Raw genomic sequence first — 70,892 nt, 5'->3', positions numbered from 1 at the left:
TTAAATTGGTGAAGGATATGCATAACATAATTCTTATTCTTGCTTCATCCTATTGATGGATTCATTCTTCCGAAGTCTGTTCACGATGAAGTAATTCTCGGTTTCAATTGGTTCATCTTTTCTTTTCCCGGAGTTACAAGCTCTCATCAGATCCATCTAATCATCGCAAGGCTTCACCTTGTGTTTTTAACTTCTCTTTCCTTTTGTTTAACCATCCTTTTGTTACCGGAGTTCTTCATGGAGGCTACATGGTGGTTCATCAAGGTTTCTTTTCATTCTTCAATTGTTCTTCCAGATTTCTCTCGAAGTTAAGATCCGCCAAGCTACACTCTCAAATAAACATGGTGTTCAACACATGTCTTGTTTTGAGGAGTTCAAGCATTCTTCATCTTGCATTCTGAAGTGCAATTCTTTCTACCTTATCTTTTGCGGTGGTGTTATGTCATTTTTGACAATTAATGTGTGTTTCATGATTCACAAGTTTTCAAAGAGTGACATATTTAAATCCATCATTTTCTCTTCGCTCAAGACATCTCTTCAATCCATCAATCTCTTCATTGGAGTTATCCTGAGTTATATTTCACCTAAAGCTTTCCTTAAGGATTGTTGCTATTTATGGTGCTCATAAATGACCCAAGTTCTTCATTTATCCTTCCGATGAAATAAGTTTCTTGTCTGCTTGTTCATATCAATCAAATCCATTGTTTTTCGTTAGTGGTAGAAATTTCACCTCATAGTTTTGAGATGTTCTCCATAAGCCCACTACAAGCTTACTCTTTTCGTTGTTGGTTTTCCAACAACTCCGTTCGCCCCTTCTTCTAAAGATGCTTTTTCAAAGCTCATTTCAGGTAAAAGATGTTGTTTTCTCCTCCGTTCTTTTGATTCCATTCTTACATTTGTTCCGGAGGCATTGTGATGTTGCTCTCTTCGACCATCTTCTTGTTTTGTCAAGATCATGTTCAATTCCGTCCAATTACAGTCGGAGTGTTGCTCAAATTATATCATTCTTATTCCTTCTCTATCTTGTTTTAACCGGAGTGTTGCGGCTATCATTCCTCTTCTAAGCGGAGTCTCATCCAAGTGCTTTCTTTTTGCCAATTTCTTTTTCTATGCCTTCCATTTCCAACCGGAGTGTTGTCGTAATTGATCTTTATCGTTCCTTGTACATCTCGTTTCTACCGGAGTGCTTGAATGTACTTCTTGTCCATTGCAACCTTTTTTCTTATGTCTTTCAACCTACAAGGCTCTAGTAATGTTCCTTGTTCCTCTTTTCTAACAGAGTGTTTTCAACTTTGTTCATCTTCGTTATTGTTCTTTCTATCAATTTGTTTATCCTCGCAAGGTTCTTTGTTTTCACTCAATTTTCAAAGAAGCAACTTAGCTTTACCTCTTCTCTTTCTCTTCTGTTTTCTCTCCGGTGCCATCCGAGATCTCGGGACGAGATTCTCTTGTAGTGGTGGAGTGTTGTGACGCCCCAAGAACGGAGCTTCAGATACCTTCCAGGGTTTCCGAGATTCGTTCTATGATTTGCTTGCGTGTTGCATTTCATCATGTCATCATGTGCATTGCATCATCTGTTTTCAAAACTTGCATCCGTCCCGGTCTCCTAGTTCTTTCCGTTGTCTGTTCTAAGCCCAGACACACTCGCACGCGCCTGCGGCATGTCCGAAATATTATTTTATAAGTGGCCGGAAAATGTTCTCGGAATGGGTTGAAAGTTGGCATGTGGTGTTGTTATGTTGTTAGTAGACCGCCTGCCAAGTTTCATTGCCTTCGGAGATCGTCTGATGCCCCAACGGATAACTATAGCGGTAGTATAGCCGGTCTTTTCATCGGACGTTTTCGGTCTCCGGAAACAATTGCCGGGTCTCTCTCTCTTCTCTTCTATCAGCTCGAGACCGTCTACACAGTCCACTACCTACCACCAGGCCCATCCTAACCTCTCTCGTCAGCCCGCGGCCCTCCTCGCGCGTGTGTCCAAGAGTTGCCCCGGACCCGACCTGGGCAGTCGTCACCGTTGGATCCGGATCATCCCCAAATATCTTCAAAACATCTTCGTTTTATTTGTTGGGCTCCCTAACCTAATTATCCGAGACCGTCCGATTAAGATCGGAGGGTTCGACCTAGCCCTCTTTTGGACCCCTACTATAAATAAGCCACCCACCTGCCTAACCCTAAAACCTAGGGAGTTTGTCCTCATCACCGCCGCCGCGATCCACCTCAGGATCCCCTTATCCTCCCATTCCTTCACCCACCAACCAGAGCTCGAGCCCGAGCTATTCAGTTCGAAGCCACCAGAGAGCCCCGCCGCCTTGATCGAGAGCCTCCTTGCTCACTCGATCTGGGATGGAGAGGGAGCTCCTCCCACTCGCTCCTCCCTCCGTGACCCCGTCGCCTGCGCCTGTGCTCCTTTGCATCTACGCCCGAGGCCGCAACCTCCTCATCCCGATCCATGGGTGACTCGCCGGAGTCCAGTCGCCGGTCCAGCAGCTCCGCTTCGCCCCTGCCTTAACAACAACCTGCCGGACCAGAAGCTCGGGCGCCTCCTCCTCCCTCTTTGATCCAGAGGAGTGGAGCTCCTCTGTGCCCTCGCCTCCGCCCAACCCTGTCGTCACCGGCAACCGTGCCTTGCCAGAGCCGTCGCATCGTCCTACCGTCCATCAAGGTCATGAACAAGTCGCTCCTCTACCTTCCCTTCCTCCTCTCCCTTCCACCACTGCTCCCTCTCATTCCTCCCGGTCTCCCCTTTGTGTAGGGAGAAGCACGCATGTGCAATGGACGCCTCCAGCGAGCACCGGCGTCATGCCGTTCTCCTTTGACGCCGGGGCTCCCGCACGCCATCCCCGACGCTGGTCCTCGTCTGCAGTCCTCGCACCCGCTCCTCCCGTCTGCCCGAGTGCTGCCGCCTCGCGACCCTGCATCCCTCGCCGCCGGCCTCTGCTTCCCATGCAACCCTTTGCTTCGAGCAGGAGAACGATACGCGCCCCGACCCCTGTCGTCACCTTCCTCCGCCGCCCTGGCCCGTTCCCGGCCGGTTCCCGCCGGCGACGCCCCGCACCTGGAACCGCTCGTCTCTGCCGCCGCTGTTTTTTCTGTTGTTCAGAGACGAGAGCAGCAGCTCGTTCGCCTGCTACGCGTCGCTTTGACCGCACCTGGGCCTCCTCCCCTTCGGCGGTTGACCAAGGCCCAGCATCGCCGGGTCACCTAAGGCCTAGGGTGAGCAGCCCCTGGCCTATCCTCTGTTGGGCCTCCAGTTCAGATGCGGCCCGCGTAATGTTTTCCCCAGTCCTGCAATTTGTCTATTTATCCCGAGAATTGCCAGTTTTGCAGAAACACCCTTGCACTTCATGCATATCCTAACTAATTAATCGTGCATCGGATTAAAACAAACTTTATATGTAAAATGTCTAGCATTTTGTCTAGTTTAATAATATCCAACTTTCATGCATGTTTGAGATGTGTAACTTGCCGTTTGCATTAATTTGCTCAATTGCCATGTTAAAATGATTTAATTCATAACTAAATAACCGTAGCTCCAAATTTAATAAACTTTATATGTAAATGGGGTAGAAAAATGCATAGTTTCACATGGTGGCATCTCTTTGCATGTTTAACAACTATAAAATATGGTTTAGGGTAGAACAGTACCAAACCTAAAATATGCATATGGGGATTTACCGGAATTGTTGTTCGTTGTTTCCGGCCTCATTTAAACTTGCCTAGATAGGTAGTTTTGTTGTGCTTCACCTCTTGCCATGCTAACCAACATTTAATATTGTTAAGTACATAAACGAGAGAGAACTAAATAATTGTTGTGGTTTCGTCAATATGCAACTCGTTGCATCTTGAGCTCCACTTAACTTGTAGTTTTGCTTGTGCACTTTGCCATGTCATGCTTCATTAAACCGGACATGCATCATACTTGGTTGTGCATCATGCCATGATTATGTGATGGTTGTTTACTATGTTGTTTGCTTCTTTCTGGTGTTGCTTCTTCGGGTTGGTTCCGATAACGTCGCGTTTGTGAGGATTCGTTCGACTACGTCTGTTTGTCTTCTTCACGGACTCGTTCTTCGTCCTTGCGGGATCTCAGGCAAGATGACCATACCCTCGAAATCACTTCTATCTTTGCTTGCTAGTTGCTCGCTCTATTGCTATGCCGATGACGCGATACCTACCACTTGCTATATCATGCCTCCCACATTGCCATGTCAAGCCTCTAACCCACCTTATCCTAGCAAACCGTTGTTTGGCTATGTTACCGCTTTGCTCAGCCCCTCTTATAGCGTTGTTAGTTGCAGGTGAAGATGAAGTTTGTTCCATGTTTGGAACATGGATTTTATTGGGATATCACAATATCTCTTATTTTAATTAATGTATCTATATACTTGGTAAAGGGTGGAAGGCTCGGCCTTATGCCTGGTGTTTTGTTCCACTCTTGCCGCCCTAGTTTCCATCATACCGGTGTTATGTTCCTTGATTTTGCGTTCCTTACACGGTTGGGTGTTATGGGACCCCTTGACAGTTCGCTTTGAGTAAAACTCCTCCAGCCAGGCCCAACTTTGGTTTTACCATTTGCCACCTAGCCTTTTTCCCTTGGGTTCTGCAGACTCAAGGGTCATCTTTATTTTAACCCCCCCCCCCCCCGCCCCCGGGCCAGTGCTTGTCTAAGTGTTGTTCCGAACCTGTCAGCAGCCGGTGGCCACCAGGGGCAACTCTGGGCTGGCCTACCAGAATCTTGGACAATCCGGTGTTGCCCTGAGAACGAGATATGTGCAGCTCCTATCGGGATGTCGGCGCATCGGGCGGTCTTGCTGGTCTTGTCTTACCATTGTTGAAATGCCTTGTAACCGGGATTCCGAGTCTGATCGGGTCTTCCTGGGAGAAGGAATATCCTTCGTTGACCATGAGAGCTTGTGATGAGCTAAGTTGGGACACCCCTGCAGGGTTTTGAACTTTCGAAAGTCGTGCCCGCGGTTATGGGCAGGTGGGAATTTGTTAATGTACGGTTGTAGAGAACTTGAAACTTAACTTAATTAAAATGCATCAACCGCGTGTGTAGCCGTGATGGTCTCTTTCCGGCGTAGTCCGGGAAGTGAACACGGTTCTTGTGTTTTGCTTGAACGTAAGTAGTTTCAGAAATCACTTCTTGATCACTTCTAGTTCACGACCGTGATTTGCTTCTCTTCTCGCTCTTATTTTGCGTAAGTTAGCCACCATATATGCTAGTGCTTGCTGCAGCTCCACCTCATTACCTTTTCCTACCCATAAGCTTAAATAGTCTTGATTGCGAGGGTGTGAGGTTGCTGAGTCCCCGTGACTCACGGATTACTTTCAAAACCAGTTGTAGGTGCCGATGATGACCGTGTAGGTGACGCAACCGAGTTCAAGGAGGAGCTCGTTGAAGATCGTGTTCGTTGTGTTGTTTCGTTTCTAGTTGATCAATAGTGGAGCCTAGTCGGGGCGATCGGGGATCTATTGCATTAGGGGTTGTCTTTCTTTATTTGGTGCTGTAGTCGGACCTTGATTGTATCCGGATGATGTAATGTTATATTTATGTATTGTGTGAAGTGGCGATTGTAAGCCAACTCTTTATCCCTTTCATATTCAGTTCATGGGATGTGTAAAGATTACCCCTCTTGCGACATGCCTACTATGCGGTTATGCCTCTAAGTCGTGCTCCGACACATGGGAGATATAGCCGCATCATGGGTGTTACAGGAAACAAGGACGCTACGCGCACTGGCGCCCGACTGGTGCCGTTCGTCATGGCTCACGTCACGAGGGCCTCGTGAGGTTTGCCCCGCCTTGATATCTCCGCTCCTCGTGAGGTTGCCTAGCTAGGCTACTCCAGAGGAGGTCTTGCGTCGTCCGCCCCGTGAGGCTTGGACCCTCGCGAGGGTCTTGGATGCTTCGTTGGTGAAGATGGGCCGTACAGCCTGCTTGCTTAGCCACGCCACGGGCCGCAGGCAGGCAAGTCTGCAAACCCCCATTCCCAAGACGCCGACAGTAGCCCCGGGCCCAAGGTGCGCTTGGGCTTGGCTTCACGGTGAAGCCAAGGGCCAAGTACGGAGCGCTGCGGGCCCCAAAAGCCTGCGGCTTCGATTGACGTGTGGTGGATGATTGGACGTGGGCGTCTCCGCTTCCCCATGTTGCCTCGGTAACTGCTCGACTTGTCAGGTCCCCGCGACATGCAAGGAAAACCATCATTACCTGCGATCGCGGGAGGTGCCGGTTGGCCTTCCCTTGCTATAAATGGTGAGGGGGGGCGGAGCCCCCGTTGCCCATCTCTTCCTTGCTTGCTTGCTCCTTCCTCCTTACTCCATCACTTGCAGTGACACCCATGGCACTACGAAGGAAGTTCTCCACCGCCGAGAAGGGGAAAGCCCCTCGCGAGGGACCCGGCTCCCCGGCGCCCAAGCGCGGCCATGGCCGCCCGCGCAAAGATGTCGCGACCCCCTCTGCGGCCCATTGTCGAGACAGCGCCACGGCACGCGGAGTGGGTCATCCCAGCCATGGCGGTCCAGTTGATGAGGGGAGGCGTGCCATGGTGGCGCGGCCTCCTCGTCCGCGCTTCCACATGGTGGAGGTGTCGCCGGAGTTCATCGTCTGGTCGGAGAACCCGGCCGACAACTGGCTACAACTCCCGCGCTTCTTTGCCAGCGAACTGCCGGCCTCTGGTCCAGGCAGACTCTGACTGCAGGCAGATGGCTGCTGCAGCAAGGCCTCTTGGGCTGCGGTCGAGACTTCCGCCATGGGCAACATAGCCCTGGCCCGCGGCTGGCAGACATACGCTCGCGCACGCGGCCTAGGCAGGCGGTGCACCCTCCACTTCAGGTACGATGGTGGGTCGACCCTTTATGTGAGGGTGTTTGGGGAAGATGGTTGCCGCGCCGGGTGCTGCCCCGAGGCGAACGACAGTGAGGAGGTACTCGGCCTTGGGGACAGTCGCGACGAGGACGAGGGCGAGCCCGCCCTCGTCGGCGATCGTGTCTTGTCCAGCTACGGCGGCTCTTCCTCCGGCTACAGCTCTAGTAGTGGCGGCTATGCCCAGCCGCCACGCCGCCGCGCCCATTTTGAAGGCGGTAGTGGGTCGTCTCATCGCCGCACCTCCGTGAAGTGTGAGGAAGGATCTGGCTAGGCTCGGGGTAGTGCTAGGTGCCTGTCCTCGCGGATCGCTGCAACGCTACTTTTGTTTTGCTCTTTTCCTGCATCAAGAATGAAACCAGCATGGGCCCAGGGGGCGTGTATCGAACTATGGTTCCTTGGTTATATCAGTATGCGTGTTGTTCTTGTGATGTGTCGTTATTTTGCGCAAAGATAACTTAACTTGGTATACTCAGGACGTCCTCTTCCTACGAAGCGTTTATTTCCTCGCATTCATCTTGCCTCGGTGGCCTGCATTCGCTCAGGAACTGTGAAAAACTCATTAGGAAGTGCGTTAAAAGATTTGTCGTTCATCTTGGCCCTGACCTGGCGCTTTGTGTCGCGACACCCGAGGGGCACGGACTAGGAGAGGTGCGCTAGCTTTTGGGCTCGAACGAGGGTGGCTCGCGAGAAGGCAGAAAGGAGAAAAAATGCTCGCGAGGGTGCCTGCCTAGCCCCCTCGCGAGGCATGCGAGAGAGAGAACACGAGCAAATTCGAGCCGGAAAAAACACAGTGAGAGGCGAGGGAATCAAATCGGCAGGGAACGCCAAAGGCAAACTTTGGTTGAGAAAAAGCGAGTCAATTACGGAAAGCAAATGAAAAGTCGCGTCCGGCACCTAATCTAGTCTTCAAGTCTTCTCACTAGCCCGGAGCTAAGTGTTGTCCACTAGGCATGGGAGGGAGCCCCAGGGCCTGAGGCCGGCGCTCCTGACACTCCGGGGCGTGTACAGCCCCACTCATTATTATGTGAGAGTGTCACGGGCGGCGATTCTTCACAGGCACCGGGCCTTCTTCACAGGCTCTAGGCCTTGCTTCTCAGGCTCTGGGCCTTGCTTCATGGATAGAACTTTCGGAGATGCTGGATGTTCCAGGCGTTCTGGATAGGTATCCCGTCATGCATCTCCAGGCACGCTGCACCCGGCCTGGAGACATGGACGACCCTGAACGGGCCCTCCCACATGGGCGAAAGCTTGTGCAGCCCTTCCCTGGAGAGGACCCGCCTCAGGACGAGGTCGCCCACCTCGAGCGTCCTGGAGCGGATGTTGTGGCAATGGTATCGCCGCAGCGCTTGTTGGTACCTTGCTGCCCTCAACGCGGCTTCGCGACGGCGTTCCTTCCCCAGCACGAGATCCATCCCCCGCATGGCGTCCTGCTGCATTTCGTCGAACGCTAGGACCCGTGCGGAGCGATGCTTGACCTCGTGAGGAAGGACTGCTTCAGCTCCGTAGACGAGGAAGAATGGAGTCTCGCCCGTTGGCTTGGTGGCAGTGGTTCGGATGGACCACAGCACGGACTGGAGCTCGTCGTGCCAACCCCTGCCGCAGGCCTCCAGCTTCTTCTTGAAGGTCCTGGTCTTGAGGCCCCTCAAGACCTCCGCATTAGCGTGCTCGGCCTGACCGTTACTCCTGGGGTGGGCCACCGAAGCGTAGCAGATCTGCGTTCCAAGGTTAGCACAGTAGGTTTTGAAGAGGTTGCTAGTAAACTGTGAACCGTTATCTATGATGATGCGGTTGGGGACCCCGGAGCGGCTCACGAGGCCCTTGATGAACTTGACAACAGAGCTGGCTGGAATGGTACGGACGGCTTTCACTTCCACCCACTTGGTGAACTTGTTGATGGTGACGTAGAGATAGCGGTAGCCCCCTGGAGCCCGGGGAAACGGACCTAGGATGTCCAGCCCCCAGACCGCAAACGGCCATGTGAGCGGGATGGTTTGGAGGCCCTGAGCATGTTGATGGATTTGCTTGGCGTGGAATTGGCAAGCTTCACAGGACTTCACCAGCTCAGCCGCGTCGTTGAGTGCTATAGGCCAATAGAATCCACTGCGAAACACCTTGCCAACGAGGGTCCGTGACGACGAGTGATGTCCGCAGTCACCGCCGTGTATGTCAATCAGCAACTCCCTTCCTTGATCGCTGGAGATGCAGCGCGGCATGACATCACGGTCATTTCCTGTATAACTTGTCGTCTTGGATACAGTATGTCGTGGCCTGCTGGGCCACGTGCTCTGCGTCCTCTTCCTTCTCCGGCAGCGTCCCGCGCATCAGGTACTCCCTGAATTCCTTGATCCAGCACTCCTCCTGGGGCTCGAGCACCAAGAGCAGCCGAGCTCCTGAGGTCGGGCCACAGGCTGGCGCTCCCGTGGTCGGGGGCTGCGGGAGTTCCTCTGAGGCTGAGTCATGCTTGAAAGAGGTGGCGAAGCTGATGGCTTGAAGAGCCGCTCTTCGAAGACACTGGGCTCTTGCGGTTGCCGCTTGGATGCTCTCCTGGCGATGTCATCAGCTTCCTTGTTGGTGCCCCAGGGCACGTGCTGTAGCTCCAGGCCCGAGAACTGCTTTTCCATCTTGCGCACCTCCGCGAGGTAGGCCTCCATGTGCTCGTCCTTCGGCTCGTACACCTTGTTGGAAAAGTTGACGAGGAGCTGCGAGTCGCCTTTGACGGTGAGGCGCTTCACCCCTAGAGCCGCTGCAGTCCTTAGGCTAGCTATGAGGCCTTCGTATTCTGCGATGTTGTTGGAGACCTTCTCGCCGTGCTGAAAACAGAGTTGCACAGCATAGTAGAGCTTGTCCTGAGTGGGCGAGATGAGCACTGCTCCAGCCCCCGCGCCCTGATGCGCGAAGGCGCCATCGAAATACATGACCCAACCGTCTGGTGCCTCGCTTCCTGGGGAGGTGGACCGGTCTTCTCCTTCCTCAAGAGCCGGGGCATCTGTCCATTCTGCCACAAAATCGGCGAGCGCGGCTCCCTTGATGACCCTGGTAGTGCTGAACTCCAACTGGAATGCTTGCAACTCGATGTTCCACTCAGCGACCCTTCCAGCTGAGTTAGGGCTCCTGAGCACCCTCTCCAATGGGTAGGCTGAGACGACCTTGATGGGGTGCCCCTGGAAGTAGTGCCGCAGCTTGCGCGAGGCCACCAAGAGTGCGAGCAGGAGCTTTTGTGGCATGGGGTAGCACACCCTCGCGTCCCGTAGTACGGTGCTGACGAAGTACACCGGGTGCTCGACGACGACCGGCATGCTGTCGAGGCTCAGGTCCTGCGGAGATTGTGGCATATACAGAGGTGGTGGGTTTCCTAAGACCTGACCTTCCTCAGGAGCTTATGCGATGTTGCCCTGTTGAGCTTGGTCTTCCGCCGCTGGTGGCTTTGCCGCGCCTTCCTGACCCCGCGCTACATCAGCTCTGGCTTGGCGTGGCACACCCTTTTCTTGGCGCTCCTCCCGAACTGTCACCAGCGCCGCGCTGGCGGAGCACGGGGTGGCGGCAAGGTAGAGCACCAGAGGCTCGAGAGGCCGCGGTGCCACCATCACTGGGGGGCTGGTGAGGTATTTCTTGAGGTCTTGGAAGGCCTGGTCGGCCTCCGAGGTCCACTCAAACGGGCCCTTCTTCTTCATGAGCTTAAAGAAGGGTAAGGCGTGCTTGCCCAGCTTGGAGATGAAACGCCCTAATGAGGTCACCCGCCCTGCTAGCTTTTGCATTTCCTTGAGGGTTTGCGGTGGCCTCATGTCTTCGATGGCCTTGATCTTCTCCGGGTTTGCCTCGATCCCTCTGTGGGATACGAGGAACCCCAGTAACTTGCCGGAGGGGATGCCAAACATGCACTTCTCCGGGTTAAGCCTCAAGTTCACTTGGCGCAAGCTCTCGAAGGTCTCCCCTAGGTCATGAATCAATGTCCTCGCCTCGCGAGATTTGACCACTATGTCATCGACGTAGGCCTCTGTGTTTCTGCCGAGCTGCCACCCCAAGGCGATTTGCATCAACCGTTGAAAGGTTGCGCCCGCATTGCGCAGCCCGAAGGGCATGCAGGTGTAGCAGTAGACCCCACATGGTGTCAGGAAGGCTGTCTTCTCCACATCCTCCACCACCATCTTGATTTGGTGGTATCCTGAGAATGCATCCAGGAAACATAGAAAGTCGCACTCGGCGGTGGAGTCGACGATTTGGTCGATGCGTGGAAGCGAGAACGGATCCTGGGGGCATGCTTTGTTAAGGTTGGTGAAGTCGATGCACATTCGTTCTTTTTCGCCTTTCTTCGGTACTACGACGGGGTTCGCCAGCCATTCGGGGTATCGAACTTCTCGGATGGTACCTGCCGCCTCCAGCTTGCATGTCTCTTGGACGATGAAGGCCTGCTTCTCAGTGGACTGCCGTCTTGCTCGCTGCTTCACGGGGCGTACGTTGGGGCATACCCTTAGATGATGCTGGATTACCTCTCTCGGGACCCCTACCAGCTGATTGGGCTCCCACGCGAATATCTCCTTGTTCGCGCGCAAAAACATCACCAAAGCTTCTTCTTGTCTCGGGTCAAGGCCGGTTCCTATGGTGAAGGTGGCTCTTGAAGACCCATCCTCGTCGACCGGCACCTGCTTGGTCTCCGCCTTGTCTTGAGTGAATAGCTGTTTCTTCTTGGTGGGCGCGGTTTCCTTGGCCTCAGGTGTACCGACGCCGGCTGGCTGTGCTGCTACCGCGGTCTTGAAGGCGGGCCTGAGCACCGCCACGGCCTCCTTAGTGTCCCCCTTGATGGTGAGGACGCCCTTGCTCCCTGGCATCTTCATGAGGTTGTAGGCCGGGTGAGTCGCCGCCATGAACTGAGCGAGAGCCGGGTACCCGAGGATGGCATTATACGGGAGACCAATGCGGGCGATGTCAAAGTCCACCAGCTCGGTGCGATAGTTGTCTCGCGTGCCAAAGGTGACAGGGAGGCGGATCTGCCCCAGAGGGTGGGCAGCTCCACCACCCACTCCTGTGAAGGGCTTGCTGAGGCCGAGTCGTTTGAGCGGCACATGAAGAAGGCTGAAGGCTTCTACGGAGAGCAAGTTGAGGCCGGCGCCACCGTCGATGAGGGTCTTGGTGACGGCCACGTTGCAGATGGTGGGCGTGCAGAGCATCGAGAGCATCCCGGAGCTGGCGGTGGAGCCGGGGTGGTCTTCCGAGCCGAAGGTGAGGTCGGCCTCCGGCGCAGCCCAACCCGGCGGAGCCCCCGGGCGCTTGCAGGCTGCCCCAATCTGACGGATGAAAGGCTTGACGTGGCGATCTGAAGGAGGTGCTTGGGAGCCACCCAGCAGTGCCCCGACTATGTGGTGCGCCGGCACCGCGTAGCGTGCGGTGAAGAGGTTGCGGAGCTCCCCCCAGGATGCCACCGTAGATCCCGGGAGGTTGAGCAGCCAGGCGCGCGGATCGCCGACGAGGGCCATGGGAAACCAGTTGGCCATGATCTTGTCGTCGCCTCCGGCCTCGAGGACATCCTCCTCGTACGCCAGCAGGAACGACGTCGGGTCTACCGCGCCGTCGTAACGTGGCGGCATCTCTGGCCTGAACTTGGCCGGCCACTGCACTCGCCGCAGAGCGGGGGCCAGGGCTCGGTACCCAGATTCCCTGCTGCTGGTGTTGGCCGCAGAGGTTGGTGGCGGGGCACCCGCCATGGGAGCGTAGTGTGGCGGTATGGGGCGCTGGTTGGTGGAGAGCCCCGGCGCACCCCTACCTGGCGCGCCAAATGTCGGATGTGGGGTTCCGGCAAACCCTTAAGGTTCGAACACTGGGGTGCGCGTGAAGTCTTTTCCTCCCACCGATCTACGCCCTAGCTCACTAAGATCTTGTGGACCAACTCGCAATACAGAAAGACACGAGGTTTATACTGGTTCAGGCCACCGTTGTGGTGTAATACCCTACTCCGGTGTGGTGGTGGTGGATTGCCTCTAAGGGTTGATGATGAACAGTACAAGGGAAGAACAGCCTCCTGAGGTTGAGGTGTTCTTGAGCTCGGTGAGCTTGTATGTGTGTGGATGGTCTGAATGATCCATCCCTTGCTAAGGTGGTGGCTAGTCCTATTTATATAGGCCCTGGTCCTCTTCCCAAATATCGAGCGGGAAGGGAGCCAACAATGGCGGGCTAATTCGAAGGGGGACAGCTAGTACAAGCTATCCTGACAAAAGTGGTCTTCGCCTGCCAAAAGCTCTGGTGGTGACGCCGTCTTGGGCTCCACTCTGACCTCCGTCTTATCGTCCTCCTGGTCTTGGTCTCATTTCACCAATATAGCAACCTTTGCATGATGCCTCGGTACTCTTCACCTGCGCTGGTCTCCTTAGCACCAAAGAGGAAACAAGGACACTGCGCGCGCTGGCACCCGCCTGGCGTCCGCCTGGTGCCGTGCGTCATGGCTCACGTCACGAGGGCCTTGTGAGGTTTACCCCGCCTTGATATCTCCGCTCCTCATGAGGTTTCCTGGCTAGGCTACTCCAGAGGAGATCTTGCATCATCCGCCTCGTGAGGCTTGGACCCTCGCGAGGGTCTTGGATGCATTGTTGGTGAAGATGGGTCATACAGCCTGCTAGCTTAGCCACGCCACGGGCCGCAGGCAGGCAAGTCTAGGGACCCCCATTCCCAGGACGCCGATAGTATTAAGATACCGACGATCGAATCTCGGGCAAGTAACTTACCGATGACAAAAGGAACAACGCATATCGTTATGCGGTTTGACCGATAAAGATCTTCCTAGAATGTGTAGGAACCAATATGAGCATCCAGGTTCCGCTATTGGTTATTGACCAGAGACGTGTCTCGTTCATGTCTACATAGTTCTCGAACCCGTAGGGTCCGCACGCTTAAAGTTCTGTGACGATCGGTATTATGAGCTTATATGTTTTGATGTACCGAAGGTAGTTTGGAGTCCCAGATTTGATCACGGACATGACGAGGAGTCTCGAAATGGTCGAGGCATAAATATTGATATATTGGAACCCTACATTTGGACACCGGAAGAGTTTCGAGTGAAATCGGGATTTTACCGGAGTGCCGGAGGGGTTACCGGAACCCCCCTGGGGTTAATGGGCCTTGTTGGGCCCTAGTGGAGAGAGAGAGGGGCCGGCCAGGGCAGGCCGTGCACCCCTCCCCCTCTGGTACGAATTGGACTAGGAAGGGGGGCGGCGCCCCCCTTTCCTTCTCCTTCCCCCTTCCTTTCCCCCTCCTAGTAGGAGTAGGAAAGAGGGGAGTCCTACTCCTACTAGGAGGAGGACTCCTCCTCCTGGCGCGCCCTACACGGCCAGCCGGCCTCCCCCTTGCTCATTTATATACGGGTGCAGGGGGCACCCTAGGACACATAACTTGATCATTGATCTCTTCCAGTCGTGTGCGGTGCCCCCCTCCACCATAATCCACCTCGGTCATACTGTAGCAGTGCTTAGGTGAAGCCCGGCGATGGTAGCTTCATCAACATCGTCACCACACCGTCGTGCTGACGAAACTCTCCCTCGAGCTCTACTAGATCGTGAGTTCACGGGACCTCACCGAGCTGAGCGTGTGCTGAACGCGGAGGTGCCGTACATTCGGTACTGAGGATCGGTCGATCGTGAAGACGTACGACTACATCAACCGCGTTGTCATAACTCTTCCGCTTAATGGTCTACGAGGGTACGTGGATGACACTCTCCCCTCTCATTGCTATGCATCACCATGATCTTGCGTGTGCGTAGGAATTTTTTTGAAATTACTATGTTCCCCAACATTCTTGTCACCATCGGGCTTGTGCAAATTTCTTGGGCCATCGTCATCCTCATCTTCATACATGTTTGTTAGTGAGCCTCTCTTTGGTGGGGACTCTTTGTCGATCAACTTCCACTTCTTGCACTTTTGGAGCAACTCCCAACAATGCTCTAGTTTGAAGAATTTGCCTTCCGAAGCTTCCATGTCCTTGTATCTATGTTGAGCAATCTTTTCCTACAAAACGTGAACAAAGTGATGCAATCATTTCCCATGATGCAAAATATGATGATGCACAACTTGGACAAAGGCAAAACAAACTCACATAGTCGGACTCCACGGTGCCACTTGGAGGTGCATTGCGTACTTGCTCCAAGCAAGCTGCCCAACGGCTGCACATTGGTTTGATATTCTCCCAATGCCCTTGAAGCGATCGAAATGTGCGTGGAGTCCTATTGGGATGCTTTGCCATAATGCGGAAGTATTGATCTTCAATCCTTTGCCAATATCTCTTGGCGGTTTGAGAAGTACTTGTGCATGCATCAAGAGACATCGCACTCCATGCTTTGATCAAAGCTTGATCTTCCAAGATCGTGTAGTTCTTTGATCTTATGCTTTTCCCAATTTTTGTTTGCGATTGCTCATACGCTTCCGCTTCGATCTCCTCCAATTCGTCCTCACAACCATGATCATCCACGCCGCCCTTTGTTTCATTGTAGTCAAATGCGGCGAAAGGGGCTTGATCAATGTCAACCGCGTTCGTGTCCAACAAGTTCACGAACTCGGTAGTTGCATTGTTTGAACCACCGCTATAGTGAACAATAACAAGTCACGAGCTATCGATGATGATGGCGAAAATGAAAGGAAATCGCCATGACCGAAGACGCACACCTTCCGGCCATTTCGTTGAACTCTTCGCTTGCGGGGGGAGCGGCACCGTCGAACGGCATAGCCGGAGCACCTCCTTGCGGGGGGGTGGAGTGAGAGGATGAATAAGGTGGCTTCTTTGTAGCCGGAATCTTCCTCTGCTTTACGCCCACGACCTTGTCGACCTTCTCCGATGCCGACCAGGATCGCACTGCCGTGTTGGCGCCCGGAGCGCGGGCCATCGCGGCGGGGGCAGCCGGATTCCTGCCCTGCACAGCCACGTTGCCCTGCTGTTTGTGGGCAGGCGCGTCATTTGCTTGGGCGACGGCGACGGGGCCAACATGGCCGGCGATGACATCCACCCAAGGGGAAGGAGCGTGCGCGACCTCGACGGTGACGGGGGACAGCATGGGGTCGTCCATGGCGGCGAGGGACGGCCGGGGAGGAAGCATCGGAGCATGCAGAGGTAGGGCAATGGTGGCGGAGGGTGGGGAAAGCGGGAAAGGGTGCGCGGAAATGTCCCTCCCGCCAAATCTCGATGCAGATAGGGGTTGAGTTCGGGTTGGCCTCCCAGCCCATGAAGATAGAGGCTGGGGGAGAAGATTTGCCGCGCCGCGCAAAAATATTTACGGGCCAAGGCGGGATGCAGGGTCTGATCAGGCAGATTTTCCCGCCCCGACCCGTAGTATGACGGTTATTTTATGGGCCGGGACGGGATGCGGGGTCTACTAGAGTTGCTCTAAGAGGTCTTTTATCATGGCAGCCGCCAGCACCATCTGAAGGTGTTCCTGTGCATGGCCACATGCAGGTATCGTGGTCCAACTACCGCAGATGCCTACTGCTCGCAAGCATTGCTTTCATGGTCTGGGTCCTGGTCACTTGATCTTGGATTTTTTTTGCGGGCAACTTGATCTTGGAATTTTTTTTGCAGGAAAGTTAGAGAGCTTTATTTCATGAAAGCACACTCGGTGCAGTCAGCCAGAAGGCTGGTCACCAAGAAGCTAGGGGTTTCATCGAGCCAGCTTTCGGTCACATTCAGTGTGCAAGCACGCTTCGCACACAGATGCGCCGGAACGTTTGCCGCTCGATTTACATGAAGAATATCAAAAGAAGCAAAAGAGGTACATAGCTCTCCTATTTCTAAAAGTAAAGGAGCCACAATTGAATGAGAATTGTGGTGAGATTGCCAGAACTTCACCAGCTCCAAACAGTCAACTTCCATGATCACATGCTTAAATCCACGAAGACAAGCAAAGCGGACTCCATCTCACAGTGACAAGCACTCCATCATCAGGGGGTCCGAGACTCCCGTGTATGGTTTACACCATGAGCTCAGGAGAGCCGTGGATGATCTGGCTACTCCTCCAGCACCGCCCCGACCTTCAACCAGCTCCAAAGCGCCATCCGTCGTGATCTTTACCGAACCCTCCTCAGGGGGCCGCCAACCATAACCCGGTAGGACCCAGGTTTCCTTACGTGGTAATTGGAGGAGGGAGATAGCCTCCTTATATTTCTGATAGTTGTTAAAAAATCTCTCCCCTCTTCACCATGTTTGATTCGGTTCCTGGAGTGCCAAATTGCCCACATAATAGTGGTGATCTTGGCACGATCATCGGATGTGACCGAGTGGATAGGAGGAAGGAGAAGACCGAGCCATGTCCATGCCTCTTCCCAGAAGCTCTGTGTATGTATACAGTGTAATAGCGCATGCTTCGGGTCCTCCTCCGTAGAGTGGCAAACATTACACTGGCAAACTTCTGCAATGTGTCGATAGTTGAGAGTAGTTTCATCTGGAAGAATGCCACATAACACTCTCCACCAGAATACTCTTACTTTTGGGATAACATTCAACTTCCACAAGGCTTTTCACAACTGTTGATCATCCGATGAGGTTTCGGTAGCCGTCCCTTCCTCTAGAGCCAAACGCTCGTTCTGAGTCACGAGAGCACGGTACGCCGTCTTTACAGTGTAGTTACCTGATATGTCAAATGCCCAAGCAAGAAAATCATCACAACCGCCTTGCCTGATAGGAATATTAAGTATGGCCGCGGCATCTTGAGCCGTGAAATTATCCCTGATCAGCTCGAACTTCCAAGACCAACTCCGTGTGTCTATGAGATCTGACACCCTCTCAATGTTTGTAATTGTGGGTCTCTGAGTTGGAGTCATTGTGACCATACCTGGGATCCACTTGTCCTCCCAAACCGATATAGTAGAACCATCTCCCACTCTGGAGATTAAACCTGTCTTCAGGGCATCCCTTCCCGCCACAATTGCCTTCCAAGTTGCCGAGGCTGACTTGGGAACTGGAGCGTGCATGAAATCGGTATCCGGAAAGTAACGGCCCTTGAGAACTCTCGCACAAAGCGAATTTGGGTTGGTGATGAAACGCCACCCATGCTTGCCCAGCATACCTAGGTTAAAAAGATGCGGGTCTCGAAACCCCATCCCACCCTCGCACTTGGGTTTAGATAAATCCTTCCAGGAAACCCAATGCATTGCTTTTTTATCAAGAGAGATACTCCAAAAATATTTTGCCATGGGATAAGTGAGACTCTTGCAAACTTTTTTGGTAAGAAGGAAAGTGCTCATGGGATAAGTGGGGATAGACTGAATTACAGACTTGAGCAATGTTTCCCGTCCAACACATGCAAGCAATTTTTCCGACCACCCTTGCATCTTCCCACGAGCTCTCTCACTAATATGATCGAAGGTACCACTGGTGATACATCCAACCGCAGTGGGGAGCCCCAAGTATCTCTCACTGAAAGCCTTGACTTGGATATTCAAAGTCGACATCAAATCTTGCCTGATGGTGTCCGGGGTATTGGTGCTGAAATAAATAGAGCTTTTGTCCCGGTTCACACACTGGCCCGAGGCATCCTCAGAATTTTGTTCAGACGCAAAGCACTTGCAGCCCTTGCATTAATGACGATTAGACTGTCGTCTGCAAACAGAAAATGAGAGACCCAGGGTGATCTATAGCTCACTCTTAGTCCCCGATCAATGTATCCATCATTGTAAAACTTCAATAATGAGGAAAAACCTTCTGCACAAAGCAGAAACAGGTATGGAGAAACTGGATCACCTTGTCGAAAACCCCGAGTTGGGGTGAAGAATGGAAGAAGCTCTCCATTAACCCGAACCGAAAAACGAACCGAGGTGACACACTTCATTATCAGGCGAACGAAATTAATGCTGAAGCCCAGACGAGATAGAATCGCCTCGAGGTAGTGCCACTCCACCCGATCGTAAGCCTTCATCATGTCTAGCTTGACTGCACAAGAAAAGTTCTTTCCTTTCTTCCTTCTTCTCATCGTATGTATACTTTCATAAGAAACAAGTACATTATCCGTGATGAGACGACCAGGAACAAAAGCACTCTGCTCTTCACTAATAATATCATCCATAATGTATCGCAAGCGATTAATAATAACTTTGGACGCAATCTTATAAAGGACCGGGCACAAAGCAATAGGACGATATTGTGAAATCGACTGTGGGTGCCGCACCTTGGGGATAAGAGTGATGGTGGTATCGTTCAACCCCGACGGTAGCTCGCCCCCATTCAGAAAGTCTAGTACTGCCAAAGTCACGTCATTGCCGAGAAAGTCCCAATGCCGCTGATAAAACCCTGCAGTAAAGCCGTCAACACCAGGGGCCTTCGATGGAGCCATTTGGAACAACACCACTTTGACCTCATCTGCGGTGTATGGTTTGGTAAGATCATCATTCATGCCCTGTGTCACTTTGACGGGCACATGAGATAATAAGTCGCTAGCCTGAGTAAAACCCTGCGTTTGATACAAGTTCTGGTAGAAAGCTAGCACCTCAGCCTTGTCCTCACTTTCAGTTCCACATACTGTACCATCTACACGGCGTAAGCCATGTATCTTGTTCATTCTCTTGCGATGGGCAGCTTGTGCCTGAAAGTAGGAAGTGTTCCGATCGCCCTCGAGGAGCCATGGAACCCGTGAACGCTGGCGAAGCCACACCTCCTCTTGGTGAAGCGCTTCCTTCAGCTTCTTGACAGTACTTTTCTCCTCATCTGTTGGTCCCAGCCCCATGGTAGAACACCTGATGCGGTCTAATCTCTTTTGAAGTTTCCTGACCGTGCGTGCCAAACAACCAAATTCCTTTGAACCCCATGGCTCAAGAATAGACTGAAGGGACCCCAAGGCCGATGCAATCCCCTGGAGCCCTGGCGTGTGTTGAATTCCCCGCCAAGTATCGCGCACCAGGCGATCGTAATCCGAATGCGTCTGCCATACGTTCTCATAATGAAATTGTTTCTTAGCCCATGGCCCGTAAGATAGCATATCCTTGATTTCAGCTATGACAAAACAGTGATCAGACTCAACAGACGGGAGATGTCTGACCCGTATATGTTGAAAAAGTTGCTGAAAATCTTCATTCCCAAAAGCTCGGTCTAGGCGTGCCTTTACATTAGCTTCACCTGCTTGCTGATTGTCCCACGTATATGGCGTACCCGACCAGCCTAAATCTTGCATGGAAACCTCATCCATAACAGTCCGAAACGCTCGCATGTGTGTTTCCGATCTTGCTATTTTGCTAAAGTGTTCGGATGCATAGAGCGTTTCATTAAAATCCCCCATACACAGCCATGTTGCATGGGGTATAGTAAAGAGAGTGCACGGGAGCTGCCAGCTTCACCATGATCTGAAGCTCTCGGCGCCCCGTAAAAACCAGTAAACCTCCAAACCGATGAACTCTGATTGTTACTATGAACCACCACATCAATGTGACACTTGCTGAAATTTTTCAACTCAACAGTCACATCACGTGACCAAAACAGACCAATGCCACCACTTAGGCCAACACTGTCGACTGCAAAACACCCTCCAAAACCGAGAGTGTACTTCAAAACCTCAACTCTTTTAGCTTGAATTTTCGTTTTCATCACAAAGAGAAGAGTGGGTCCTTCTAGCTTCACTATACTACGAAGCTCGCGAACTGCCTCGGGGTTCCCAAGCCCCCGGCAGTTCCAGCTCAAGCATGTCATTATGTCGGGCAGGAACGCGGCGCGGTCTATGCCGAATTCTCTGGTGTGGGCTTCTTTTTCTTTGGGTCCCGTACAAAGTCATCACCTTCCACTTCATTGCTAGCAGAAGTCTCACCATCCTTGCCAACAGTTTCATCTCCGTTGGCTGTACTCGGTTCCCCATCTGTGAGCAGCAAGGTTTTCACCACCAGTCTGTATACTTGGTTCGGAGCATCTTTCCTCTTTGGTGGTGGCCTATGCTTAATCGGGGAAATCACCTCTTCCCCCGGCTCCTTATTGGTGCTTGAGTTTCTAGTCGTTGGCTTGTTGCTGGCACCCTTCTTTGGATCCTTGGAAGAATTTTTCACTACTCGGTGACTTCCGAGACTCGTCAGGAACTCGTAATTTTGGGCCAAACGGGAGCTCTCCATTCTCGTCCCTAGAACCAGGAGTTGGGCAATACAAGTCTGAGTGCCCTAACCTACCACAGGAGAAACAGAAGTAAGGTATATTTTCATACTGGATATCGTACATATCTACCTTCTTCCTCCTGGCAGAATCTATCAGGATCCAACGCCTGATCGGCTTTGCAACATCGATGGAAATTCTCGCTCGCAGAAACCCACCATTGTGGTCAAATTTAACTGAAAGAGCGTTCTTGTCTATCTATTGAGCTATTGGCTTCCACCATGCCTCATCATCCAAATTGTACGGCGGGTTAACAACCCTTGCCCATACTTGCAACTTATCAAACTTCACCTCATCCGGCCTCATGCAGTCATCAAATTCCGCTAGCACCACCGCATTCTTATTGATATGCCATGGGGATCCCCCCCCCCAAACACGATCCCTATCTCTCTGGTTCTCAAACTCTGCCACAAAGATGTTAATTCCGGCAGATCTGAACTGAAGACCTCGTGGATTTCCCCATGCCGGCCGCAAGGCATTGGTGATAGTCTGGATATGGAGTTGATTACGGTGTAGCACCTTACCAGCCAACAGCCACTTCACCGGTCCGTCCTCGATGCGATCATCAAGTATCAAAGGAGTCGCCTCTTCCTCGGAGATATCAAGTTTCCCTAGAGCTTCCTCCAGTTGTTTCCTGGCCGCGCGACCCGCGAGAGGGTCGTTCTCCAGCTCCGCCCCCGCCGCAGAGTTGGATCCTGCCATGCGCAAGTACTCCTCCCCCCCCCCCCCCCCCCCCCCCCCCCGACGGATCTCTCGCACCGGCGATAGATCACCGGACGAAGGCTGTTTCCACGTCCAAACCCTAATCGCCTCCAGCGTCGCCAGGGGGTTTAGGGTTAGGGGGGGAAACTCAAGCATCCCTATTGATTTCTTTACGGACATGCGTAGTAGTACTACGTCCTAGCTCACTTGATCTTGGAATTGAAGGGAGCAGTTTTACCTTTGGTCTAGGTGTGTAGGTGCGTATGATTATGTAGATGGATCGTAGTGGGGGCGCCTTACTGTATGTAACAATCCTTCACGTCACGTATAGACATCCAAGCCGTCTTGCCCACAATCTCCGCCGTAGCTGTTGGGGTTTGCTGGCCGGGCGTTGGAGAAATAGCAAGTTAACAACGACTGATCATACAACGGGGAAAGGGCTATCGGTAAGTAGAGATTTTTACGGGGTCTTGACGGCCTGCTAAATTACAGACACCTTCATTCTCTCTCCTGGTTCTCCCTCCTCCACCTAATAAAAAATCTTACCGTGGCATGGGTTACAGACGACTGAGTAGATGCCGTTGTACATGCCCTTATATTGTAGAATCAGCTTCTCGGTGTGTGCTATCCGGCGAGAACTGCTCTGATGACTTAAGAGCAATTCCAACAAGGCGATTCATTTTGTCTGCTGGCGTCCGTTTAGGTCGGCGCGGACACAAAAGCGGCCTAACGCGCCGACCCAAAGGGACGAGTGTTCGCTTGGCGTCTGCATGCCGACCCATTTTTGATCCATTTCTTAGCCGGATTTACGTTGCCGCGGACACAAGATGGACGCGCGCGCCTATTCCTTTCCCTGGGCCCGCCAATCGGTGACAGCCACCATCATTTCCCTCCATTTTCCCCAAAACCCTCCGCCCACGTGCGCTCCCGCCCCACACCCGTCATGGACGACGACCTCGACCTCGACGCCGCCGCCGGCCTCGCCTCTCTTGCCTCATCCGGCATGATGACCACCCCCTCCGGCAAAGGTAATAATTATCAATAAGATTTTTGAGACACAACTGCAAACATGTACACAACAAATCATGATGTGCCTTCAGTGACAAACGGGAAAATATCCTATGATACCATGTATCACATGATATCATGATACCATGTCACAAAGATCAAATTTAAACGTTTCAAAAAATCTGAATTTTCTTGTGAATGTTCACAAGACATGTCTAATCCCCAAGAAATTCAGATCCAAATACGAAATACACGAGAAATAAAAATGTATAAATTCTGCATGAATAGTGTCACGCAAATACAAAAATGATACTATTCACATGTGGATTTCTCTTTTTTTGTTTCTCCATGTATATTTCGATTTTGGATTTGAACTTTTTAGGGGTTGTAGACACATGTCTTGTAACATTCATAATTTTTTTTGAAACATAGAAATTTGAATTTGGAAACATAGTATCATGGTACAAAACTGCCTCACATACGATCAATTATCATACAATTTGTATGACAAGAGACAGGCCCGTTTACTGAGGTTTGGGCCCACCACACCAGACGAGTCTTGTCATACAAAGATCATACAGAATTTGATCCGGGAGCAACTAGTTAACGAGCGCTCCTTCGGGAGCCTCGCAACGATCAGCGCCACTTGGCGCGCTCTCAGCCATTCGCCATGTGTCGCGCTCTGGACGCTCCCTTCGGGTTTTGTTTTTTTTATTTTTCCGCACGCGTTTTCGGCTTTTTAAACGGTTTTTTTCGGTTTTTTCGACGTTTTGGTTTTTCTCCTGTCTTTCTTAGCTTTTCGATCAAAAAAAATTCGGGAAATTTTTTTTTCACGAAACAAACGCGTTTTATTTTTATTTTCTTTCGTGAAAGTCACGGTTTTTCTTTCGCGAGAGGTACGGTTGTGCTTTAGCGAGAGTCACGGTCGTGCCTCTCGGAAACAAAAAAAACGCGCTTTCTGTTTTTTTTCTTTCGCGAGAGTCACGGTTTTGCTTTCGCGAGAGGCACGGTTGTGCTTTCGCGAGAGTCACGGCCGTGCCTCTCGAAAAGGGAAAAACAAAACGCGTTTTCTGTTTTTTTAGTTCGTGAGAGTCACGGTTTTGCTTCCGTGAGAGGCACGGTTGTGCTTACGCGAAAGTCACGGCCGTGCCTCTCATAAAGGGAAAAAATACGTGTTTTCTATTTTTTTTTCTTTCTCGAGAGGTACGGTTGTGCTTTCGCGAGAGTCAAGGTCGTGCCTCTCGGAAAACAGAAAAAAAACGCGTTTTCCGTTTTTTTTCCTTACACAAGAGTCACGGTTTTGCTTTCGCGAGAGGCACGGTTGTGATTTTGCGAGAGGCACGGGCGTGTCTCTTTCGGAAAGGGAAAAAAACCGTGCTCCCAGTTTGGTTTTTTCGTGAAAAAAAAGTTTGTCAATATCTATCAACATGGGATCTAGTTTGAAGATCTCGACGCGAGGAATCCAATGATGAAAACGGTTCAAGATTTGGACGCATGGTTTAAGAGATAAATGTTTTGAATAAACAAATCTACGAAAAAAGGGAAAACTCCCGGATTGCGACAAGTGGTGTGCTGCATGTGCGCCACTTGTCATGACCTAAAAAAATGGAGTGTTATTTGCAACGAGTACTTCTTAATTAGTGATTTCAATTACTCCTTAATTAGTGATTTTGATTTGATAATACGTATAGCAGCTCTCATCATGGTATCATGTGATATCTTCCCCAAACGGCCAACTGTGGGATGAGAAAAAATAGCACAACTAATTTCAAAGGAAGCATATGCGAAATCACGGGTGAGCTGGCATCGTGCACCGTCGTACTGCAGGTGGATCCGTTGGATAAATTGATAGTATGTTTTGGGGGAACAACCGAGAAAAGAAGAAAAAGCAGATTTCCGTGTTGACTACACGTCTACACTACACAGAAGTCATCCATCCTTACTGCCCTTGGCTTTCATGCTTGCTGCGCTGGAAAAGCCCAGCCACGGCCTGTCAGCTTCTACTAGTGTGCTCTGGGCCCTTGCAAAATGAAATTCTTCTCTCAAAGCATCTCCAGTCGTTCAGCCCCACAGGACACTGAAAAAGAGCGCCCTGAGATGAATCGACGCTAGATCGGCCTCTAGGGCGACCTAGCTTCCAGCCACGCCCCAGGCGCCCCCCAACCCGCGGCAAATTCAAACATAGTCATTCCCGCTCATAAAATAGACGCCAAAAATCCGGCGATCATGCGGCCACAGTTCGACGATCGAATAAAAAGTTCGGCGTTCAAAAAGAAAGGACGTGCGTGCAGCGCATCAGACGACAAGGTCGGCCTCTGGCGTCGGCGGAGTCGGCGTGCGCGGGCTTGGCGGGGTCAGAGCTTCTTCTGTGCTGGGCGGCGTCGGCGTAGCTTTTGTGCTGGGCGGCGTCGGCGTGGCTTCTGTGCTGCGGGGAGTCGTGGAGGCATCATCGCTCGGGCTTGGCGGCGTGGGCATAGGAGTTGGAGGCGCCGTCGACGGCAGCTGGTTCAGGATGAGACCACGCTCCGCCAAGTACCACGCCTTGACCGCCTCGTCGTTGCTCTGAAGCATGTCCGCCCCGCCCAACAGGAAAGCCAGGTCGGTGTTCCTCTTCTTCGTGGTGACGTTGGTCCGGAGTAGGTCGAGCTTGACGGCGCTGCTCGTCATCAATGCCGACCATCGCGCCTCGATCTTCTCTTCATGCAGGACGGCCCGGGCCTGTGCGTCAGCGAGGCAATGCTCGATGGACTCCTGCACCCGCGTGGTAGCCGCGTCGACGTGTTTCGCCTTCTTGGCCCATTTGTTTCCGTCCGGCCGCCCCTCTGACGCGCCCGCCGTCGGCGCGTCCGGCTTGTAGGTCTCCTTGGCCTTGTCGAGGGCACGCCAGACTTCCGCCCACTTCTCGAACTTGTCAATGCGCTTGTAAACATAGAGGTACTTGAACTCTTGGTCGCGGTTGCCTAGGCGATACAAGGCGAACATGCGCACCAGCTACGCGGAGGAACAAACAGTTGGCGGGCGCGCACGGCGAATAGAAGCGGGAGACCGGCGTGCCGTACCTGATCCTCGACGTTGGCGCCGCTCTCCGGGCGAGCCGCGATCTCCTCGAGATCCCATGCCATTTGTTGCACGCCGCCTGGATGAGCCCCCAATGATTCGCCATTGCCTTCGCCTCGCGCTGCATGTAGACGCCTTTAAAGTAGGGGTCGACGAGTTTGCGCTCGTCGAACTCGGCCTTGATGCGCTCCTGGTACGTCTCGATACTCTGGTTTGTGCCGATGGTCGGGTCGAGGCAGACGACTTTCCACGCTTCAGCGAGGCATTCCTGTTCCTTGGACGTCCACTTAATGCGCGGCTCGCCGGTCCTGGCCGCCCCTTCTTCTTTTTGCGCCTCCTCGCCGGGACAGTCGCCGGCTCCTCCTCCTCGTGCTCCTCCGGCTCCTCCTCGCCGTACTCGAGCTCGCCGTCCATGCCACCGCTGAGGTCCACCGTGTCGTCTTGGGTAGCGAACCCGGGGGACGCGGCGGCCACGGCCGAGCCTGTCGTGATGATGTCGTCCATGTCGGCGTTAGTCTCGTCGGTGTCGCCGAGGTGCAACGTGGAAGCTTATGAGAAGGGCAGCGCGCCACGGCGGAGAGGGGGCGTCGGGGAGCACGCGTAAGCCGGCGGCGAGTAGTTGTATGGAGGGTACTGCACGCCGGCGAAGGCGGGCGAGGTCGTGCGCTGGGTTGGGTGTCCATAGGGAAGGTGACGTTGGGGTTGAATCCACCGTGCGCGTCCCCGTCAACGTAGCCCGGCGACGGCGTGCATCCCCATAGTTGCGGCGATGACGAGAAGCCGGACAGAGAGCCGACGCTTTGTTGGCTCCAGGGTACGTACTGGGCGTGGCCGCCTGGTGGATTCATCATCCCCAAGCGAATCGCCTCGGCCTCGGCTTGGTCCGCCGCAGCGGCACGCGCCGTTGTCACGGGCCTTCTTGGCGATTGCCCTGTTCCGCCGGTCGGCAGTGACAGCCTCCCGTCGCTGAACTTCCGCCCTCCACTCGGCGTTTGTCATGCCCGGTGGCTTGGACGGCGGCACCCTCGGCTTTCTCTGCTTCGGTTGGGCGACGGAAGCGGTCGCGATGGTCGCAGCGCGGGGGATCACGTACTTCTTCGGCGACATGGCGGTGACTGGGAGGCGAGCGGGAGGGAGATTGGCGGGAGGAAAGGAGAGAATCAGAGGAAAGTGAGGGGCGAGGGCGGAAAGAAACGGCGAGAAGAGGCTCTCGACTCACCGACAGAGCGGCCCACACCCCTTTTCGCTTGTGCCGGCGCCCCCAGGCGCGTCCCAGCGCGCCGGGTTCGGCCTAGGTCCGCCGGCACCAGTTTCGGCCCGAGCCGACGAAAAACGGGCTACTGGGGGCGCGACTGGGCCGAATTTTGGACGTCGACACGGCAAAAACGTTTGGGGAGGGCTTGTTGGGGCCACGGCTGGAGATGCTATCAGTACTCTGCTTTACCAATCGTCTTAGAGGTGGGCTGAGACAAATCAATCACCTTTAGTTTGTGCACCTCATGTCATTGGACAGATTAAGCTGTTGATGTCAGAAGATAGGGAGTAGTACATATTTGTTCAGATTACAGAATATCGCTGGCGATGATGCGTTGGCCAAAGTTAGCTACAGCTTCTCACCACCGTGTGGCCAAACTCATGGCCACGCCAACTTATGGTGCTGCCGGCCTGGTGTATGAGGACGTCGTCGTATAAATGCCACTATCAGTCTGTCATCCTGCCCTGTCAAACGAGGGAGACGGGTCAAAAAGACGACGCTCAACAAGTCAAGAACCATGGTGTTTGCAGGAAACCACCCACTGATGGCCCTGCAATGAAACCCTGAGAGCAACGGACAACTGCACTCCAGTACGACACTACTCCACATATTAACCCCCCATACCCCAGCACACGAGATCCAGATGCAAAGCAAAATGCGATCTGCCTCAACACCCCTGCTCTGCCTTTGCCTCCTCGTCTTGCCATCATGTCCCCTTCTCTTGCAACGAGCGCACGCAGCAGCACGTCATGGTGGCATATCACTCATGTCCCAACAGAAGGCCCTCCTCCACTGGAAATCAACGCTCGCAAACCCAGCAGCGGAGATGAGCTCCTGGCGGGACACCAGCAGCAGCAGCGGCGGCCTGTGCAACTGGACGGGGATCATGTGCACGGCCGTTCGCCATGGCCGCAGCATGCCCTGGGCCGTGACCAGCATCTCCCTGCCAGATGCCGGCATCCATGGCAAGCTTGGTGAGCTCAACTTCACAGCTCTCCCATTCCTCACATATATCGATCTAGGCAACAATAGCCTCCGTGGTCCAATACCGCCTAATATCAGCTCGCTATCATCCCTCTCAACCCTTGACCTTAGCTTCAATCAGCTCAGAGGCCACATACCGCACGAGATCGGCGAACTGGCTAGCCTCACCATACTTGACATCTCCTTCAATAACCTAACAGGACATATCCCTGCGTCCCTAGGCAACCTGACAGTGTTGATTTACCTTGTTATCCACCAAACCATGGTCTCAGGTCCCATTCCAAACGAGTTAGAGAGGCTTGTCAGCCTGCAGGGTTTACAGCTAAGCAACAGCGCCTTAAGTGGTAACATACCCGCAACTCTTGCAAACCTGACCCAGCTAAATGTTCTGTTACTGTACGGTAACAAACTGTCGGGGCCGATACCCCATGAGCTAGGCAAGCTAGCCAAGCTGCAATTCCTTCAACTTGATGAAAATAAACTAACCGCTCAAATCCCTTTCTCCATATCCAATCTAACTATGTTAAATGAACTCTCTCTCGTCAAAAATCAAATCACAGGTTCCATCCCCGCTGAAATAGGAAGGCTAGTCATGTTAAACAAACTTGATCTCTACCAAAATCAAATAACAGGAACGATACCTCCAGAAGTAGGCAACCTCACTCAGCTGAACATACTTCGTGTCTATAAAAATCGACTAACGGGTTCTATACCCCCAGAACTAGGCATCCTGGTAAATCTCTCGAATTTGGACCTATCAGCCAACCAAATCGCTGGCTCTATTCCTGCCAGCTTAGGAAACCTTACTAATTTATTAATATTGTCCCTTTTTAGAAATCAGATAACAGGCACCATCACACAGGAAATTGGCAATTTGGTGAACCTCCGAACATTGTTCTTGGACGAGAATAAAATTTCTGGCTCAATACCCAAAACATTTGGAAACCTACAAAACATCCAACGTCTGAACATGAATGATAACAAATTAACGGGATCTCTTCCTCAGGGATTTGGAGATCTCAAGAACATAGTCGGCCTTAATCTGGCTGATAACTCCCTTTCTGGACCTTTGCCTATGAATATATGTACCGGCGGCAGTCTCAGAGCTTTTGTAATGTCTCTGAATATGTTCAATGGCTCAGTTCCATGGAGCTTAAAGACCTGTACAAGTTTGACTGGACTTCACCTTAACGGAAACCAACTGACAGGAGATATATCTCACCATTTTGGAGTTTACCCACAACTTAGGCACATATGGTTGACATCCAATAGACTCTCTGGGAGCATTGCACCAAAGTGGGGAGACTGCCCCCAACTAAAGGAATTCAAGCTAGGACAAAACATGATTACTGGTCAAATACCTCCCACCCTATCAAAATTATCCAATTTGGTAGACCTAACACTCGATTCTAACCACATAACTGGTTGGATTCCACCAGAGTTTGGAGATTTGAAAAATCTTTATATCTTGAATCTGTCACTCAATCAGTTATCAGGCCCTGTACCTTTGCAGTTGGGGAAGTTGAGAAATTTAGGACACCTTGACCTATCTGAAAACAGTTTGAGTGGATCAATACCAGAGGAATTGGGAAGCTGCATAGAACTATTGTTCTTGAAGATCAACACCAGCAACTTCACTGGAAAATTGCCTGGTGCAATTGGAAATTTAGCAAGCCTACAGATGATGTTAGATGCCAGCAATAACAAACTTGAAGGTGTCTTGCCAAAAGAACTTGGAAAGTTGGAGATGCTGGAATTTCTTAATTTATCCCATAACCAGTTCAGTGGAAGCATTCCGTCCTCCTTCGCAAGCATGGTGAGCCTATCGACGCTTGATGTGTCCTACAACGACTTGGAAGGACCACTCCCAATAGGACATGCACTTCAAAATGCTTCAATAAATTGGTTTCTTCACAATAAAGCTCTGTGCGGTAACTTCTCTGGACTGCTACCTTGTTACTCAACTCCAGCATCTGGTCGCCATAAACAAAAGATACAAAGTTTCCTCCTGCCAATTGTTCTTGTTGTGGGGTTTTCCACCATTGCTGCAATTGTTATCATTGCAATTCTTATACGTAGCAAGAAAAAGAAACAACAAAGTGGTGCTACAGATGAGGGGAGGAACATGTTCTCTGTTTGGAATTTTGATGGACGACTAGCATTTGATGATATTATCAGGGCAACAGAAAATTTTGATGACAAGTACATCCTTGGAGCAGGAGGACATGGAAAAGTCTACAAGGCACAACTCGAAGACGGGCAGCTAGTTGCTGTAAAGAAATTCCATCCAACAGAAGAAGAGTTGATTGATGAGAGAGGATTTCACAGTGAAATGGAAATCTTAACACAGATTCGACAAAGAAGCATTGTCAAACTCTATGGATTTTGCTCCCATCCAACGTACAAGTTTCTTGTCTATGATTACATTCAGCGTGGAAGTCTCCACACGATTTTACAAGATGAGGAATTAGCCAAGGGATTGGATTGGCATAAGAGAACTGCCCTTATAAATGATATTGCCCAGGCAATATCATATTTGCAGAATGACTGTAGTCCTCCTATAATTCATCGAGATATCACAAGCAACAACATCCTGCTTGATACAAATTTTAAGGCTTATGTCTCAGATTTTGGTACAGCAAGGATTTTGAAGCCTGATACATCAAACTGGAGTGCACTAGCAGGGACATATGGCTACATTGCTCCTGGTACAGATATGCCTCCCTTTGACATAAAACTATTTCTATCTCTTCCTTTATCCGCTTTTATGGTTCCATAGCTTCTTGTTTACACTTTCTTGTAGCATAATAATTGTATGTATCCATTGACTTCTAATGCTGATCCTTGTCTTTGGTGCAGAGTTGTCATACACTTCTGTTGTGACAGAGAAATGTGATGTGTACAGCTTTGGTGTGCTTGTGCTAGAGGTGTTGATAGGGAAGCATCCAAGAGATCTACTCCAACATCTTGCCTCATCAACAGAGCCATATACTCTAGTCAAAGAAATCTTGAACCAACGGCCTTTAGCACCAACAACAATAGAAGAGAAAAACATAGTTTTCCAAATCAAGGTAGTATTTTCTTGCTTGAAAGCTTCCCCTCAAGCAAGGCCAACAATGCAGGAGATCTACCAGATGCTCATCCATTATGAATCTTCCACTTCAGTGTGAAGACAACATGTTGTAGATACATTCGATGAACTATGGGATGCATAAGCATGGTAGGGATGATTACCTCTCCGTTTGTTGTAATGAATAGCAATACAGCTGATTTCCGGCAAAATCTAGCAATATAGTTGTTGGGGACACTTTCTGAGGCCAGGCATAAAAAATGCAGGTTTATCTCCAATAAATGCAATCGACACTAAGTGCATTTTTAAACCATTGTAGTATTCCAGTAGTGTTTTTGCAAGAGGTAATATGCAAGTTCCTTACTGAACAAGTGGTTGAATATCTTCCACTTGAACTTCTTTCACTGTGATTCCTGACCCTTGTGCATTCACTATGATTTTGTTGTATAACGCAGCCGATGTAGCTTACAATATCTAAGTGAGAAAACAACCATTGCTTAACTGCAAATTTACATACTGTAAAACAGGTGCATTATGTGACACAGTAAAATTATGTAAAATATTTTAGTCCTCGAGAGAAAAGGAACAAAATACATGTATTACATGATTGGCGAGACAACAAAAATAAAGTGAACAGAAACTCACCAATTGCCAATGCTGCTTATTCTCTGCCTCTCTGGTGGTGCAGATGGCATGATTAGCATGGCAACAAAATGGACTGACTTTAGCACACACAAAAATATAGGCTATGAATAGGAATCTTAATTGGCGAGCAAACTTTTTTTTATTAACACAGGCGTACAATGGTCAGTGACATTGCTATCTGTACTGCTACTTAGCCATTCCCCTAGCTAGCTTGTTGCTCCTCTCAGTTATTCCAGTTCTGTGTAATTTTCTCTCTATACAGTTTTGTTATCTCTTTGTGTACTCTGTTTTTCTTTGGAAAAATTGTTTTTCAAAGAAATTATTGTATCCCCAATTTAACACCACCCCTCTCCACCCTTCTGGTCGATATTTGATCCTATAATGAAGAGGAGGAAGTTTGCCTTGATGGGCAGGTGGTACCTCGGAAGGACACCTTTCGATATTTGCAGTCAATGATGCAGAAGGATGATGACATCGATGAAGATGTGAGCCATCGAATCAAATTTGGATGGATGAAGTGGCATCAAGCTTCTGGCGTTCTCTATGATAAGAGAGTGCCACGAAAGTAAAAAAATGTAGGTTTTATAGGACCGCGATTCGACCTGCAATGTTGTATGACATTGAATGTTGGCCAACTAAATGACAACGTGTCCAACAGCTAGGTGTAGCAGAGATGAACATGTTGAGATGGATATGTGCCCACACAAGAAAGGATTGGGTCCATGATGATGATATACTTGATAGAGTTGGGGTGACACCAATTGAAGAGAGGCTTGTCCAACATCGTCTGAGATGATTTGGGCATATACAACACAGGCCTCCAGAAGCGTCATAGCGGATGGGTAGGCGTGTTGATAATGTCAAGAGAGGTCGGGATGGACCAAACTTGACATGAAAGAAGTCCGTAAAGAGAGATCTTAAGGACAAGAATATCACTTAAGATTTAACCATGGAGAGGGGTGCGTGGAAGTTAGTTATCCTAGTGCCAGAACCATGACTTGATTTCGATAACTATGGGTTTCAACTCTAGCCTACCTCAACTTGTTCGGCACAGGCTTTGTTGTTCTTGTTGTAGTATTTTGAGTGGAAAATTCTAAATATGCTTCCATTGTATGTGTCTGATTGCATCACACTTGACCGATCACAATCAGTCAAATGCTTTTGTAGCTAAGCTGACGAACAAATAAAACATGCACAAGGTCCGTCTTTTCGGAATCAATGCAGATATCTGAGGAACACTGCAAGAACAATAAAACTTCATCGAAGCAGAACGATGCAAACGAGGCAGTTGTCGGTAATCAATGTATATATGTTACTACCATATGATTTGCATATGTGTTACTATCATATGAAATACTGTAGACTGTACATCATAAAGTAAAATTGCGACTGGGATTTGTCCGAAGGCATAGATGGTGACATTATTGAAAGAGCAGTTTCCTACTACATGTTGAATTTCACATACAAAACAACATGAGTGTCTTGAGAATGAAATGTTACAATGCTCACTCACTAATGTTGCAGACTGACATGAATTTTTGAACTGCGTTGTGGTACTGAGTTCCCTGCAGAAATTGTAAAAGAGGTGGTTGGATACAGGAGGCAGCGCCGATACTAGCAAGTACTACTTCAGAGGTGGAAACTGGAACATAGGACAAAGTTAGTACCTCCCAGTAGAGTTGGTTGCAGTCAGTGCACTTCCAGAACTCCATATTTCGGTTGAAGAGGCATGAGGGGATGACCTGAAAACCTTTGGAGGCTTCTATGGCTTCCTCGAGCGTTAATGGTTTCTGAATGAAACTTCCGTTGCACTTTGTACATCTCGACATTAATCGGTCCTCAGAGATCTTTAACTGGAAGGTGTCAATCACCTGCAACAAGCAAGTTAAACAGACGAATCAGCGGGCTTCCGAATCTCTTTCCGCCCTTCCCTTATTGCACAATGCACAAATATAAATACTAGAAAAAGATTCTGTCTCAGGCTCCCCTATCACTCTCTCGCCTCCTTGGCAAAGCTAGTGGCCAAGGGTGCGTCCACTCCTCACCCTACGGTCCCTACCATCCCTTCCCCTTTCCGCTGCCTCCATGGGTAAGGGCGGCAGCGCAGAGCCCAATACATTCTTGTCAATCCATCACTGTCGCATCTGACTTCTCAGCATGGACTGCTTGGATACGTAGCTGCGGGATGCTCAGAGAACTTGTGTTCAAGTGGCAGGGTGCAACCAGAGTCCACTAACAGCTGCAGGGGTGTTGTAAGGCCAGACGAGTGCGTCGGCGGTGGGGTCTGGCTGTCAGGGCGGTTTGCAGAGTTGGAGGGCAACATGTTTTTTTAAATTCTTTTTACTGTACTCCTTGTTAATCAATGAAATAGGCAAAGCTTTTCCCTCTCTTTTTTTTGCGAGTTTTTTTGCCTCGGTTTTAAAAGTATGTACTCCCTTCGTTCCTAAATATTTGTATTTCTAGAGATTTCAACAAGTGACTACATACGGAGCAAAATGGGTACACTCTAAAATGTGTATATACATCTGTATGTGGTAGTCCATTTGAAATCTCTAAGAAGACAAATATTTAGGAACGGAGGGAGTAGTAGATAGAGATACAAGTAAATGACTAAATCAAAAGTGACAACTGCTAGAGAAGTGACAACTGCCAGAGTATCACATGTAAACAGTGATCTTTGGTTTTATTACTTCAAGTCATTGCTTCTAGATGTTTCATGAGCATTGATCTATTTCCACATTATTTTTCAAGTCAACACTTACAATATTACATCGGTTCCTTTGTTAACTTGTCTTTTTGGACGTGGCATGGTCTCCAGTATGCTCGTTTGTGGCTTTGACCATTACTTTCTGTATTTGCATTTGCTTTTCATAGGATTTCTGTATTTACATGCTAGTAAATGTTATAAAAAATACAGTGAGACAAAAGCATTTTTATGACAAATCTAGTAGTATCATACGCAAATAACAACTTCAAACACTTTGACTAGTTTTTGAATATTAGTGGTTGAGGTTTTAAAATGTTGTTTGTGCACAAAATCTAAAAAGGAGTGGGCAAATACTAAGGAAAGAAATGTTTTCATCCATAAAGGCCAATTTACACTAATTTCCAGAAGTTCATGCAGACAGATCAAACTGAAGATGGAAAATATCAAAATAAGCACATACCTCAGCCAGTTGATCATGTTTGAGCAGGCTTTTCACTCTGTATACTTGATTAGTCGCCAAATACTGATACTTTATGAGTTTGGCATCTCGTGTTAGTAATATTCTTCCTTCCTTGTAGATTTGATCTAATAATTCCCTAAAGTTGAGTAGAAAAAAATAAAAATAATAAATTAACAAAAAAAATCCCTTAATAAGAAACTACATTAGGAGTATTGAAAGTATAGGGGAAGACCTTGGTTGAGGTTTTTTACAAGATGGAGTGGCAGCATCTAATCCAACACATCTCAAGTGCTTAGCTAGACCCTCAATCTGTTGAGTTTTGTTCACATCAAATCTAGCAGCCTTTACAAATAGAGAACAAAATGGGTACTTGACTAACATATAAGGTGGTAAAATCTGTCATACTTCGTGTTCATCTTATACAATGGTATTTTAAGAAACAAACAAAATCCACACTCTTGTCGAAGATGGTGAGATTAGGAAAACTGTTACCATCACATCACACAGAAACTTTGGGTATCCATCTCCACCAACGGAAGGATCCCATGGAGGGGGACCCATCCATTCAGTATTGTAATCAAACTTCTCTTTGCACTTGGCATCACTCGACAGCTTTTGCTTTTCTTTTCGTCTTGAGGAACGGGCTTTTGTATCTGACTCTGTCAACAAAATCCTGTCGCTGTACTTCGTGATGATGGATGTCGAATACCCATCAAAGCAAATGTCATTTCCTGACGATGAACATTCACTTGCCCTTTGTGAGCAATGTTCATCTGAAGCTTCAGCCGTTGGTGAACATTTTTCTGCAGTAGTAATAAATAATGCAAAAATTGTTAGTGGTTAAATCTTCTTGGCTCTTATTAATGATAAGCACTTAAAACTCTCATGAGAAAATAATATTTGCATACAAGAAATGCAAAGAAAAGAACACTAAATTCCCATGATCAAATCAGTTGCGTTAAGAATGACAAAGGTACCTTCAATGCTGACCTTCTGATGGAACAAATCAAATATATATAGCAAGTAGTAGGCATCTGATGCAGCATATTGTATTTGCCCTTCGCTCAAGGGTCGGCATGACCAATCGCTACATTGGAGTTCCTGGTGCAAAAAATAAGGATAACAACTGGGTAAACCCTTAAAATAATAGGGACAATTCCATTTCTGCCCCTAATTTTGAACCCACTACTCACATTTACCCCTAATTTTCAGACCTACTCAGTTTTGCCCCTATTCCGTTGTGTGGTGTTATAGAAATACCCCTGAGCGATGTTTCCTTCAGGTCTTCTCTACTTTCTAACCTTTGCAACATTCCTCTGTAGTTGCCAGTGCTTTCAGTTCTTTTGTAGCATCCCAAGCATCTCCATGTATGGCAGTTCCTATATTTTGGTGTTTATGTTTTCAGGGAGAATAATTATTTTCAGGAATGCTACAAAAGAATAGAAAGCACTGGCAGCTACAGAAGAACATTGCGAAGCATAGAAAGCAGAGAAGGCCTGACAAAAATGTTGCTCAGGGGTATTTCTATAACACCACACAACGAAATAGGGGCAAAACTGGGTAGGTCTGAAAGTTAGGGGTAAATATGAGTAGTTGGTTCGAGTCGGGGGTAGAAATGTAAATATCCCAAAATAATAATGCTAACAGATAAATGCATTGGTTTCAAGATCTTATGGGTTTCAACTTTAGCCTACCCCAACTTGTTTGGAACTAAAAGGCACTGCTGCTGTAACAGATAAATGCGAGGATTGTATTTTTTGGTAGTGAAGAAAACAAGGAAGAGAAATAAGATTGATTTGTCTGCTTGGGCTGGGCAGGAAGACCAAGAAGCTCAATTTGGTTCCATATTAAACTCGAGTTCAACTGGACCACAAGCTCGAAATCAATTTGCATGCTGATCATGTGAGCCCAGGTAAAGAACTCACATTAAGATGCATCTATGTGAGGAAAATGAAAGCTAGCAACCAAACTTGCATACGACCAGGCTTGAGCTCAACACCCCTATGACACTTTGTTATGAGCCTTTGTGCCAGACTTGCTCAAGGTTTGCTCATGTGATGTGTCTGGTCACAGGTGCTAAGAGAGGATACCACAAGTTGGTTAGCCACGTATGAATACTATAACTGGAAGTTATGAACAAGGCTTCAAGTAAACCAAAGGAGACAGGCATTTATAATCTGATATGTTGATCTGTATAGTAAGGAATACTGCTTTAAATCAAGTAAGTTAGTAATAAGCAAAACTAGTTGGATTTGACAAGGCTATTATACACCTACATTCCCGCTGGTTTATAGTTGCGTCAATCTCTACTGCCCTGCAATTCTGCAAATGTTTGCCAAACAGTTGGTTTCATATGGCAATTGAACTTGGCGATTAACGCAACCATGCCATGGAAAAATGCAAGTCCCCGACATGAAGGCAACGAACTTATGTAGACTAACCTTGGATAAAGAGACATTCAGCAGTTCCTCACATATTGAAGCCAAACTCTTGGTCTCCTTTGGAAGTCTCTTTTGCATGTCATGCCCCTTGAGGTAGTGATAAACGTTGGTGACATCCAAGAAAGGCTCCACCTTGCAAGACGAATGACGGCGGTGTTACTCACAAAATATTAATGCTTACTGCTGCCTCTCAGCTGGTTTTGGAACAACGAATTACTCCCTCCATTCGGGGTTTTAGGGCTGATTCTTGAAATCCCCCGTACCAAGGAGCAACTTTAGAAATTTCAATCTGGCTCATAATGATCCTGGGCAGATTTGTTTTGGGGAGGACTTTGACACATAATTCGTTGTTCCAAAACCAGCTGAGAGACAGCAGTGATCATGTAGCTGATAAATTAAACATCAGACAAAGTCTTCAAAGCTTCAACCCAATTCAACTTACAACAATGTTGCCTAAGAGAAAGGGATCTGGGATATTCTACCGGAACATCGTGAACAATCTTGTCAAGAAAGCAATAAAACAATTTGCACGACAGGCACTCTACCCTGTTGAATCCAGAGTCGCATCCGAGGGCAGCCGTGAAGGTGGCGGAGAGGTACACGAGGTCCTGCTTGAACCGGAACCCCAGCTTCAGCACGTCGGGCCGCTCAAACAGCTCCCTCAGCGGCGCCCACAGGTCGGCGAGCGGCACGGCGAGGAGGTCGACGACGAACACCTCGTTGCCCCCGTCTTCTCCCCGGCAGGCCATCTGGAGAACCGTAACAGTCGGCAACTGCGTCGGATTAGGGGGGGCTGGCGAGGCGTCGTCGCTGGGGGCGGAAGGAACACGCCGGCGTGGCTTCCACTCGGCGTCGAAGGCGACTATGCGGGCGGCCGCGAGGGACTGGAGGAGGTGGGATAGCGCCGGCGAGGACGCGTCGCCGGTGACCAGGTGTACCGCGAGCGGCGGCGGCGGCGCCGCCGCTGCGGGGTCCATCGGAGCGGGTGGGAGTGGGGAAGAAGGATCGAAGAAGGAAAGACTTTTTTTAGGGGGAGAGAAGGAAAGACAAAGCACGCCTTTTTTCTTAGGGAAAAAAACGTTGTCACACCTTAGCCCACGAGGCCTGACAATCCATCTGTGGTGGACTCACATCTTTCAGCCCAGCCCAGACCAGCCCGTTTGAAAGGTTCGCACAGGCAGAATGAGGCCCACGACCGTTCACCCACGGCTGAACCACGACGCTCGTTGTCTAAAAAAAACACGACGCTCTGGTTTAGTTTAGTACCACCTCGCCGAGCGAATGCAGGAGGGGAAGGGGAGCCGCCTATATAAGGAGCTCTAGGTGCATCCTTTCAACATACTTACCTGGACGGGGTCGATGGCCGATCAAGAAGGGCCGTGGCCTAGATCAATTCTTAAAATTAAAATTTCATGAATTTTGTTCCTTGCCGCCCCTTTGTATGTTTACCTTTTCCTCCTTTTTTCTGAGTGTGCATTTTGCTTTCTAGTCTCTGCCAAATCCTATTTTATTCCTGGTTTTTCATCTGCGCTTTAGCATTGGAACATCAGTTATCATTTTTGCCAGTTCTGAGAGTCAAAATCCAAACAGGTCACGTCTAGACTGTGTTTTTCCTTAATGTGCAGAATGTGATGAGACTTATCTGTGAGTAATGAAATTTGTTGGGATATCTAGGCGGGCCCTTTTAGCATCTTTCTGGGCATTGGAACTCAGAAACCCACAAAATTCACAGCAAATTAGACGAACTTCTACATAATTGAGACGAAAATGTGCGAACGAGAAAAACGAGCGAACGAACTGGTCTCAGGAGCCCATAGGGAAGCCGAGGATTCAAACAGGATCACCCCACCGCTATCTCTTGATCCCTCGCAGGTAATGACCCCCTCAACGTAAATTTTGCGACAAGGGCACCCAGAAACTTAGTACCAGGATCACAAAAGGATAATAGGGTTCAAAAAGTTTCACTCGATGCACTTGGAACATCACCATAATGTGGCACTTAACATGATGTGGCGTTACAATTATTTTTGCAATCGAGAGGCATGGCGATGCTGCAGTGTTCTATAGATCCATCATGAATCGCACTGCACATCACTTCGCGCTAAGAACTTCGATCTCGAATATCAGCACGGAGTTTGGTTGAATTCCCCAGGCTGGAAAGCCACCTTCACCATAAGCGTAGTCTGGGGTGCACTGCAACACAAACACTAGAACATCAGATCCATAAGCATAATCTGCAGTGCACTGCAACTGATTCATTTGGCAAACAACTTATTAGGCATGAATATGATATGGCACTGGAAAGGCTCATCAATCCAAATTCAGCTGTTTTAGACACACTTCTGCCATGGCAAGATGCATTTAAAAAATCCAATACAATGGAAATTGACTAGTAATTAAGTGCCAGATGAATCAATGAAGAAATTGCCACACACAAGCAAGCATGCAAACACATCAAACTGATTGGACATGTCCCAAGAAACATACCGTAAGACGGGCGCCTTCACCCAATTGCATGCCCATAACTCCCTCATCCCATCCTGTAAGCAAGGAAGTAGTTACTGTTACGTTAGTTCCAAAAGTTCACTTGCACAATCTAGTGTAGCATAATTTACATGTGTGGCATTATACTGGACAAGTCATCAAAATGTAGGCTCTACTTTATAAGTAAATAGTGGAAACATGACTTGGTGGTCTTATGATGTTAGCAGCATGAATCAAGACTTTATAGGAGAACTTCAACAAGAGAAAATATAACGAGGGTACGAACAGGGGTAAACAACATAGACAGATAAGGCAAACAGTGCATGTTTGCAGCTATATCATGATTTTCAGTAGATACTCCGATGGTCTCAAGTCCGCAACACAAATCAAAGAGCATTGAGCTTGTGTTTTGACGCATCAGCAGCAATCCAAACTAATTTTAAGCGAGAATATGCTATATTTAGTTGTAAAACAATGGAGACATCTCGAAATTATTCCTTTGTGGAGTCTTCTGACCGAGTAAACAGCACCCCCTTGATTATTACTGAACTAATAACGTATGAGCCAATAACATACAGGTGAAATGATTGTGCATAAACTGAATAGCACTTTGATAATGAGATCACCTTTGATCACTGAACCCAGACCAATGTTGAAAGAGAATGGCTGCTGCCCAGGGTCCTTGGTACTGAAAAAACGAACATAACACCATCAGATAAATTTCCAAAATGCAAAACTTTTTCTGCAAAGTTGCATCCGAGAGTTATGGTTTGCAAGGCATAGTAACACGATCCTTCCCGGTGAAAGATCTATACACAAAACACGGAAAGAGAAATGCTGCGTTTGTTCACAACGTTCACAGCGCTGGCGCAAAGCCATGGCCTGCGAATCACGAGAAAACAAGAAAACTAGTCATGATTTACCTCCAAAACTTCTTAGACAGATCACCATCCTTCCCTGCAGGAGCAACATGGCAAGAAACAAAAGTTAGCCAGCCCTTAAACAGCACAGAACATGAAGTACAAAATCTACTAGAAATGGTAGCCGGAACTGGATAAGGTACACTGGCACCACTAACTGAATCTAGGCTGACAACTACAGAGCCAAAATTTCACATCTAGTAAAAACCAACGCCTAATCGACACCGCGGTTACTCTTTTAGGTAGATCTGGAAGCATCGAGCGCTAACCCCAAGTTCGTCTCGACGGATCCAGGGAAAAGAAAGAGGAGGGGTTCGGGGGAGGGAAGGGGCGTACCGTAGCCGGTGCAGTGGACGGTGACCTTCTGGCCCTTGACGGGCTTGGGGCCGGTGCCGGCTTTCAGGATCTCCTTCTCGAATCCCATCTTCCCGTCCTCCGCGTCTCCTCTCCACAGTTCGGCGGCGGCGCAGCGTTGCAGTGGTGGCTTCTGATCTGTGCTGGTGCGGCCTAGTACATTTCAGGGTATATTCTTATCACAAAACTTTGCAACGTGCACACGGCTTTTGCCCCAAGAGTTTCCCCTTTATTCTTTCAGTTTTGCTTTTAGTCTCGGTCGACTGATACTTTGTTCTGTCTCAATCCATGCTTTATTCCGTTGATCTTGCATAGAGATTCATAAAAATTACATTCTTTCAGTTTTTTTTCTGTCTTATATACTATGTCACTTGACCGAGATCGGTTAAATCTCAGTCGAGTAGGACCAAGTCATGCCCTTATCTTTTCTCCTTCAAGTACAATATATGCGTGTGTCCCAAAAAAGGCATTTTGCAAAAAAAAAAAGGTATGTGATCAAGAATTAAAATGTGATTCCCGCAAAAAAAACTAACATGTGATTGTATGGTTAGGAGGGTAGCTGTACCATCAACCCATCAAGGATCAAATCCAAGATTTGACGCTTTGGTGTTTTATAAAGACAGAATATTCATTCAGTGAGAGTCGATGTTTTCGTTGATAGTGAGGCGTCTATGGTGACTTTGTCAATCTCAACATTGTCGGTTTAGTTTTTGATGTGCTTAGAGCAACTCTAACAGACCCCGCATCCCACCGGCCCGCAAAATGCGTTTGCAGTTCACGCAAAACCGCTTTTGCGGGCTGGCACAGATGCAGACCCTGTATAATGGACCCGTAAAAAAGCATATTCGCGGAATATGTTTTTTTACGGGTCGGCTTCTGCGGGTTCTGATCTGGCGCAGCTCCTCCCGGCCCGCAAAACTTAGATTTGCAACTTAAATTGATCTAGCATAATGCTTTTCTTTGCTTTTGCAACAACATTAGATACAAAAGATATCACCAAATCTTGGCTAGAATAGCAAAATCAAAGAAAACAAGAACCACAAGTATGCATTTCAGAAGATTTCCAACTTCCATAACTGCTCCCACTAGTTGAAGCAATATCTTCTCCATGCACTCATTGTTGATCTACGGATTGTTGATCTTGCTTTCTTCATTCTTCATCTCTGGTTTCAAAGAAGTAGACGTTGCTTCCCCTCTAGTTGCACATGCCGCCGCATCATTGTCTTCGATTGTACTAAGGAGTGCACTGACATCTATTAAGTTTCTTTCTATCAACAAATCAATGTATTGGCCTTCCCAAAACCAAAATGAACATTCATCGTCCTACACAAAACATCGAGCAAGCTCGAAGTGAGCTACCGCAATTGAACTAAAGAATGAGCTATGGAACGAGGTACCGCAAGTGCACGTACCCCGTCGTTTTCGCATTTGTAGAACACCCATCCGGGGTGCTTCGGCGTGCCCGAAGTGAGCCGCAGCACTTGGCGCGGGCAGTCGTCGCACTCTATGAGCGGCATCGGCAGGCCACAAAGACGTTGCGCGAACGCCGAGCCCGGTGGACGGCCAGACAAGTCCGTGCCCGCAAACCTTCGGCGGCGGCGGGCGGACGAACCCGTGCCTGCATGCGGTGATGCTCCCTTGCCTGGGTTGCGGGAGAAGCTCCCCGACCACTCCATCGCCTGGGGCAGCAACCGGCGGCCGGAAAAAGGCAAATCCGGTGGCCCGCGATGAAGTGCCGCAGATCTGCAAATCCGGCGGCCCGCCGACGCAGGGGGGAGGAAGGGGAGGCCTCGTGTGTGTGGCGGCCTTCCGGCGTGCTCCTGCCGCCGGCGGCGCGCGGGGGGAGAGGAGAGGTGGTTGGTGGGAGAAAGCGCGGGATGAAATGTCCCCCTCCCCAACCAACCGCTTCCGCTTATATGCAGGGCACCGCAGCCGCGAGGGGGAAACACGTGTTTTCCCGGGTTGGGGTCGGGATTTTGCCGCGCCCCCTAAAATTTTTTGCGGGCCGGGGCGGAATGTAGGGTCTAATCGGGCTGGTTTTTCTGCCCCGACCTGCATTTTGACGGTTATTTTGCAGGTCGGGGCAGGATGCGGGCTCTGCTAGAGTTGCTCCAAAATTTGACGCTTTGGTGTTTTATAAAGACAGAATATTCATTCAGTGAGAGTCGATGTTTTCGTTGATAGCGAGGCGTCTATGGTAACTTTGTTAATCTCAACACTGTCGGTTTAGTCTTTGAGGTGCTTATAGGGATACTATGTGTGTATTCATAAGGATGGGTGTATGTACACATTTGTGTTTCTTAAAAAATATATTTATATGTAATCATCGTGATTTTATATACCATTTTTGTTGGGTATGTGATTACGTACCAACAATGGATTTTAGCTGTAAATTGAATGAATGAGTAATTATTGAATACCAACTAAATTATGGTTTATTTGGTAATTCAATAAGATGTGAGCAGTTGCAACAATAGTTGATAAGAATATCTTTAAGAGATCTATTCTAGACTCTACATAGTCTGTGGATTTTGAACTGTGTTGTACAATTTTAAATAGTTGCACGTTCAAAAAATGATATGCATTGGAGTAGTAGAACAGACAAAATTATACTCCCTTTGTTCCTAAATATTTGTTTTTTTATATATTTCAAATGGACTACCGCATACGGATGTATATAGACATATTTTAGAGTGTAGAATCACTCATTTTGCTTCGTATGTAGTCACTTGTTGAAATCTCTAGAAAGACAAATATTTAGGAATGGAGGGAGTAGTTTAGCGGATACAATTGTGTATAATCTACTATAATGACAAACACAAGTTAAAACTCATTTGTGCATTGAAATTTAAATTAGCAAATGCAAGATGATTGGCGATGACAGTTGGGAATTAGAAGCCATGTCAAACATACACCTCAATTAACAAAAATCCTATAATGTTGTATGGTTTTACATTTAGATCCAATGGGGCGAGATGCAGGTTGTTTGAACTATCAATCTGGTTTCTTGGGACACTTGGTTTTTCTTTTATCTTGGGACACTTGTTTTTTCCCCTTCTTTTCTTGTGATCAAATAAAGGCTCTGGAATTTGCATCCATATTGTCGGCACCAACACTGATCCGATTGCAATTGTTGAACCGTGTTGTGATGAGCTTTGTATACAAACTATTGTTGAAAGTTGGCATGAAATTTGTTATTGTGTTTGGAAAGCCAAAGTACAATATAGCTAACTGAAAAATACACAAACCAAAAACACCAAGGGCCTCTTTGATTCGCAGGATTTTAAAAACGTGTGAATATGAAAAACACATTATTGGAAGGTCATCCTTATCTCAATCTTATAGGATTTTGGCTTGTTTGATTGCATTATAGAAAAAACAAAGATATTTTCGAAGAGGTTTGAGTGGATGCTAGAAATCATGCAAAGTAGTACAAAGAAATCCTTAGAAAAAAAGCCTATTTGGATTCAATCCTATGAATCAAACAACTATTACATAGGAAAAATTCCTAGGAAAATCATTTGTTACGAAAGGAGCCCCGAGAATACCGCCTCAACTAGATACACCTATTCCATTTTATTTCTCTGTCCCAAATTATAAGACATGTTTAGTAGGCTAAGTAGCTACCAAAAACGTCTTATAATTTGAGACGGAGGTAGTATAACTGAATGCATCTTAAACTGGAATTTGCAGCCATTGAAGTGCACCAGCATGGATCAGTTCGCGTGAGTGGATGCAAATCAAGGTAAAGTATCGCGAGATGAAAGTTTCGGTGGGTCACGTACTACTATGCCGCCATTGCAGCGCCGCCGGCTGCACCGGCGCGAGTCGCCGCCCGCCGGCCACGCACCGTCCGGCTCCCGCCGAGGACGCAGCGACGGCGCCAGATCCTGCCGCGCCGCCGGCGGACACCTTCCCGCCGAGCAGCAGCAGCTCTGCCCCCATCTCGAGCGGGAACGTAGGTGGCGCGGATAAGAGGAAGGTACGGGGAGAACGAGTGGAAGCAACGAAGGAGACCGGTGCCCTGGTGGGTGGGGACTGGGGAGGAACAAGATAGCCATGGGGACAAGCATATGCATGTGCAGTGGCCAAACCAAACCAGATCAGATCGGACAAAGCCCCGCGTACAATGTTTTGTACAAAACCATGTGCCCCATGGCACCGTGTTTTAGCTGATATACTTACAACAATGATCAATTTACAAAACAGCGTGCACGCTGTGCATTCTTATTTCCACGGACCCCAGAACCAATTTGGCAATCTCCATGCACGGAATGTACAGAGCAGTTCTTCGGCCTCATCCAACCAAGCACTAACAAACAACATGAATGATAACACAAGCCATACGGCGGTCTTGGAAGTGTGCAGTGAATTTGCACAGGAGTACGTACAACACAGTAGCAACCTCAAGAATCATGGTGTGGAACACAATAAGAAATGTCTGCTGGGTCGAGGATGGGTCAGGTGCCCTTGATCACCACGACGGGGCAGCCGACGCTGTTGATGCAGTAGTTGCTCACACTACCCAGGAACATCCTGTTCAATCAAAGGAATCGGATCAGCTTGTTTCTTTCATACACGGAAGATAATGCACTATCAAACGAGCAGGCAGGCAATTATTCTGGAAACTTCATGGTCTCAATGCATCAGCACTAGATTACTACATGGACTGACCTAGAAGGTTGCTAGATTACTGCTACATGACTGCACTAAAGAATGTGAGGATGCAGTTTTTGCTATCAGACTCACTATCAGTTTTAGCTGTAGAATTAGAGATCTTCACTGTGAGAAGCAATGCAAGTTGTTTGCAGCAACTAATATTTTCCTTTTTTTGAAACGGATTTGCAGCAACTAATGAGACATACTGAACAGTTCTATCCGCGGCATTCAGTTATATGGAAAGAAAATATGCCATGCCAAGGCACAAACAAGTGAAAGAAATGCGTTACCGATCAAGAGAAATTTGTCTATACAGTGAGTCTGCAGGAGTAGATGCAACATATACTTTACACTGTATCAGATTCATACGCAAAATGATGTTCATATAGTAGCACAATTCTCTGTAACCTAGTTTTGCCCAAATATTATAGCGCGTTGCAGTAAACACAAGGGATATCTTCAGTCGAATTTGGATTTTGGAACAATCGAATTTCACCACAGGTGTTGTACTGGCAAGAAAACTGAATTCAGAAACCACAATTCACTTTGCAGTTCGTATTTGGTCATGCAGCAAGCAAGCAAGCTTGAAAACAATCAGACATTCATCAGCTAACCAAAGCGCAGAAGACAGTGCTGGTATTTCAGTTACCTCTTGACAGGGCCAAAAGCACGGCACCCCATGACGAGCAGATCGGCCTTGAGTTCGGCCGCCACCTCGCAGATCTTCTCCTTGGGATCCCCCACCACCACCTGCGTCTTCACCTCCACCTTCAACAGACCAACAATCCGACCCAATTTAGCACCAATTAAGCATGAACAGCCAGGATAATCAGAAGAATTCAGCAATCGGCACGGATACGCCTCGATTAATCACCCCCCTTACATTCTTATCGGAGCAAATCTTGAGCGCGTGCTCCAGGATGGCATCCGTGATCCGCCGCTGGTGCGACTCGATGGCCTGCGTGAACGCCGGCACCTCCGCCACACCTGAGCAGCCAGCGCCGCGACCCACGAAAGAATCAGTCAGCAGGCTAGCGGACAAGAGCCAGCTAGGACGCGCACGCGCAGAAGATGGGAATTGCGGGGTCGCTTACTGGGGCCGCCGAAGGGGATGGGGCCGGGGTTGAGGCCGGCGGCGATGCCGGGCGGCGGCTGGACGTGGAGCACGACGAGCGCGCCGTCGGGGCGGAGGCGCAGGCTGTCGAGCGCCCAGCGCAGCGCCTTCATGCTCTCCTCGCTGCCGTCGACCGCCACCACCACGCTGGACAGGTTGGCGGTGGCCATGGCTTGGCTGCCCCTTCGCTCGGCCTGCTTGGCGACGACTCCTCGATCGGGTCAATTGAGCAGCGTGAGGGCGAGGGGACTGGGCTGGCTAATTGCGTGCCGCCTCCTCTGCTTCTTCACGGGATTAAAGAAAGCTTCGCGGCGCGGCTGTAAGAGGGCGACACTTGCCTCTTGGTAATGGTGACAGTCTGGCGGCACGCCGCATCCAGCTCCGGTTTGCGTTCGAGAGGTTTCGGCCGCGGTTCTGCAAGTTTGGAGAAGAAGTCATGTTCTTTTTAATCTACTATCTACTACCCCTATAAATAAAAGCAAGAGAAGACGGAGAAACAGTTCATCCTATCCATCAAAACCTATAATTTGATGGTCTACATCTCTCCAGCATACTAAACGTGTATTATGTCTTAATTACCCACCATACCAATGCCTTAATTAATTACGCACCATGCCATCGGGGTAACATCTACTACCCCTTATCAAAAAAGAGAGGGGGCTAATCCTACCCGCTGCCTCGAAAAACAAAAACCGCTTCGCACGCCACGCCCGCACCACGACCTCGCCCGCTCCACCTCCCAGCGGACGCCGATCCTCCCCCGTCGTCCGCCCCGTCCGCCGCCCGCCGATCCACTCGGCCTCCGCCGCCGCCCGCCGCCCTAAATCCTCGCCCTCCTCCGCCACCGCCGCTCAGCTTGGCCTCCTCCGCCGCGCACGAGGAGGTGGAGGGTGAGCGCGGTGTCCTGGAAGGTGGCGAGGCGGAGGCGGGGGAGTAACGAGATGGCCTCCAGGTCGTGCTTCCTTGCAGTGCGGAGGGTCGAGGTGGAGGCCGGGTTCTGCTTCCTTACGGTGCGCGCGGTCGAGGTGGAGGCGGAGACGGAAGGCGGCGAGGAGGGTCGAGGTGGCCGCCGGGTTCTGCTTCCTTGCGGCGCGCACGGTGACGCCAGCTACTGCCCACCCCAAATCGCACTCCACAAACGCACGCCTCTCCCAACTCAGGCCATCCCCGAACAGCGACCACGACGCCCCACCGCTGGCCCCTTCGCGACCACACTCCCCATGATGCCTGCCGGTTCTCCGCCGCCTCGCCTAGGCCGTCTTGGAACCGCCGCAGTCGCAGCTACAGTCAGGTTACCACCACTTCCTGTTCTTGGTTCTGATCTCTGTATGTCCTTAGCAGTATATATACAGTTGTGGTATACTTCAATGAACTGGGAGTTGCCCGTCTGTAGCTTCATAGGTGTTGACATCTGTTGCAATTTGTATCACATTGAACCAGTTTTATATTAGTGATCTAAATGCTCTTGTATTAGTTTACAGAGGGAGTACCAGCTACTGATCTGTCGCATCATGCTTGCTCTCTATGTTATCTTCTGTTTTTGAATGAATTACATTTTGCTTGCTGCAATAGCAGTAGACTGATCTGTCCTCAGTTTTGAGGTTAGGCTAATTTGAGCGAAATGCAGTTAAAAGCAAGAAGCAGTTTTAACCAGTGAAACTGAATATTATTCTCCGAAGAGACATGCCTTCTTGATCGACGAACATGTTATCCATGTTCAGGTAAATGTCATTCGTCTTTTCTCAACATTGTGGTCGTGCTCCACAATTCAGATACTATTGTGAGTTATTGGAGTGATATAGTGTTCATCTACTACTACCCTTATAAAAGCATGAAGTTTAGATCTTTCTGTTGTGCTGAAATTCGTGCATATCTCTGTATACTGGATTATTTGATAAGCTGTGCTATTTATGTTGAAATAATATGAAATTATATGCAAAGCTCTGCAACTGCCTTGAGTAGGTGATAGTTAAGAAGAACATAGTATGTGATGGTCCAATGAAGAAGAAATATAAGTCGACAATGCTGCTGATGGGTGGCACTGATAGTCCCAATGCCTTTGCTCTTGGATCATTATTCAAGCTTATTTTTTCCTACAACAAGAAAGAGGATGCTGAAGGAGGTATTGCAACTAGAAAGGTATCTGGTTTACAACTTGATTCTGAACTTTGTTCAAACATGCATGATTGTTTTATCCTCTGAAGACAATATAAAAGTTTTTGCCATGTTATTACTTTTTAAAGTTCCATAAACTGAATAATCTTTAGAATGCACGTAAGTATTTCTTCATTCCCAAATTAATTCTGTCCAGCAAAAGGTTGTAGAAGTACTCTACTTTATTGGTACCCATAGGAGGCAGCAGACTTGGAGGATAGAGCTGAAGACTCGGCTAGCTTGATCTCTACAACATGAAGGTATGTAGATTTTTGCTAAAAGATTCGATGTCCGTTCTATATGTTGTGTTCCAATAAGTACTAAAAAAGGTTGTTTTGACATATTTAGTGCTTCATATTAAATCCTTGCACCAAGCCATATGAGTTGCCTTAAGTTTAGAATGGATAGCGTGTCTGTTTGGGAATCAAGAAAGTTTGCATCTGTATTATATAGTTGGGTATGGATTCTGCAGGTTGGCAACATATATACCTGCTATTTTTCTTCCTGCAGGTCCTCGATGATTGTTGCATGTTGGGTTATTTTTTCCTTAGGAAGTTAGGAGTATGCTACTCATAATAGGTGTGTGATTTAATTCATTTAAACCCTGTTTTTTTCTGCACCATGAAAATAGTTGCTGTTAAAATCCTTCTCTTCATTTCATTATCAAATCAAATGTAATGTTTTACTAAGGATTTTTTTTGGCTTGAAGATGTTATGCAACTATGTATTACCAGATAGTGTATGTCTGAACCATAGTTGTACTCCAAGAGAAGCTGTTGTGTGAAACTGGGAATAGGGCAAAATTGTCCGAACTACCCGTGGACTCTTCCAGCTCGCTAGCAGTGCCCTCTGTTATTCCATGGACAACCTCTCGGTCATTGCTGAGCCTAAACTTCTGAAGATAACAAGCATCCCAAACCCAAGAGGGGACGGATTCAGATCTTCCAACGACCGTTATTTCTCTCTCTTTGTTCCAAGTTTGTATCTCTTACATGTTCACTTGGACAATGCTTATGTTTATCATAAGTCATATCAAGTTCATAAAGACATTCTGAAATATTCATGACATATTTAATTCCATTTTTGTTATGCACTAGGTTAAATATAATTGTCCTGGATGTGTGACACATACTATATGATTGTGATTTGTAAATGGTATGCTCGAACTTCACATGCCATCCCCAAATAGGCAAATCGTGGGACAACAAACCGAACTGATTATTGACTGCCATAAACTTGTACGATTGTGATTTCTTCTTGGACTGCATATCTTCTATTTTCCAAAGTAAAAACGGAATGCAAATTCAAAATTAATACTCATGTGTTTAGTAGAGACGTGCGTTGCACGTGCACGCTTACTAGTGGATGGAAGAAGTACTGGTGGTTTTGTTTGGTCCCTACGGTTTCATTTGAAATTGCTACCGTGCCAACTTTGTTTTTATGGTCATAATTCTGGCACATAGCACATGAGTTTAGCCATTTAAATGATCAAAGACCCACAAAGAAGATCTAGATTCTAGAAATGCAAGTAAGGCGAATCAACCTAGATGGCAGGATCCACCAGCTTAGGTCATTTCTAACAGTTCCCCTAAAAACATAGAGATCCGACCGAGTAAACCTAGTTTGCGTAAATTCAACTTAGTTTCAACTGAAATTTGCATAAATTTAAACATAAGTTCAGCATAGTCTTGACAATCGAACATTAAACATAAACTAATGAAGCAGTTGGTGAATAGTCTTCACGGTTTATTTTCGTTGGGTTTTTTCGTCTCTCCTGCTACCACCCTCTCCCATCCTGGTCTATCGGTTTATTTTTCTCTCCACTCTTTATTACAACCAGAACTTTCTTAACGTATAACAAATCACGGATCTAAATTTCTTAAATTATGCAAATCAATCGATTCCTTTTATTGGTTCAATTTGTCTTAGGAAACAAATAACAGATTTTCAGGAAACAAATAATATATTTTAATCTAACTTTCCTAACTTATCTACTCCCTACTTCCATCTATATAGGGCCTAATGCGTTTTTCAAGACTAATTTTGACCAAATATTAGAACAATAATATATGACATGCAACTTACACAAAGCACATTATCAAATTCGTATGTGAAAGGAGTTTTCAATGATGTAATTTTCACACTATGCATGTCATATACTATTAATCTTGTCAATAGTCAAAGGCGGTCTTAAAAAACGCATTAGGCCCTATATAGATGGAAGGAGGGAGTAAATCAATCGATAGGTAACAGACACGTCACAAACTTTTCTCTCAATAAATAGTTTCTTAACATTTGCAAACTTTCCTAATCAGACACGTCACAAACGGGCAGGTACTGATATCATGTTACCAAACAATAAAACCCCATTTGCATAGAAATCAGTTCAAAATCCTAACTTTCCTAAATTTTTACCTTTCCTTGATAACAACCAATATTTCCTATGTTTTCCACCTATAGAAGGAAATCATCCCTCCATCGATATTAGCATTTTTTTGGAATGAGATCTCCAGGTTATGATTTTTTGCGATTCTTTCTAATTGTGACCTCTCCTTTCGCTCCGGCTCCTTCTCGCATAAACACCTCCACCACAGCCAGCTGACGCCACCTCAGACCTCCTGCCTCTCCACACCTTCTCCGCCACCTCCTCCTCGTACTCCATTGACAATCCCTTCGCCATGTTTGTTCACGGCAGTGTCGAGGACATGGCGCAGCAGCGTACCAGCGGTAGAGCAGCGCATACTGGGGCCGCTTACTGGCTTGGGAATTGTGGGGTCGCTTACTGGGGCCGCCGAAGGGGATGGGGCCGGGGTTGAGGCCGGCGGTGATGCCGGGCGGCGGCTGGACGTGGAGCACGACGAGCGCGCCGTCGGGGCAGAGGCGCAGGCTGTCGAGCGCCCAACGCAGCACCTTCATGCTCTCCTCGCTACCGTCGACCGCCACCACCACGCTGGACAGGTTGGCGGTGGCCATGGCTTGGCTGCCCCTTCGCTCGGCCTGCTTGGCGACTCCTCGATCGGGTCAATTGATCAGCGTGAGGGCGAGGGGACTGGGCTGGCTAATTGCGTGCCGCCTCCTCTGTTTCTTCACGGGATTAAAGAAGCCTTCGTGGCGCGGCTGAGGGCGACACTTGCCTCTTGGTAATGGCGACAGTCTAGCGACACGCCACATCCAGCTCCGGTTTGCGTTGGAGAGGTTTCGGCCACGGTTCTGCAAGTTTGGAGAAGAAGTCATGTTCTTTTTAGTGGATGGACGACGTACTCGTGGTTTTGTTTGGTCCCTACGATTTCATTTGAAATTGCTAACGTGCCAACTTTTTTTATGGTCATAATTCTGGCACATAGCACATAAACTTAGCCATTTAAATGATCAAAGACCCACGAAGAAGATCTAGATTCTAGAAATGCAAGTAAGGCGAATCAACCTAGATGGCAGGATCCACCAGCTTAGGTCATTTCTAACCGTTCCCCTAAAAACATAGAGATCCGTCCGAGTAAACCTAGTTTGTGTAAATTCAACTTAGTTTCAACTAAAATTTGCATAAATTTAAACATAAGTTCAGCATAGTCTTGACAACCGAACATTAAACATAAATTCACACTTAAACTACATTAGCCTACTCATCTTTTCATCGCCCATAGTGGAGGTCGAGCCAATCTTTTCTCGACATGCCCCCGCCAGTGAGACATGGATCCGGGCCAGTACTGTCGTCGTCGCAGCTAGGGAAGATGCGCCGCCACTCCTCGACGTCGAACTCCTCCTCCTCGCCACCTTGCACCTCGTCGCCCGCTCCGCCTCCACGACCTTGGAGTGCTAGCCACAGAGGTCCTCCATGTACGCCTCGGCGACGACCTTCGTCTCGAGGCGCTCCCTCGCCTCTCTGTCCTCCCGAGCCATCCCCGCACTCACCACACCCGGCGCCGGCGGGACAAGGTGGACCAGCGCCGTCCCAAACGGGAAGTTCAGCCTCGTGGCAGAGCCGTGGAACATGAGTTGCCACCGGTCGAATTCCATCGCCGCGAGCTCCACCGTGTGGAATGAACCGACCCACTTCTTCTTGTGGGTCTCCCGATCGGTGATCTCCTCCACCCATGTCCCCCATGCGCTGCCGGACGCGAGGTATGTCCTTTGCGGCGACCGCGACGGAGGGAGGTTCGGGAAGTCGGTGAACCGGGCGGGGGCGGGGCGGATCGGGCATGTGGTGGCGGCTGAAGATGCGCCGCTAGACGACGAACCGTGGGCGTGGCGGCGCAGACCTCCCGCCAAAGTGCCCGACCATTGGGAGAAGAGAGGGCGGCAGGGAATGGCGGGGGACGCGTCGGCGATGGGGCAAGGGGGTGAGGGGAGGCAGAGGAGAGGAAGATAAGGTGATTTTTTTTACTCAGCCGTCGGGCGATGAAGTAAATATAGGAAGAACCGCGACGGCTGACGACCTTATCCTCCTCTAAGACCGACTGTGGATTGGCTAGGTCCTAGTTACAGGAGTAAACCAGTAACCATGCTAGTTAACACCGAAGCGACAATAGAGTTGAGATCAAAACGACCAAATAAGCACAGAGATGGTGATTTAACCTGAAGTCCATGCCCTATAATGGACACTGATCTCCGTTGGAGGGGCGTGCATAACACTGAGTATCTGCAAATACACAAAGTCTCGTGTTCTTCTCCTCGAGCCTCGTCCAACCAAGTATGAGCTTCATGTGTTCAAAGCACATATATCACTTTTGGAGTTTCTATGTCAATATCATATTATCTTATGCATCACCAAATGATTTTCTGGACTGACTTACTAACAAATTGCCACTGTGTGGAATTACATGTTTTTATGTCTGTGATTAATTACACGAACCATCCTGATCTCAGAAAATTGCACAAAACTGCAGGAACCCACTTTATTGAAGAGAGCCAGACATAAGGTGGGACCCCTGGGGCCACTGAAAGTGCATATTATACCCACATTGCTTTTTGGTGATTAATGAGAATGCAGCTGGGGGGACAAATATTTTACCAACCTTATTTCAACAATATAATATCATGGTGAAGCAGGTAGGCTTGCACTCAACTTTGTTTTACATGTCTAAATGGCTTTGCCACTCAACATTTGCAAATAACATTTAGACATGAGCATGTACATATCTAGAAAAAATCAAACTATTTAAATATTTACAAAAAAAATCGGCGAAAAGAAGTTTTCTAAGAGTGAATGCATTAGTGGCATTGGTATTACCAAAGAAAGAAAATAAAAATAATAAAATAATAAAAAATGCACACAATTTCATAGAAAATTCGTTTTTTATAATATGTAAGAATAAGCACATGATGGTGCCTTTTTCACAAAGGAAGTTTCCTAAGAAGGGATGAATTAGTGGCGGTGGTATTACCCTCAAACAAGAAAAAAAACTAAAACGAAAAGTCAAAATAATGAAGTTCTCTGAGGAAGATTGAATTAGTCACATTGGTACTACCATTTAAAAAGAAAGAAAAAATGACAACATTTGCACACAATTTACAAAGAATTTGTGCTTTTTTTATAAAATCCAAAAATACACATATAACAGTGGAATTTTCATAGAGTGAGTTTCCTAAGAAGGAATGAAAGTTGCCATTGGTATTACCCTTGAAAAAGAAAGAAATAAAAAAAATAAGAACAAATATTGAAGTTTTATAAGGAAGAATGAGTTATTGGCATTGGTATTACCCTTTAAAAATAAAAGAAAATAAAAATAAGCAAAACAAAAAAAGACAAAAGGTGCAAACAAATAACTATGTTTTTTTTATAATATGTCAAACTAGTCACATAATAGTGTTTTTTCGCAAAAAAAGAAGTTCCTAAGGAATGAATGAATTAGTGAAATTGATATTATCTTTTAAGAAGAAAGAAAATGAAATACAAAAACTAAAACAAAGCAAAATAATGAACTTTCCTAAGGAATACTGGATTAGTGACATTAGTCCACCCTTAAAAAATAAGACAAAATAATTTGCACACAAATAATTGTGCTTTTTTATAAAAAGCAAGAATAAACAAATACTAATAGAAATTTCGTGAAAAGGAAGTATCCTAATAATGGATGAATTAGTGGAATGGGTATTACCCTTAAAGAGGAAACAAAATGAGATGAAAACTTAAACAAAATGGTAATAACGAACTTTTCTAAGAAAGAATGAGTTAGTGGCACTGGTATTACCCTTTAAGAAGAAAGAAAATGAAAAAGTATAAAAACTTGCACACAACTTTGTACTAAATCACATTATTGCAATATACAAAAAATAAGCACATAATAATGTATGTTTACTCTCTGCTACTCCCTTCGTCCTACTAAAGTTTTACTACATCAAATACACTTATTTTAGGACGGAGGGAATATAATTTAAACATTTATTGTATACTACTCCCTCCATTCCCAAATATAAGTCTTTCTAGAGATTCTAACAAGTGACTACATACATAGCAAAATGAGTGAATCTACACTCTAAAATACGTCTATATACATCCGTATGTTGTTGTCTATAAATGTCTAAAAAGAATTATATTTAGAAACGGAGGGAGTACTTGCATAGTTGCATGCGTACATTTAAACTCACCCAATATCCCGAAATACCCATATACTCCCTCCGTCCGAAAATATTTGTCATCAAAATAAACAAAAGGGGATGTATCTAGACGTATTTTAGTTTTAGATACATCCCTTTTTATCCATTTTGATGACAAGTATTTTCAGACTAAGGGAATAGAAAATAAAAAGAAAAACAAAAGCAAAACACATACAAATAGGACAAAAACGGGCAATGTGTAATGGGCTGTAGGCCCAATAGAAAATCGTCTGACCCCCAAACAAAGACAATTAAAAGAATTCATCCCAAGAAGCCGTGAAAAAACACAACGCAGAAAAATGAATTTTGACATCAACAAAATAATTGTTAGAAAATTGACTTACCCAAATTTAAATACTATTTGGGTACAAATCCAACATCAGATTCTTTAGCATGGTGAATCGAACATATTTTTATTGCAAATTAAGTTGTCGCGAAGATGACAATTTTCTTTAGGAGGCAGGATCTGCCGTGCTTGCTAAAGAAAATTGGCATCATCAAAACAACATAATGTATCATCGAAAACACCTATTCTGCCATGGTTAAAAATCCGGCATCAGATTTTAACATTCCCATTTGAAATTCATGTACCTTAGTGTAGCTAAAGTGGGTAAAAAAAAGTTTATAGACCGTGCAAACGAATCAGTACACGCTGTACTGTACGCTTAGGCAGTGGCGATGCAAAATCTGGACAGCCCGATTTATCCCCCACCTCGACGAACTGACAGGGTTTGGATGCCCTCGCAAAAAAAGAGGACAGGGGTTTGGATGTGCATGCATGAACTGCTGCCCTATCAAGTGTTGGTAAAAAAAATGCTTATAGACCGTGCAAACAAATCAAGTACGTACGTGTTGTACGTGGTGATGCAAAAACTGAACTGCTGTTCGACTGGCCCAAGCGAGTACTGTGCGGGCCAGATGAATGAACCAACGAGCGAAGCCAGGACTGGGCTGCCCCTTCCGCCCCCGGGATGCGTTTGATCATGATCGGTTCGTCACCGGTCTCCATGAGAAAGTACTCCCTCCGTTCCAAATTACTCATAGCAGAAATGAATGTATCTAAAAACTAAAATGCATCTAGATACATCCATATTTGCGACAAGTAATTTGGAACGGAGAAAGTAATAAACTAATACTTTCTCTATCCAGAAAGTCTTGTCCCTTAAATGAATGAATCTAGCATTAAGTTAATGCTAGATACTACATCCATTTAAGAAATAAGTTTGAGATAAGCTTTTTCGAACGGAAAAAATATAAAAGCATTTAAATTATTAAATTAGTGATCTAAACGCATTTATATTAGTTTAGAAGGAAATATTATTTGTTCTTAAGAAATGTCTCCAGCAGAAACATGGATAAGACTCGTATCACTGGCGATCGCTCTCTAGATTAGCATGTCAATGGCGTGTGAGCCTCTACGTTATCGCCAGGCAGAGCCAGCGGCAACCCTTTTGGACTTCTTCCTCGAGCATCATCGTAACCTCATACCTCGCAAAAAGAAAAGAACACTGCTTTACACACAACGGTTACTACACGAAACACAAACGACATGTCATATCCAATCATTCAAGCCCAAGCCTAAGCAGCCCCTGCCCGTTGGATTAACCATCGTCTTGGCATCGTCCATCAAAGTGTCGTCTATGAAGCAGTTTCGAAAAAAAAGGAAAAAACACTGTAGCCTCATGGACCTGATGACGCAGATTGTGGGCCAGAAAACGCCCCCAAAGTCACTACACCTGCGACTCCTTCATACGAGAGCAACTAGTTAACAGTGCTTTTTCAAGAGCCTCGCAACGATCATCGTCACTTGGCGCGCTCTCAGCCATTCGTCACGTGTCGCGCTCTCAGCCATTCGCTACGTGTCGCGCTCTAGACGTTCCCTTTAAATTTTATTTTTTTATTTTTCCACATACGTTTTTGGTTTTTTAAATGGTTTTTCCCGGTTTTTTTATGACGTTTTGGTTTTTCACCGTTCTTCCTTAGCTTTTTGATAAAAAATAAATAAATTTTTTTTGCGCGAAAAAACGCGTTTTTTAAATCTTTCGCGAGAGTCATGGTTTTTTGCTTCCCCGAGAGGCATGGTTTTGCTTCCGTGAGAGTCACGGCCGTGCCTCTCGAAAATGAAAAATAACGCGTTTTCTGTTTTTTCCTTTCACGAGAGTTACGGTTTTGCTTCCGTGAGAGGCACGGTTGTGCTTTCGCGAGAGTCACGGCCGTGCCTCTCGGAAACAAAAAAACCGTGTTTTCTTTTTTTTTCTTTCGTGAGAGTCACGGTTTTGCATCCGCGAGAGGTATGGTTGTGTTTTCGCGAGAGTCACAGTCATGCCTCCTCGGAAATGAAAAAAAACACGTTTTCTCTTTTTTTTCCTTCCGCAAAAGTCATGGTTTTGCTTTCACGAGAGTCACGGTTGTGATTTCAAGGCACGGGCGTGCCTCTTTTAGAAAGGGAAAAAACCCGTGCTTTTGATTCGGTTTTTTCGTCCGTTTTTTTCATGAAAAAAAAGTTCGTCAAAATCTATTAAGATGAGATCTAATTTTGAAGATCTCGACGCGAAGAATCAAACGGTAAAAGCGGTTCAACATTTGGACGGACGGTTTAAAAGATAAAATGTTTTGAATAAACGGATCTACGAACAAAGCAATCAGGCGAGTTGGGGTGTTCATTGCAACGAGTACTTTTTAACTGATTTCGCCGTCATGCTACCGAGCTCCAGCGATGACCGAATGCTCTACTCAAAAGATCTGCGCGGCCGTCCGGTTCCGCAAAAGCCATCACGTCTTTTTTAAACTCGAAAAGAAAGCCTGGAGTACCCCGAAACAGGACGCAAATAGCGGTGCCCAAAAGCCATCCCACCATGTCATTTCCGGTCCAAAGAGAAAGAAAAGGGTTCTGCGCGGGTGCGCTGCCCCTGGCTCTCCCGGCCACGCATCTCGCCACCGCCACGTACACACACGTACTAGTACCCGTGGGGTGGCCTCTGCATCGCGTACGCGAGGACTGGACGGGACGCCTCCGCAGCTTTCCACCACGACGCTCGGCCATCATCGGCGGGCGGTACCCGGGGTGCATCCATCCAGAGAGATCTCCGCGTATCCGTGTCCCGGATCGCCGTAGGCTTTCAGCGCGGCCAGGCCTAGCCGCTTCCGCTTGTGGGTTTGCGGCCGACGGTGCGTAGGCTTTCGTGGCGCCCAGCCCTAGCGTTTCCGTTCCGGGATGGCGTGCGCCTCGGCGCGCTCCAACACGCGTGTACGAACCCCCACCATTGGGACGGCCTCGTTGCCGAAACCAGGGGTGGAGTACACCAAGCGTACTGCTACTGCTTTGATGATTCCCCTGCCGCTGGCGCTGCGTCGTCAGGGCCGATCGTAGGGCCTCACCAGTCACCAGGTCCGAAAGCAAAGCAGCCAACACAACGCAAAGGCTGCCGTCGCGTACGCCGCGACACGACTGGACGCACTGTTCCGGCTTTGACCGCCCGCGACCGGTAAAAATGAGCGAGGCACGACGCGCCGTGGAAAGCGACTCCAGCTTGCGTGTTATGTTCGCGTGAGAGGGATTACAGTAAGATATACTGTACTACCACTAGTGTATTTAGTATCATGCTGTTGCTATAGAAAGTAACGGTTCCTTTTACCGCTTCCAGCTAGTGCAGCCGGGGCGCGGTGGGAGGTCGTGGTCCTTTCCGGTAAACTAATGCAAATTCCAGAAAATGTAAACTAATGCCGAAAGCTTCGCTACTAGATTGATAGTAGCAGTACTAGCATCTTTGAGCTAATGATCGTGTGCGTACGTACGCTGGGTTAAACTAACGTTGCAGAAGCCGGGAGAGACGAGATTAAATATGTCGGCCCAGCCGATTTGGACCTTTGTGTTGTACTACATCAACCATAGCGACTGCTTGCCAGTTGCCACCGGTTTACTAGTACTTTGGAACGATTCCCATCCCGTTTTCAGTCCCACTTGATTCGATCTGCAGGACATCGCATTACCCTCTTTGCAGGCTTATCGATCGTTGTATGTTTCGGCTAGCCGTTTTTAATTGGACATTGCCCACTTTTTATTTATTGAAAACACATACAATTTTCTTCATTCGGAATAATAGTTATATCGTCCATGAGAAAGGGTACAATCACACTCAAGGGCTTCTCATACCAATCAAGAGTCGAAGGAAATCTAGCCAAACTAATAAGTTCATGAGCAAATTTATTAGCTTATCTATTACAATGTTTGAAACTAAGCATAGAAAAGTCACATAAAATATAATAACAATCGTGAAAAACTACCACCGTCACTCCTATAGATCGCCCTCCATTCTTCCTGGTTTCAATGATATTCGAATTATCAGAGTTAATAACGAGGTGATTGCAACTTGTCTATTGTGCAAGGCAATGACCGAATCTAAGTGTCGAGGCTTCAACTCCAGAATGCCCACACAACAATATATCCTCTAATTTTTCCACAACAATTAATTTATCTTTATTGTCCCTCGGGACGCTCCAGATGTGCGCCCAAACAATTCTTGATCAAAATATGCATCCATATTAATTTAAAAAAAACACGGGCAAATCCCACCCCTATTTTCTGTTAGAAAATGTTGCATGGAAAACAAAAAAAAATCTACGCACACGCAAGATCTATCCATAGAGATGCATATTAACGAGGGCGAAGTGTGTCTACGTACCCTCGTAGACCGTAAGCGGAAGCGTTCAGTAACGCGGTTGATGAAGTCGAACTTCTTCGTGGTCCAACCGAACGAGTACCGAACATACGACACCTCCGCGTTCAGCACATGTTTAGCTCGGTGACGCCCTCACCTTCTCGATCCAGCAAGACGGCGAAGGAGTGGACGAGTTCCGGCAACACGATGGCGTGGTGACGGTGATGGTGAAGCTATCTCCGCAGGGCTTCGCCTAAGCACTACGAAAATAAGACCGAGGAACTAAACTGTGGAAGGGGGCGCCACACACGGCTAAGCAATTGTCGTGGTTCTGTGTGGCGCCCCCTTCCCACATATATATAGGTGGGGGAGGGAGGAGCAGCCAAGGAGGAGCCCCAAGTAGGCCGAATCCGACTTGGGGTCATTCCCTAGTGGCGCCCCCTTACCATATTTGCCGGAGGGGAAAGGAAAGGGGGAGAGGAAAGGAAGGGGGAGGCGGACTCCCCCCTTTTCCTTCTCTCCCAAGGGTTGCGGCCTAGGAGGGGCGCGCCAGCCCCTTGTGGTTTAGTGTGTTCCCCCCTTTGTCCCATATGGCCCATTAACCTCCCGGGGTGTCCGGAACCCCTTCCGATGACCCGATTTCTACTTGATACATCTCGAAACTCTTCCGGTGTCCAAATATTATCGTCCTATATATCAATCTTTACCTCCGAGTCATTCCAGAGCTCCTCGTCATGTCTGTGATCTCATCCGAAACTCCGAACAACATTCAGTCACCAAATCATATAACTCATATAACACTATATCGTCAACGAACATTAAGCGTGCGGACCCTACGGGTTCGAGAACTATGTAGACATGACCAGGACATCTCTCTGATCAATAACCAATAGCGGAACCTGGATGCCCATGTTGTCTCCTACATTCTATGAAGATCTTTATCGGTCGAACCTTATGAGAACATACGTAATTCCCTTTGTACATTTGTATGTTACTTGCCCGTGATTCGATCGTCGGTATCTTCATACCTAGTTCAATCTCATCACCGGCAAGTCTCTTTACTCGTTCTGTAATACATCATCTTGCAACTAACTCCTTAGTCACTTTTCTTGCAAGGCTTCTTAAGATGTGTATTACCGAGAGGGCCCAGAGATACCTCTCCGATACTCGGTGTGACAAATCCTAATCTCGATCTATGCCAACTCAACAAATACCTTCGGCGATACCTGTAGAACATCTTTATGATCACCCAGTTATGTTGTGACGTTTGATAGCACACAAGGTATTCCTCCGGTATCCGGGAGTTGCATAATCTCATAGTCAAAGGAATATGTATTTGACATTAAGAAAGCAATAGCAATAAACTGAACGACCAATATGCTAAGCTAATGAATGGATCTTGTCCATCACATCATTCTCCTAATGATGTGATCCCGTTATCAAGTGACAACACATGTCTATGGTTAGGAAACCTTAACCATCTTTGATCAACGAGCTAGTCTAGTAGAGGCTTACTAGGGACACGATATTCCTTTATGTATCCACACATGTATTTCAGTTTCCAATCGATACAATTCTAGCATGAATAATAAACTTTATCATGAATAAGGAAATATAATAATAACCATTTTATAATTTCCTCTAGGACATATTTCCATCAGTCTCCCACTTGCACTAGAGTCAATAATCTAGTTCACACTGCCATGCGATTAACACCCATAGTTCACATCAGCATGTGACTAACACCCAAAGAGTACTAAGGTGTGATCATGTTTTGCTTGTGAGAGAGGTTTAGTCAACGGGTCTGCCACATTCAGATCCGTATGTATTTTGCAAATTTCTATGTCTACAATGCTTTGCATGGAGCTACTCTAACTAATTGCTCCCACGTTCAATACATATCCAGATTGAGACTCAGAGTCATCCAGATTGGTGTCAAAGCTTGCATCGACGTAACCCTTTACGATGAACTCTTTATCACCTCCATAACCGAGAAATATTTCCTTAGTCCTCCTAAGGATAATTTTGACCGATGTCCAAGAAGGAAATATGCCCTAGATGCAATAATAAAGTTGTTATTTATGTTTCCTTATATCATGGTAAGTGTTTATTATTAATGCTAGAATTGTATTAACCGGAAACTTAGTACATGTGTGAATACATAGACAAATAGAGTGTCCCTAGTTTGCCTCTACTTAACTAGCTCGTTAATCAAAGATGGTTAAGTTTCCTAGCCATGGACATGTGTTGTCATTTGATGAACGGGATCGCATCATTAGAGAATGATGTGATGGACTAGACCCATCCGTTAGCTTAGCACTATGATCGTTTAATTTATTGTTATTGCTTTCTTCATGACTTATACATGTTCCTATGACTATGAGATTATGCAACTCCCGAATACCGGAGGAACACTCAGTGTGCTATCAAATGTCACAACGTAACTGGGTAATTATAAAGATGCTCTACAGGTGTCTCCGATGGTGTTTGTTGAGTTTTCATAGATCGAGATTAGGATTTGCCACTCCGATTGCCGGAGAGGTATCTCTGGGTCCTCTCGGTAATGCACATCACTATAAGCCTTGCAAGCAATGTGACTAATGAGTTAGTTGCGGGATGATGCATTACGGAACGAGTAAAGAGACTTGACGGTGACGAGATTGAACTAGGTATGATGATACCGATGATCGAATCTCGGGCAAGTAACATACCGATGACAAAGGGAACAACGCATGTTGTTGTGCGGGTTGACCGATAAAGATCTTCGTAGAATATGTAGGAACCAATATGAGCATCCAGGTTCTGCTATTGGTTATTGATCGGAGATGTGTCTCGGTCATGTCTACATAGTTCTCGAACCCGTAGGGTCCGCACGCTTAATGTTCGATGACAATATGTATTATGAGTTATGTGATTTGATGTACCGAAAGTTGTTCGGAGTCCCGGATGAGGTTACGGACATGACGAGGAGTCTTGAAATGGTCGAGACATAAAGACTCATATATTGGAAGGCTACATTCGGACACCGGAATAGTTTGGGTCGTTTCGGAGTACTGGGGGTTGCCGGAACCCCCCGGGAAGTTATTGGGCCTCATGGGCCTAAAGGTGGAAGAGAGGAGGCAGGCCAAGGTGTGGCGCGCGCCCCCTTAGCCCGAACCGAATTGGACTAGGGCTAGGAGGGCCGGCCCCCCTTTCCTTCTCTTCTTCCTCTCCTTCCTTCTTCTCCTACTAGGACTAGGAAAGGGGGAACCTACTCCTACTAGGAGTAGGATTCCCCCCCCCCCCCCCGTGGGCGCGCCCCTTGTGTCCGGCCCTCCTCCTCCTCCACTCCTTTATATACGGGGGAGGGGGGCACCCCATAGACACACAAGTTGATCTTTAGCCATGTGCGGTGCCCCCTGCACTACAAAAAAAAGACACTTCCGTGATGATACGTGTTTGTGATAGTAGGTCATGTTTTCTGTCATGCATGTACATCCATGACAATCATATGACAGAATCAAGATAGTCATACATGTGCTATCATAGAAGTGTTCCATGACATTACCAAAATTATCATCACGGAAGTGTCCACTTCCATGATGATAAATCACGCGTCAAAGAAGTGCTTTCGTCAAGGGTGATCGACACATGGCATCCACCATAACGGGTCGCCGTTAAGCTATCATGTCTGGTTTTGGATCCGATAACCCGTTAACAGCCCGGACCGATGGGAAATTTCCATTTTTATAGTTTTCTTTTATAAACTAAACTAGTGATAAAACAAGAAACTAAAAGACTCGATTGCAAGATCTAAAGATATACCTTCAAGCACTCACCTCCCCGGCAACGGCGCCAGAAAAGAGCTTGATGTCTACCACACAACCTTCTTCTTGTAGACGTTGTTGGGCCTCTAAGTGCAGAGGTTTGTAGGACAGTAGCAAATTTCCCTCAAGTGGATGACCTAAGGTTTATCAATTCATAGGAGGCGTAGGATGAAGATGGTCTCTCTCAAGCAACCCTGCAACCAAATAACAAAGAGTCTCTTGTGTCCCCAACACACCCAATACAATGGTAAATTGTATAGGTGCACTAGTTCGGCGAAGAGATGGTGATACAAGTGCAATATGGATAGTATATAAAGGTTTTTGTAATCTGAAATTATAAAAACAGCAAGGTAACTAATGGTAAAAGTGAGCGTAAACGGTATTGCAATGCTAGGAAATAAGGCCTAGGGTTCATACTTTCGCTAGTGTAAGTCCTCTCAACAATACTAACATAATTGGATCATAAAACTATCCCTCAACATGCAACAAAGAGTCACTCCAAAGTCACTAATAGCGGAGAACGAACGAAGAGATTATGGTAGGGTACAAAACCACCTCAAAGTTATTCTTTCCAATCAATCCGATGGGCTATTCCTATAAGTGTCACAAACAACCCTAGAGTTCGTACTAGAATAACACCTTAAGATACAAATCAACCAAAACCCTAATGTCACCTAGATACTCCAATGTCACCTCAAGTATCCGTGGGCATGATTATACGATATGCATCACACAATCTCAGATTCATCTATTCAACCAACACAAAAGACCTCAAAGAGTGCCCCAAAGTTCTACCGGAGAATCATGACAAAAACGTGTGCCAACCCCTATGCATAGGTTCATGGGCGGAACCCGCAAGTTGATCACCAAAACATACATCAAGTGAATCACGTGATATCCCATTGTCACCACAGATACGCATGACAAGACATACATCAAGTGTTCTCAAATCTTTAAAGACTCAATCTGATAAGATAACTTCAAAGGGGAAACTCAATTCATTACAAGAGAGTAGAGGGGGAGAAACAACATAAGATCCAACTATAATAGCAAAGCTCGCGATACATCAAGATCGTGCCACCTCAAGAACACGAGAGAGAGAGAGATCAAACACATAGCTACTGTTACATACCCTCAGCCCCGAGGGAGAACTACTCCCTCCTCGTCATGGAGAGCGCCGGGATGATGAAGATAGCCACCAGAGAGGGATTGCCCCCTCCGGCAGGGTGCCGGAACGGGTCTAGATTGGTTTTTGGTGGCTACGGAGGCTTCTGGCGGTGGAACTCCCGATCTAATCTCCGTTCTGGAAGTTTTAGGGTACGACGATATATATGGGTGTAGGAAGTACGTCGGAGGAGCCACGGGGGCCCCACGAGGCAGGGGGCGCGCCCTAGGGGTGGGCGCCCCCACCCTCGTGAGAACCTCCTGTATCTCCTGACGTGGAGTCCAAGTCTATCCGGTGGCTTTCGTTCCAAAAATAACTTCTCCAGTTGATTTCGTTCCATTTCGACTCCGTTTGATATTCCTTTTCTTCGAAACACTGAAATAGGCATAAAACAACAAATCTGGGCTGGGCCTCAAGTTAATAGGTTAGTCCCAAAAATAATATAAACGTGGAAATAAAGCCCAATATTGCCCAAAACAGTAGATAATATAGCATGGAGCAATCAAAAATTATAGATACGTTGGAGACGTATGAAGGATCTTTTATTCCTCGTCTATACTCTCGAACTCTGATCTCTCTTCTATTTGGATTAAAATGGTTTTACTAAATCTAACTTTAGGTTCTCGTTAATACTTTCTCCCGGAGAGCCCCTCATTCCAGATGATCGCCTGCTGCACCAGAAGATTCTAAAGATACTCTATAATGTTCTCTCGAGACTTGTGCCATCGCTTTTGCAAATCCCTTTCATTGATAAACCCTTGTGGATAACTACTTACACTTGTCGTTCATATCTTCATCCCCAGTTGCCCTTGAAATTACTTGATACCCTGAAAAATTCTCCGAAAGTCTGAGAATCCCTTGTGCCTACCACCTTGCATTTCTTTACCACCTGAATACCCCTACAGATAATTTCTCGTACTTATCAAGTATCCGCTCATCCCCAGTGGATACATGTATTTCACGAAAGTCTTCGAAATACCATTCGATCTCCGAAAATCCTCAACAGCCTATTGCTCTTGAAATTCTTGCTTGCTTGCATTATGATTAACCTCATAAGTCCGGTAATCTTATTGGCATCCTTAGTCATTATCAGTTTGAGTCTCTTGAATCGATATGTTGCGAATGCTCGCATTCCTTAATCAGATCCTTCGTTTTGTCCTTCTGGCTCAGACGTCATTTTAAACATGAGCTGGATCTCGACCAATTAAATTTTGCCGTTGATTGTACCCCTAAGGCTATTCAACTTATCCATCCATAACCAGAGCATTGCTTCTGATCTCTTGTCTTGGAATTGATAATTCCTTTGCATTTGAACTTTGAGTTAGTCAGTTGTTTCTATAAACTGATCTCCTTGCATTCCTTCTTCCTCTGGTTGAGTACCGATGCTCACATCAGATCCCTTATGGACCACCAGATCCTTTGTTGGATTTTATCCGACATCGTCCTTCATATTATATAAGCTTGTGAGATTTTCCTCGGATACATAATGCCTTTGGTAAATTGTATCCTCTGCTTTCTCCAGCATGCTCTACTATCGAGCTTGTGATATTTATTCCTGAAATTGTGGTATATGCTCCTAAGATGCCCCGATGGGTTGAACCAACGCCTTCCCTAATCAGTGTGAATCCAAAAGTTTTCACGGGTCATACTTATCTGGTATTGCACCAGGTAAAACTTTCAACAACTAATGTCATTTTTGAAAAGCGAGTGGTGAATGGAAGGTTATACATTGAAGAAGTGGGAGTCGACCTTGAACTTTGTGTTCATGCCCATGGACGCGATGTAGATCCTATCATGAAAGCTGCTTGTAATAATAACTATTTCCTTGATTTAATATCCTTTGGTATCGGTGAATTGATCCTTTGCAATCATGGTTCTGACCATATGTTCTTCTTTGATTCCATTTCTCGGGCAAAGTTTAAGCACTTGTCTTCCGTGGATCAATACACCTATCCAACCTTTACTTTGGTCTGTCGTCGAGTATTACCCCCCTAGTATCTCAAGATTGTCATGGAACTGCATAACTTCTTATGAGTTCTTCGTCAAGTACTAAATTCCCACCAATTCCAAATTTTTCACGGGCTCTGAGTTATTAAACCCTCAAGGAAACCAATAACTGAATCCAGTCCACATCGCAATTAAACAACTCTTAGTAATCTTCTTTACTTGCGAGTTTGTACCCGATCATGCCATTCCTAACATGTTTGGCTATATCATTATCATACTAAATTTTTACTGTGCTACATGGTCCTTCGCGGAGCACAATTTCCGATAATGAGCTAACCCTACGTCGATCTTCCTCATCATATCATTTCGCTTTGAACAACAAACTTGATTTTGAGTAAGTGTCCTATCCTTGGTTCCAATAACCTTTCGCTTCATCATTCCTTTGACTTGATGTCATCGCTGATTGATTACATCTTCATGAGATCTCTCGACAAATGTGTTGTGATCATCATCAACATTCTGAGCTCTTCCAGGATATCACTTGAATTCATGATGAGAAATGCCATCCTTATCCCCTCGATGATCTTATTAACATCGACAACATTCTTGCATTCACTCAGACCCAAAACTTGTTCATGTTTTGTGTTGCACCTAGAGTTCCTTCCTATCCAGCTTATATTAGGACTCTATCTTGGAGTATTACCATCTTTTATGTCAAGGATGTTGAGAGAATTGCTCCAGCTATTAATTCTTGCTATAGTGATACTTCTCACCATCACCATTCTTCCTTGCTCCCCATGTTATTTCTAACCGGATAACCGACAATTGAACTATGACATGCGACTTCAAAACTTCTAGCAACCCTATTGCCTTGAAGTTAATGGTCGATATTTCACTCTTAGACTATTGATTATTGAATCCCCATACTAACCTTGATCATGCTCCCTAAGCCCATATTTCGGTTGCACCTTTCAACCGATGTTTAACTGTGGATGCTTTCTTCGAGCATACCTTATTATATCATTCGATCTGACACATGTTATCTCCTTGTTCACATAAGTGTGGAAATCCATCTTTGAAAATCTCAATGAATTGTCGTTGAGTTCATCAGCCACCTCCTCGTCCTCTCCTTGGTTAAATGATGAACTCTTGTTTTGGAACACGCTTCCATAGTACATTTCCCGAGAATCTTACAATGTCGTCTCGTCAATTGTGTTGCACCTTTTCTTCTCAGGCATCCTGAGTCTGAGGCATCCTGGCACCAATCAGATCTGAATCTCGGTCAACTATGATGGTTGGAACATATGTCCAAGAGTTATAACACTGGTCTTTATATGCCCGGTAAGGTGATGTCATGCCTAGCACACCTGGCCGTAGGCCCTATTGTTATAGTTTCCTTTTTAGCAAGGTTATCCATGCTTCCATGAGGAAATTGTAAGACTTATTCTATAAGTTGTTCCTGATGGATCATTTGTGTTTCCAAAGTCTAATCTTCACCTGATGACCATGTCAATGCTATCCAAAAGTATGACTGTGTTACTCCGAACATCATTAAGAACATTGGAGGCGCAATGCTAAATGTTTATTGATCAATTATCCAAAACCGATGTATGGGTAAACATCATGATTCTCCTTGCCCCGTTAATTTAATGGATAAGTACTTGATGTCCTGTCATGTATATCATGCTCTGTTTGTTCTTGGGAAGCATATACTCTAACACTTTTGTATAAGCACCTTTTTCCTTTCCATTGTTTTGTTTAACCTTTCTTGTGATCTATATGATCTAAGCAGTAATAGTTCCCTGCTTATGTAAACACCATGGTGTACAACTCGGTCAGAAGACCCTGTTACTATTGTTGATGATATTCCGGTAACCACCGATGGATGAGAACCTTGCCTATTGGTCCGCCTCGTTTAAACGAGCGGGAAAATGGTTCTCTTCGTCCCTCGCCCTTGGTACCGACGTTGTTGCCGACATAACTGACAGGCCACCCTATGACATACCTTGCTATCAAAACCATGCAAGATGTCACCACTCCTTCTACTTTTAACCCACATGGTGGGCCCATAACCCACAGGTCCCAGGATCGAAACCTGACTCTTCTGTACACCCATGTTTCCAAAGTTATTCCACCCGCTTGGCTTCATATGTAATTCACGGGCCACCTTCCTAGTGATCTATTCTGGTACCAGACGCAATACTTTCCCATTGCTCTGAACCCCTGTCACACTCCGTTTCAGGCAACGAATGATTGCATGCCCGCTCGAAACTTGTCATGCTACATTCATACATGCTCTCAATATTTTATTAAGTTTCAATTCAAGAGTTACTTTCTGCCACCTTCCCCGATGTTATCGACCAGATAGTCAACCTTGCAGAGGTCTGTTCTCCTGGAACACCCGCCCTTTATTCTTTCATAAGTATGTTGGAGTTCCTGAAGAAAGGATGCCGACTTCATCATGATGACCCGAAGCAGAGAAATGAAGACATCAACATAATGGATCGACCTCTTCGAGAAGAGCAACCAAGACCGAGAAGACTCGTTAGAATTTCGTAACCAGAACTTCCCCCCTACCCAACCTCTTAAATCTCGGGACGAGATTTCTTGTAGTGGAGGAGAATTGTGACGCCCGGATAGTCATGCTACAGTGACCTCACACTAATGGTGCCATGTCATCAAGTTTAACTAAGCCAAATTACCCACAGATAAAATCGAAGTCGAATGAAAATTTAAATTGCAAGTGAAATAATTATTTCTTTGAACGGTATAACTAAAATGTTCGAATAATTCTACAAATTCTCCTGATCATTGCCTTGTTGAAACCAACTTCACTTGACTCACAAATAAATTCCTAAGAAAATAATAAATGATCCAACTGTAAATAAAATGCCCTTTTCAAAATAAATAATTAATTAAACTTTTTCGGTTGACCCCAAACCTTGTGTGCACCCTTAATATATGGCCTAGTATTTATGTGACAAAAAAACTTTTTAGAAGAAAAGTCATTTACTATAAAAAATAGCAAACGTTGAAAGAAAAGCAAAACAGAAAAAGTATAAAAGAAGGAGAAAGCCCCTGTGAACTTGGCCCATCAACTCCACTGTACCAGGCCCAGCCCAGCTGGCCGGCCTTTTCCCCTACCTCTCGCAGGGGAGAGGCAGAGCCGTGCGTGCCGGCCATCCATGGCTCCAGGGCCACGTGCTGGCTATCCGCACCCTCCCTCGTGTCAGGACCGAAGCGCGTGCGGTATTTCTTCAGTTAACTGTATCAGTTGGGTTCAGAAGAAGAACGGCTGGGATCGCGCCTCACTTAAATATGCTCGTCGCTAGCCGTTAGATCATAACTGTTCCGTTTCAGGCCGTTACCGTTACTTTTCGTGTTGTTGCCGTGAGCACTTTACACCTATAAAGGGAGCCGGGTTGTGGCCGTCCTCATCATCGAATCTTCTCTTGAATTGCCGTGCTGGCTAAGCAAAACTACAGCTAATACAAAGGCCCTCAGATCTGGGCGAACTTTTCCCCTTTTCCTTCCTTCAGAACCCTAGTTCATACTCCGAAATATAGTGGGTCCTGACAAATTGGCATCAGTAGCGGGTGATTCCTTGGCAGAGGCGTTTTCTGGCCGGCGGAAAATCTTCCCCTCCAAGTATTCCCACCCAATTCCCACCCTCTTCTCTGGTGTCGATGGCGGCGCGGTGGCGGTGATCGACGGTGTTGGCGGCGATGAATTGCTCGGGTATAGATCAG

General features: G+C 47.3%; 4 protein-coding genes and 1 non-coding gene across 5 annotated transcripts; 2 read left to right on the top strand and 3 right to left on the bottom strand.

The window, feature by feature from the left end:
• Positions 1-27,547: 27,547 nt before the first annotated feature.
• Positions 27,548-31,897, top strand: LOC125514687 (probable leucine-rich repeat receptor-like protein kinase At1g35710). Its single transcript, XM_048680031.1, has 2 exons — positions 27,548-30,673; positions 30,825-31,897. Exons 1-2 carry the CDS (start codon positions 27,625-27,627, stop codon positions 31,133-31,135), a joined length of 3,360 nt encoding a protein of 1,119 aa, XP_048535988.1. The 5' UTR covers positions 27,548-27,624; the 3' UTR covers positions 31,136-31,897.
• Positions 31,898-32,968: 1,071 nt separating this feature from the next.
• LOC125514688 (exonuclease mut-7) lies at positions 32,969-38,326 on the bottom strand. The gene is made up of 8 exons (XM_048680032.1): positions 37,834-38,326; positions 37,289-37,420; positions 35,825-35,948; positions 35,340-35,650; positions 35,080-35,156; positions 34,848-34,983; positions 33,348-33,551; positions 32,969-33,245 (listed from the first exon to the last, which is right to left on the bottom strand). The coding sequence occupies exons 1-8, from the start codon at positions 38,263-38,265 to the stop codon at positions 33,186-33,188; spliced, it is 1,476 nt and encodes a 491-aa protein (XP_048535989.1). The 5' UTR covers positions 38,266-38,326; the 3' UTR covers positions 32,969-33,185.
• Positions 38,327-38,626: 300 nt separating this feature from the next.
• On the top strand, positions 38,627-38,787 carry LOC125517823. The gene has a single exon (XR_007287824.1). It is a non-coding gene; the product is annotated as a U1 spliceosomal RNA (small nuclear RNA).
• Positions 38,788-39,230: 443 nt separating this feature from the next.
• LOC125514689 (peptidyl-prolyl cis-trans isomerase FKBP12) lies at positions 39,231-45,094 on the bottom strand. Its single transcript, XM_048680033.1, has 6 exons — positions 44,832-45,094; positions 41,029-41,199; positions 40,696-40,729; positions 40,399-40,460; positions 39,776-39,828; positions 39,231-39,481 (listed from the first exon to the last, which is right to left on the bottom strand). The coding sequence occupies exons 1-6, from the start codon at positions 44,989-44,991 to the stop codon at positions 39,380-39,382; spliced, it is 582 nt and encodes a 193-aa protein (XP_048535990.1). The 5' UTR covers positions 44,992-45,094; the 3' UTR covers positions 39,231-39,379.
• A 26-nt stretch (positions 45,095-45,120) lies between these two features.
• Positions 45,121-47,173, bottom strand: LOC125514690 (universal stress protein PHOS34). The gene is made up of 4 exons (XM_048680034.1): positions 46,800-47,173; positions 46,589-46,692; positions 46,355-46,473; positions 45,121-45,582 (listed from the first exon to the last, which is right to left on the bottom strand). The coding sequence occupies exons 1-4, from the start codon at positions 46,987-46,989 to the stop codon at positions 45,507-45,509; spliced, it is 489 nt and encodes a 162-aa protein (XP_048535991.1). The 5' UTR covers positions 46,990-47,173; the 3' UTR covers positions 45,121-45,506.
• Positions 47,174-70,892: the final 23,719 nt, after the last annotated feature.

The sequence above is a fragment of the Triticum urartu genome, chromosome 6, assembly GCF_003073215.2.
Source record: "Triticum urartu cultivar G1812 chromosome 6, Tu2.1, whole genome shotgun sequence".
Lineage (NCBI taxonomy): Eukaryota > Viridiplantae > Streptophyta > Magnoliopsida > Poales > Poaceae > Triticum > Triticum urartu.
Note: the sequence above shows the minus strand (reverse complement) of the source record. Positions and strands in the feature narration are given on the sequence as shown.

Coding starts and splice junctions, on each gene's coding strand:
- LOC125514687 (XM_048680031.1), top strand. CDS start 27,625: ATGCAAAGCAAAATGCGATCTGCCTCAACACCCCTGCTCTGCCTTTGC. Junction 30,674..30,824: donor ATATGGCTACATTGCTCCTG/GTACAGATATGC, acceptor TCTTTGGTGCAG/AGTTGTCATACACTTCTGTT.
- LOC125514688 (XM_048680032.1), bottom strand. CDS start 38,265: ATGGACCCCGCAGCGGCGGCGCCGCCGCCGCCGCTCGCGGTACACCTG. Junction 37,421..37,833: donor GCGACTCTGGATTCAACAGG/GTAGAGTGCCTG, acceptor TCGTCTTGCAAG/GTGGAGCCTTTCTTGGATGT. Junction 35,949..37,288: donor TGAATGTCTCTTTATCCAAG/GTTAGTCTACAT, acceptor TTTTTGCACCAG/GAACTCCAATGTAGCGATTG.
- LOC125514689 (XM_048680033.1), bottom strand. CDS start 44,991: ATGGGGGCAGAGCTGCTGCTGCTCGGCGGGAAGGTGTCCGCCGGCGGC. Junction 40,730..41,028: donor CGTCCACTGCACCGGCTACG/GTACGCCCCTTC, acceptor TTGCTCCTGCAG/GGAAGGATGGTGATCTGTCT. Junction 40,461..40,695: donor CTGTCTAAGAAGTTTTGGAG/GTAAATCATGAC, acceptor TCGTTTTTTCAG/TACCAAGGACCCTGGGCAGC.
- LOC125514690 (XM_048680034.1), bottom strand. CDS start 46,989: ATGGCCACCGCCAACCTGTCCAGCGTGGTGGTGGCGGTCGACGGCAGC. Junction 46,693..46,799: donor CATCCCCTTCGGCGGCCCCA/GTAAGCGACCCC, acceptor CTGGCTGCTCAG/GTGTGGCGGAGGTGCCGGCG. Junction 46,474..46,588: donor AGATTTGCTCCGATAAGAAT/GTAAGGGGGGTG, acceptor GGTCTGTTGAAG/GTGGAGGTGAAGACGCAGGT.